General features: G+C 39.9%; 1 long non-coding RNA gene, 1 other non-coding gene and 1 pseudogene across 5 annotated transcripts; all 3 read right to left on the bottom strand.

Annotated features, from left to right (window-relative positions):
• Positions 1-2,372: 2,372 nt before the first annotated feature.
• LOC122453678 lies at positions 2,373-14,476 on the bottom strand (annotated as a pseudogene).
• Positions 14,477-19,229: 4,753 nt separating this feature from the next.
• On the bottom strand, positions 19,230-40,866 carry LOC122453768. Of its 4 annotated transcripts, none has more exons than XR_006273167.1 (6): positions 40,710-40,866; positions 38,929-39,140; positions 35,092-35,172; positions 22,844-22,911; positions 21,460-21,547; positions 19,230-20,301 (listed from the first exon to the last, which is right to left on the bottom strand). It is a non-coding gene; the product is annotated as an uncharacterized LOC122453768 (long non-coding RNA). The 4 variants fall into 4 exon arrangements; XR_006273166.1 differs by having other exon boundaries at positions 22,844-22,991; XR_006273168.1 differs by lacking the exons at positions 38,929-39,140; positions 40,710-40,866 and adding an exon at positions 35,391-35,420.
• On the bottom strand, positions 33,038-33,110 carry TRNAC-GCA. Its single transcript has one exon. It is a non-coding gene; the product is annotated as a tRNA-Cys (tRNA).
• Positions 40,867-72,089: the final 31,223 nt, after the last annotated feature.

The raw sequence follows: 72,089 nt of genomic DNA on the forward strand, positions 1-72,089 counted from the left end.
ATTGAAAAGGTTTTATCCTTGTGATGGAACTCTTAAAATTTACTCATAACAATTTTCATATACAACATAGAGCAGTACTAACTTTATTTATTATGTTATACATTATATCCTTTGTCCCTATTTATCTTACAACTAGGAGTTTATACCTTTTAACTATCTTCATCTGATTCCCTCTCCCCCTTCCCCTGCAACCATAAATCTGATCTTCTTTTGATGAGTTTGTTCATAATTTTTAAAATTTTAATATAATTGAGGTATAGTTGATTTGTTTTGAATACTAACTAAACAATACTATGTTAGTTCCTGGTGTACAACATGGTAATTCAGTATTTTTATACATTTCAAAATGATCGCCACAATAAGTCTAGTTACCATCTGTCACACGAAGGTGTGACATTATTATTGACTGTATTCCCCACAGTGTACATTTCATACCTAAGACTCATTTATCTGGTAGCTGGAAGTTTGTGCCTCTTAATCTCTCTCACCTATTTCTCTCATTTCCCCACTCCTTTTCCCTTCAGCAACCACCTATTTGTCTCTGTATGTATGATTCTTTCAGTTTTGCCATGTTTGTGTTTTAGATTCCACATATAAGTGAAATCATTCAGTATTTGTCTTCATCTGTCTGACTTATTTCACTTAGTATAATACCCCTTGGGGTCCATCCATTTTGTTACAAATGGTAAGATTGCATTCTTTTTTTTATGGCTGAGTAATATTTTATATATATATATGCTATTAACTGGTACTTAGGTTGCTTCCATATCTTATTGTAAATAATGCTGCAATGAACAGAGGGGTGCATATGTCTTTCCAAATTAGTGTTTTTGTTTTCTTCAGATAAATATCAAGAAGTGGAATTGCTAGATCATATGGTAGTTGTATTTTTAATATTTTGAGAAACCTCCAGTTTTCCATAGTAACTTCTTTTAATTTCACTGATGCCTGCTCTAATTTTTATTATTTCTTTTCTTCTGCTTACTGATTTAATTCATTCTTCTTTTTCTGGCTTTCTCAGGTAGAAACTTAGATTATTGATTATAGAAATTTCTTCTTTTCTAATATGTGCTTTCACTGTATCTCACATAAGTTGCATTTTAATTTTTATTCAGTTGAAAGTGTTTTTTAAAATCTTGTGAGTTATCTTCTTTGACTAATGTGTTATTTAGAAGTGCTGCCTAATCATAGCATATTTTGGAAATTTTCAATTACCATTTTTTTTTCTTGATTTCTAGTAGATTCCACCATAATCAAACAGCAGACATTTCATTATTTCTATTCTCTTAAATTTGTTAAGTTGTATTTCAGAATGTGGTCTTGGTGAATGTTCCCTGTGAGATTGAGAAGAATGCATATTTTACGGGTTTTTTGTTTGTTTGTTTGTTTTTTGTTTTTTGTGGGGTTTTTTTGTTGTTTGTTTGTTTTGGCTGTGCTGGGTCTTAATTGTCACATTCAGGATCTTTAGTTGTGGCATGTGGGATCTAGCTCCTTGACCAGGCCCAGGATCCCTGCATTGGGAGCACAGTCTTACCGCTGAACCATCAGGGAAGTTCTTGTACATTTTACTATTGTTGTATGAAGTGGTCTGTAGATGTTATTACATCCAGTTGATTGGTGGTTCAACTATGGTTCAACTGATTGAGGTCAACTCTGTCCTTACTGCTTTTTTGCCTTTTGGATCTGTCCGTTCTGACAGAGGGACACTGAAATCTCCAATTACAATAATGGATTCATCTACTTCTCCTTGTAACTCCCTTAGCTTAAGCTGTACATGTTCTAATGCTGCATCACTTTTTTTAAGCAAAGATATCCTGTATAATTTTTAAAATTATATGAATACTTTAATGCAAATGCTTAGCACTTAAAATTATCGAAGCTTAAGTAAAAAAACTTCATTAAATAATGATGATTAACTCCAATAATTAGTTCATTTCTGCTATATAATGCCGATCTTATGCGATACAATAACTGCATTGTCACTGTTCATTTTTTCCACTGCTCTTCTGAATTCTAAAGGGCAGAGGAGGGAGTAATCAGAGAGATACAAAGCAAAACACAGTCCAAATATAGTGCTCCCGAGCTGGTAAGTTCTGTTTTTACAGCTTAGTAAAAGCTTTATACTAAGTACTTAGTGTACTTAGTAAAAACTTTGTCACAGTTTAAGAATGCATGATCTTTAAATAGAAATTACATATATACATTTAGTGTCTATAAACACTAGAAATATGTTAGAAAGGGTGGGTCAATGTATTCCTCAAAAGTTGGGTAGGTTTTAAAAAGGATGAAGTAACACGACTTTCAAGGTCCAGGGGAATCCTGCCTGAAGGGTTTATCTTCACTGTGCAGGAGTTAAGGCATCTCTGGGACCCTTAGGGTTTGTCCAAACTGGATTTTCTGGTCTTCAGTATAGCAAGTGCATCTTTCACTCTGTGGTAAATGACATTCTTCACTTTAATTTATCTTCATGATTAGTATAAGTCTGTGACAGATACCAGAATTCCTGAGTTAGCCGGAAGCATTAACATGCTCTGGAGAAACAAAATCTTCAAACACTTTGATGTGACTACGTAACTTATGAACCTTACATGGAATTCCAGTTGGGATAAATGCCACATCTCTAGAAACTGTATAAACTGTATAATAGCCCAGCCTTGAATTCCATATTCTTTATGAAGATATTTTCTTAGTGATCAATCTAAATACCAGCTCTAATCACTGATAGGATCATGGCTGCAGGGTTTTCTTGAACATTCTCTTTTGATGCCTTTTTAAAGAATCTTCATATCTTCTTCGTGTCTTCATTAACATACATTGGCCAGAAGGCTCCTGGCTTCTCTTCCAATAAATTGCTTTATTGTGAGTTCTTGAGAATTTCCATCTTGCACAACTCTAAGGACTTCCTGTTCACACTGTCCTTTGAGAATTCCCACATAGACCTCAGAACATTAGCTGTATCTGATGTCTCAGTAAAGACATTGCTCCACATTTTTAATCTTCTGGAGTAATTAATCCATAAGCATTATGGACCCCATTATGGGACCTCAGTCTGACCAAATAAAGTAGTTAGGCAGCCTAGAGACAAAATTCAATTGTCATCTCACCCTGTGTATTCAAGTAATGGGATGCTGGCTTTGATTTGATCATCAAACCTGGAGGACATGGTATCTCTGAACTCCCCCGATAGCCAGTCCTTAAGTATCAACATCATTAATTCTTTTTCATTTTCTAAGAGATTTGGAAAAGCTTCAAATCCATTCCAGAAGTATCCTACTGTGGCTTCTGTGACGATTTCATTGTTCCTTGGTACAGACTGAATGTTTGTGTTCTCCCAAAATTTGTATGTTGAAACCTAATCCCCAAGTGTGATGGTATTTGGAGGTGGGGCCTTAGGTTTGAAGGCAGAGTCCTTCAATGGGATTAGTGTCCTTATAAAAGAGACCCCAGAGAGTTCTACAACCCTCTTCCATCACATGAGGACACATGAAGACAGCCACCTATGAACCAGGAGGTGGCCCTCACCAGATACCAAATCTACTGGTGCCTTGACCTTGAACTGCCCACCTTCCAGAACTGTGAGAAATAAATGTTTGTTTTTTTTTAAGCTACCCCGTCTATGGTATTTTGTTATAGCAACTCGAACAGTCCTACAATTTAGTAGATCTACTTCCTGGTCACCAAACTTTTTGCTGAAGGACTCAGGTTTCCAAAATTCAGTGTCCAATTTATGATGGCTCGTTGCCCTTGTTTCTAGTACTCTCTGAACACAGTCCAGATGCTCTTAATATCGGGATCTTGCAAGTACTGGAAGCAATTACCCCCGCAGTCAGTAGTAAAGAGCACAGAATGCCAGGTATGTCATGTGTCCTCGAAGTTCTTACATGAATCAGAGAAAGGCATTTTCTACCAAAGAAGGAAAAATGTCATCAAGGATTTTTACTGTGCTCCTAAGTTCATTATCTGTCTTTTCCCCTCCCTGTGGACATGCCAGGTGGTTGGATCTGACAGCAGTTTAAGGGGAAGCGCTAACTGGACAGGCTGATTTCATGCTGCTAGCTGGCTGGGAGGCTGCGCCCCTCCTCGCAGATGCTCATTCCAACACTGAGAGATTCTGAAGGAGCAAAACACCAAGAATTTTTTTTTTTCCCCTGACTAAGGCACTCTGTTTTATGTCTTCCTTTGAGACCGGCTTTGTAAAGAGTTCAAACTGCCTGTATGAACAAGGACAATTTGCCTTACTACTCTTACAAAATGAACAGACTTCAACATCATAGAGAGTTTTTCGAAGAGTGATCTGTGTAAGCATCAAGTTCCCTGGTTCATGTATTTAACTCTTCAAGCATCTCAACCAAGAAAAAGTCTTGTAGGTAATACCCCATTGGCAGTCTTCCCCCTTCATCCAGTAGCAATTCACACAAACGCCAAATTCACACTGAGGATACACTCAGTGCAAACTGAAGACGGTGGAATCACACACATCACACGTTTCCTGAACACCTTGGACAGCTCACTCCTAGCAACCCGCCAAGAGACCCTCTTAATATATGCTTGCACTGTGGGCATGGCTTCCTTTTCAGAAACTGCCATTTGATACAGCTGTCTCCAACACTGGCCAGGATGTACTTTTCTATACCCACATCAGTCCCTAACATTTTTGGTTACAGGTACCCATAAGCTAATTACTTCATTGTTATTAGAAACATTTTGACAAAGGCAAGGTTCTAATAACCTAGTAAATAAGAAAGTTTTCTAGAATCTGTGTGAAGAGACTTGTAATCATACAGCTCCCTTTTCTCTTCCATCACTCACCTCAGAGAAACACTGCCTAGGATGACTAAACTGACATTATTTTAAGTGTACTAGACCAGGAGTGCCTTGGGAAGCAGAAAATCTAACTAAAGAATGTAGAGATTGGCGGTCATTGATGTTGGTCAACCACTAAGCCATGTCATCAAGAGCCTAGGCTTTATTGCTCCATCATCCTTAGCTGTGTGGCTTCCCAGGTGGTGCAGGGGTAAAGAAACCACCTGCCAATGCAGGAGACACCAGGAATGTGGGTTTGATCCCTTGGTCAGAAAGATGTCCTGGAGGAGGACATGGTAACCCACTCCCGTAGTCTTGCCTGGAGACAAGGCCCATGGACAGAGGGGCTTGGCAGGTTACAGTTCATGGGGTCGCAAAGAGTTGGACACAACTGAACATGCATGCACAACCCTGATCCTTAGCTGTTAGCATTACATCTTTGTGTCTTTCAATTTATGGTCTCAAGATGCCTACTGAATTTTTAAGCAAAGAAGAAGAGGGAAAGACCACTTCCAGTCCCTACCATGCCTTTTATCAACAAAGAAAAAGCTTTTCCAGAAGTCCCCAGTAAACATCTTTGCAAATTTCTTTGGCCAGTCTGGGTCATTTGGACACTCCTACCTCCAAGAGAATCTGGAAATCAACTGTATTGAAAAGAATAACAGAATGAGCTTAGATCAATTATGATTCATCCTCTGGAGCTGGGCAGACTGTTGCCTGTATTAGTTGGCTATTGCTGTGATAATGCTTGATAACAAGCAACCCCAAATTCCCAGTGGTTTGCAAGAACAAGCATTTTGTTTCTTAACTATGAGCAAGTAGGTCATTTGTGTGGAGTAGGAAATGGCAACCCACTCCAGGATTCCTGCCTGGGAAATCCTTTGGACAGAGGAGCCTAGTGGGCTATAATCCATGAGGTCACAAAGAGTCAGACACGACTAAGTGACTAACACACACAGGTCATTTGTGACTCTGCTGGTTTGAGTGGGATCAACTGGACTTGAATGTAGGCTGTATATGTTTTCATGGCCACTCCATATATCTTCTTATTCTGGCACTACTGGCCACATAGCATATTCTTCTCATGGCAAATGACAAGTGCACAAGAAGCCAGGTAAAAATCATACCAACACACTTAGAGGATCCGCTCACATCCTGTCCAGTAACATTACATTTGCCAGACAAATCACCTGGCCAAGTCCAATACAAACTAGGCAAGAATATATGCTCTGATATCCCAGTGGAAAGGGCTACAAAGTCATGTGCCAAAAGGTGTGTTAATAGATGTATAATTCTGTTATAGAGAATGAAGGATTGGGAACAAAAATTCAGTCTGTCCCCTAATTCCACCAACCTGGGGAATGAGAGAGAAAGGAATGGCTCTTGGGTAGGCATCGTACAGAGTCTTCCCACCAGAGTAGTCAAAAGAAGCCTTAGAAACTTATTGTTCTGATTTAGAGAGGGAAGAGGGGAAAGTAAGGAAACAGTAAAGTTACAAACTGCTTTCCTGGGCAGGGGTTTCCAGCTATGACATTGATGGATAGTTGAATAGACTGACATAGACTGTTTAACAACTCAAACTCTCGGTTTCACAGCCTGACTGCCTGTGGTGCCAGGTATGACACTAAGTATTTTGAATGCATTAACTCACTTTATCTTCACAACAAATTTATGAAGCTTTTTCACTTTACAGTTAAGTGGTCAAGGGACTTAGGCAGCTGCGCACACATGGCAAAACTACCACTGAAGCCCAAATCCCTCTGATTTCATTCACTCAGGCAGCTATTATTTACCAGGTGTTGACTGAGGATGCAGGCCAATAACACAGTCCCTGACCTCCAGGACTTCAGATCTCAGTCTCAAAGTTTCCCAGCCCACTGGACTTTACATGTCAACTTAAAAAAATGAGTCCAACTGGAAGAATCAACCTGCCTGACCTCAGGCTCTACTACAAAGCCACAGTCATCAAGACAGTATGGTACTGGCAAAAAGACAGAAATAGAGATCAATGGAACAAAATAGAAAGCCCAGAGATAAATCCACGTACCTACGGACACCTTATCTTTGACAAAGGAGGCAAGGATATACAATGGAAAAAAGACAATCTCTTTAACAAGTGGTGCTGGGAAAACTGGTCAACCACTTGTAAAAGAATGAAACTAGAACACTTTCTAACACCATACACAAAAATAAACTCAAAATGGATTAAAGATCTAAATGTAAGACCAGAAACTATAAAACTCCTAGAGGAGAACATAGGCAAAACACTCTCTGACATAAATCACAGCAAGATCCTCTATGACCCACCTCCCAGAATATTGGAAATAAAAGCAAAACTAAACAAATGGGACCTAATGAAACGTAAAAGCTTTTGCACTACAAAGGAAACTATAGTAAGGTGAAAAGACAGCCCTCAGATTGGGAGAAAATAATAGCAAATGAAGAAACAGACAAAGGATTAATCTCAAAAATATACAAGCAACTCTTGAAGCTCAATTCCAGAAAAATAAATGACCCAATCAAAAAATGGGCCAAAGAACTAAACAGACATTTCTCCAGAGAAGACATACAGATGGCTAACAAACACATGAAAAGGTGCTCAACATCACTCATTATCAGAGAAACGCAAATCAAAACCACAATGAATTACCATTACACGCCAGTCAGGATGGCTGCTATCCAAAAGTCTACAAGCAATAAATGCTGGAGAGGGTGTGGAGAAAAGGGAACCCTCTTACACTGTTGGTGGGAATGCAAACTATTACAGCCACTATGGAGAACAGTGTGGAGATTCCTTAAAAAACTGGAAATAGAACTGCCATATGACCCAGCAATCCCACTTCTGGGCATACACACCGAGGAAACCAGATCTGAAAGAGACACGTGCACCCAAATGTTCATCACAGCACTGTTTATAATAGCCAGGACATGGAAGCAACCTAGATGCCCATCAGCAGACGAATGGATAAGGAAGCTATGGTACATATACACCATGGAATATTACTCAGCCATTAAAAAGAATTCATTTGAATCAGTTCTAATGAGATGGATGAAACTGGAGCCCATTATACAGAGTGAAGTAAGCCAGAAAGATAAAGACCAATACAGTATACTAACGCATATATAGGGAATTTAAAAAGATGGTATATGCAAAACCCTATATGCAAAACAGAAAAAGAGACACAGATGTACAGAACAGACTTTGGGACTCTGTGGGAGAAGGCGCAGGTGGGATGTTCAGAGAGAACAGCATTGAAACAAGTATACTATCAAGGGTGAAACAGATCACCAGCCCAGGTTGGATGCATGAGACAAGTACTCAGGGCTGGTGCACTAGGAAGACCCAGAGGGATGGGATGGAGGCGGGAGGAGGAAGGGGGGATCAGGAAGGGGAACACATGTAAATCCATGGCTGATTCATGTCAATGTATGGCAAAAACCACTACAATATTGTAAAGTAATTCGCCTCCAACTAATAAAAATAAATGGGGAAAAAAATGAGTCTAAGACAAATGTGTTTTATTTTTTAAATCAATATACTTTATGCCAGTTAAACTTCTAAAGGCTTATCATTTTATATTCCAATAAACCATCATGCCTACTCTTTGAGATAAGTACTATTATTCCACAATTTAAGTATGAATAAACTGAGATCCTGAGAGGTTACCTTTGTTACCTTTGTGAGAGGGAGTGTTCTCACATCATGTATGGATGTGAGAGTTGGACCGTAAAGAAAGTTGAGCGCTGAAGAATTGATGCTTTTGAACTGTGGTGTTGGAGAAGACTCTTGAGAGTCCCTTGGACTGCAAAATCCAACCAGTCATTCCTAAAGGAAATAAGTCCTAAATATTCATTGGAAGGACTGATACTGAAGCTGAAACTCATCTGATGCGAAGAAATGACTCGTTGGAAAAGACCCTGAAGCTGGGAGAGGTCTGAAGGCAGGAGGAGAAGGGGACGACAGAGGATGAAATGGTTGGATGGCATCACTGACTCGATGGACATGAATTTGAGCAAGCTCCAGGAGTTGGTGATGGACAGGGAAGCCTGGTGTGCTGCAGTCCATGGGATCTTAAAAGAGTTGGACATGACTGAGAGACTGAACTGAACTGAGAAACGGATGGAGCAGGATTAGAAACCAAGTCAGTTGACTCCACAACTCACCTTTTCACCACACCTGCCATGCGCAGTCCATGATCAATAGAATACAGGTTTCTGCAAGTAAAGTAATAAATCAATACAGCTTTTCCTGATGCATTTTCTCATTAAAAGATACTAGTTATAAACTTATTGCATAAAGGCCTGTTAACTACTTTATGTTAAAAAGGGTTCCTCACACTTAACACAGGCTTTCCAGGTGGTACTCAGTTCAGTTCAGTCCAGTCGCTCAGCCGTGTCCAATTCTTTGCGACCCCATGAACCGCAGCACACCAGGCCTCCCTGTCCATCACCAAATCCCGGAGTCCACCCAAACCCATGTCCATTGAGTCGGTGATGCCACACAACCATCTCATCCTCTGTTGTCCCCTTCTCCTCCTTCCTTCAATCTTTTCCAGCATCAGGGTCTTTTCAAATGAGTCAGCGTTTGCATCAGGTGGTCGAAGTATTGGAGTTTCAGCTTCAGCATCAGTCCTTCCAATGAACACTCAGGACTGATTTCCTTAAGGACTGACTGGTTGGATCTCCTTGCAGTCCAAGGGACTCTCAGGAGTCTTCACCCCCACAGTTCAAAAGCATCAACTCTTCAAAAGCGCCAGGTGGCGCTACTGGTAAAGAATCCGCCTGCCATTGCAGGAGATGCAAGAGACGCAGGTTCCATCCCTGGGTTGAAAAGATCCCCTGGAGTAGGAAGTGGCAAACCTCTCCAGTATTCTTGCCTGGAGAATCCCATGGACAAAGGAGCCTGGCAGGCTACAGTCCGTGGGGTCACAAAGAGTCGGACATAACTGAGCATACTTTAAACATTTGGGGTCGTGGGTCTGGTATTTTTTAAGTGTTTCAAAATTATAAACTAAGAGGGAAGATATTAAAATATAAAATGACAGTTGTAATTTCTTTTTCCTTAAATCCAGAGACTGGATTTCATTGATTCCACTATTTTATCTGATTGATGTTCACATAATCCTTTACAACTGCTAATTAATCACACTACATTTTAGCAATAATTATTAAACTCACCTCGTATGGGGGTGCTGGAGGCACCTCTGGCGCCCTCTTGCCTGCCGGTCCCACCGAAGAGTCACAAGTGGGGCGGCAGCCGGTCACGCCGGCTCCTGGTCCCCGGCCACCGGGCGACCCAAGTGCGGGGCGACTTGTCGGCACCCGGGCGGCGCTGCTGAGGTTCCTCCTGGATGAACAACAACCAGTCCTCCTTCATCGTCCAACAAGTTGGAATAATGTGTGAGCATCTCTTAAAAGACTAAAAAGATCATATTTGGGAAGGGTATGAGCAAATCCTATACAGCTAATTAGCAGAATGGTATGACCCTTTTGTGAAATTCACACATCGTGAGATTATGCCACCAGATGGGAGGAGGCCAACAAATTAAGTGTCCTGAAGCTTTTTGCACATCTGGGTACCAGGCCATAAGAGAGATGGCTGGTATGTACTTTTTGCAGCTGGTTTGGTTTCGCATTTCACTCCAACTTTACTACATCCTGAGAACACTTAAGTGTTTCTACAGGTCCTCTTTTTGAACTTAAACTTTCTGATTGCAACAAGGATCTCATTTCTGTTCGCCCAATAAACAGCCATGCCCTACTGGGATAGATTTTCCAAACAAAACACTTGGAGGAACAACTTAGTAAAATATACCTTCAGCGGCATTTAACGAATGGAGTTTCCCCATGCACAATTCTGTAAAACGTGTGTGTGTATCTTTTACATTATTGCTTGTTTTGTTCAATTAAAAAAAAAATCCTTGGGGATTCTGGCTGTGAATGTGACACATGATAACTATGGTTAAAAGACTATGATCTTCTACAGACCATTAATGTTTTGTGACCATGTATTTAATACCTTGCCACAGTGGATTCTGTGTAGGAATTATGGTTAAATACAGGGGCTGTTTCCAGGCACAGAATGTGAGTCATAAGTTAGTATGGACATCAGATGTTCTTATAATGATACAGCAAAGTCTGTGGTCCTAGGTCTGCAAATGCATGGTGGGGAAGTAGGACAAACCAGAAATGAGCCACTGACAGCTGGATTCTCTCTAGCTGGTATTAGGAAAATACTTTGACTCCAACACTTAAACACTCACGTGGCGCCTGCGTTCACTTAGTCGCATAAAGAGCTCCCTGGACACTGAACCTCTAAAAAGAAAACACTTCCTCTGGAGTGAAAGCATCAGGATTTATTTGGGAGCTTAGCAGAGGTGAGCATAGGGTGGGCCTGATTCAGGAGGTATTGCTGCTTGGCAGAAACCACTTGACCTTTGTATCTGTTCTAAAAATAGAACTTGGATTCTTTGGTCAGATTCCCTCAAATTCTTCTAAGAGGTGTCCACATCCAACTGGCTTGAGCTTGGTTTCGGCAGCCCTTCCATAAAATTGCTTATGGATTGTTTTTCACATTGTTTCCAAGGCAGAGAAACAGAAAGCAGCCTCTGCTCAGAGGAAGTAGAAGTTAAATATACATTTATTTATTAACAATGACTTGTTCAGGACCACATTTTATAAAATGCTTTGTTTCTTTTATTATTGTTTCTAGAAAGAAAAGTTCTATTAAGACTAATAGTTTCAATATGGAATAATTTTTTAAATAGGGCTTATTTGGGGACTTCTCTGGTGGCTCAGAAGTAAAGAATCCACCTGACAATGCAGGAGTCATGGGTTCGGTCCCTGGTCCCGGAAGATCCCACATGCCAAGGAGCGGGTAAGCTCTTGAGCCACAACTATTTAGACTGTACTCAAGAGCCCTTGCTCACCAACCAGAGGAGCTGCCACCATGAGCAGCCCGCCACCACAGTTAGAGAGCAGTCCCCGCTCGCCACAGTTAGAGGACGCCTGCACACAACAGTGAAGACCCAGTGTAGCCAACAATAAATAATACAATTATTAAAAATAATAATAAAGTGAAATAGGGCTTATTTTGAAAAATTGAGTTTAACTCCAATGGGGGAAAAAAATTTAAAGGTAACCTTATTGATAAATACAGTTGCAAAATTCCTAAATAAAATATTCACAAACTACACTTGAAGGAAAGTTACAAGCTCAAAATAGCCTGGAGTTAAAACTCCCCTCCGGATCCTCCCCACCATTCTATGCAAAACAAAGAACTCTCTTTCTCGAAGAAAGAAATGGGCGTTAAGGTTGATTACACCCAGCTCCCAGCTGGTCCCAGCCTCTGGCCGATCTCCAGAATTCCTTACCCCAGCTTTTTAAGAGATGACTAACCTGAACAACCTTGGAGAAGAACAGGCCCCCTTAAGACAGTAGATCTCCACATTCATGCCTATATATACTTACTCTTTTCTTGGGTTAGGGCAGCCGCTCACCAATCTGACTGCTGCCCCTTCTCGCTCATTAAAGGTGATCTGTTCCTGTAAAGTGAAGGTCTCCTTTTTCTGAACCTCGCCTTCTCTGACTCCCTTACCCTACAACACTCATCACTGTACAAGAAAAAAACAGTACATCATAACCAACGGTGCATCTAGAAATGCAAGGATTTTCCAACACTGGAAAATCTATTTATGGAGGCGACTGAAATATAAATAATGCTTAAGTCCTTAGTAATAAAGGAGATTCCCTAAGAAAGACAAAGTAGATAAAGTGATTCCCAAGAATGTGATCAGCAACATTTAAAACGTATGCAAAGGAGATCTGAAAGGAACAGCCAGTTAAATGAGGGTGGAACTGGCAAGACGGATGTGTGGTATCCAGGCATTGGAGAGAAGAAAGTGTTTCAAGTGGTCAAGCCTTGAGACGTCAAGTAAGATGAGGACTGAGAACTATTAATTCAGCATGGTACTGGTCATTGTTTCTGGGATAATCACAATTTCTGTGGAGTGATGGGAGAGAGACCTCATTAGACTGGGTTACGGAAAAATGTGAAGTGAGAAAACGGAGCTCAGACTATAGAAAATTCTTTTAAGAAGTTAAGAGTTGAAGAGAACAGATAAATGGGGCGGTAACTTGGCTCTTTTAAGAGGAATTGGTAAAAGAAAGGTGTTATTTCTTTGTATATTGTTTTATATTTGTTGGTGTTATTTAAAGATGATAGGTACTGGACATATTTTATACCAAAGGGAAAAAAAATCAATGAATAAAAGTTTGATGATGCAGGAAGAAAAGACATAATTATGGGAGTAATGCTTTCTCCCTCTGCCAGGAACACCTTGCCAAACTCCAACTCAGGTGAAAATCAACTGTCTTCCATACTTCTGAGCTTACTAGGGGAATAGGGGGGGGAGGCGGTACTTGACTATAAGTCTCAAAAGAACACTTAACACTAGCCAACAATCCTTCCGCACTTTGCTAATATGATGACTTTGCCTCTCTCCAAAATAACTACATCACACACTCTTCTCTCTTCAAAAGCATATGTTCTTTTCTCCCCCACTAAAATAGGAGCTGTTAGGTAGACATCCTCTCATCCTCACACCGCCACATCTGACTGCTTTCATGCACCTATCTTCTTTCTTCTCTCTGTGTGGTCTGGACCCCACTTCATTATAATAGGACACCAGTTAAAGGATAACTGAAATACGCAGACTTTCTTAGAAGAAAGCCTCAGTCCAAATAAAGCTGAAAAATCACTAAAACTATACACAATAAAAATGTGACTGAAATTAATGGAAAAATTCAATCTCCTTGAAAAAGTTAGAGGCACAAACTGACCTGGGAAAATTAGATTTGGTAGTAATAATGCACCCAAATAAAGGTCCAGTGCTATGTGTCATCAGCAATAAAAATCTTTTTTAAAGATTCCACATAAGTACAGTATTTCTCTGATTTACTTCACTTAGTAAAATACCCTCAAGGCCCATCCATGTTATTGCAAATGGCTGTAATAACCTTTCATGTTCTTTAGAAAGAACCTCAGTGTCTTTACCGAGAAACAAATTTCAAGCCATTTGCATTTAAATAAAGAGCTTGGCCATAGCCCTTTCAACCTAACAACAAGTAAAAAGCTATACATACTGAAAAATCCACAATCTCCTTGGATCCATAAAAAGGGGAAGGACACACTGCAAACTTCTGCCCCCAAGATTGGAGAGACAGACAGCAAATACAGAGTTACAACTCACCAGACCAGAAACCCCCTCGGGAAACAGTTGCAGGCTAGGAAAGCTGGGCCTGTAACCGATGCACTGATGGAGGCTCAGTGTGGACCACTCTGAGAATTAAAAACTTCAGGGGACCCAGTCATAGGGAGCCCCCACAGTATGGTGAGATTTGTTTCCAGGAGCTCAAGCAGGTTCACGTAGTAGATGTTGGAGAAAAATCCTCTCCTGTTTCCAGCAGCAGGTGGGGAAAGGGGCCTATTTTGAAATATGTCAGCACGTTCGCAACTAGGCCGGCCCTCAGGTTTAACAGAGTTAACCAGATCCCGACATGCTGGAGTGTTATTAAAACCTAACTCACCTGGCTGGGGAAGGAAGCCACTCCAGTCAGCTCCAGCCTTCCTCACAGGGAGCGGAAACAGCCAGCCCCAGCCCACTCTCCCCATCCTCTCCCACCTGAGAAACACGTGATGCTCACAGTCCAGAGGTGCAACCTCACTGGAAGACTGAGAGCTAATCACAGGGCTGTAGAATCCTTCCCCTACACCATATACCTCACCACTGTATTACTAAAGGCCCAATTCAGCATTTCCTTTTACCCAGTACATCATGTCTAGTTATCAGAAGAAAAAAAATTACAAAACATACTAAAAGCAAACACCACCACGAAGACCTACATAGTATTCTAATAGAAGAATGCATTGTATTCTACTTATACAGCGTCCTATCTATGTTTAAATTTTCCACCATGCTAAAATGATAAAAACTCTTGTGTATATATAGATATTTATAATTTGATATTTATAATCAGATGATAAATTTCCTTAGGATGCATTGCTAAAAGTCATTTGCCAAATGTTTGAAAATAATAGATTATCAGCTAGTTTAGTAAACAAATACTGTACAATATTATTTATACATGGAATCTAAAAAATACAACTAGTGAATGTAATTAAAAAAAAAAAAACAGACTCATAGAGACCAAATGGGTGGTTACCAGTAAGGAGGGGGGAGGGAGGGAGCAATATGTGCATGCGTGCTTAGTCACTCAGTTGTGTCCGATTCACTGTGACCCCATGGACTGTAGCCCACCAGGCTCCTCTGTGCATGGAATTCTCCAGGCAAAAATACTGGAGTGGGTTGCCATTTCCTTCTCCAGGGAATCTTCCTGACCCAGGGATCGAACCCAGGTCTCCCGCATTGCAGGCAGATTCTTTACTGTCTGAGCTACCAGGGAAGCCCAGGGGCAATACAGGAGTAGGGAATTAAGAGGTACAAACAATTAGGTACAAAATAAGCTATAAGGATATATTGTACAGGAAGAGGAATATAACAAATATTTTATAATAACTATAAAATTTTTGAATCACTATACTGTATACCTATAACATATAATAATTTTTAAAAAATTCAGCCTCTGGCATAGGAGAGAAGAGCATGGGCAGGGTGGGGGAAGAGGAGAAAATAAGTCAATCAAGACAAAGATATGATCAACCTAGATAGCATATTAAAAAGCAGAGACATTACTTTGCCAACAAAGGTCCATCTAGTCAAAGCTATGGTTTTACCAGTAGTCAGGTATGGATGTGAGAGTTGGACTATAAAGAAAGCTGAGCACGGAAGAATTGATGCTTTTGAACTGTGGTGTTGGAGAAGACTCTTGAGAGTCCCTTGGACTGCAAGGAGATCCAACCATCCCATCCTAAAGGAAATCAGTCCTGGGTGTTCATTGGAAGGACTGATGTTGAAGCTGAAACTCTAATACTTTGGCCACCTGATGTGAAGAGCTGACTCATTGGAAAATATCCTGATGCTGGGAGGGATTGGGGGCAGGAGGACAAGGGGACAACAGAGGATGAGATGGTTGGATGGCATCACTGACTCAATGGACATGAGTTTGAGTAAACTCTGGAAGTTGGTGATGGACAGGGAAGCCCAGCGTGCTGCAGTCCATGGTGTCTCAAAGAGTTGAACACGACTGAGTGACTGAACTGAACTGATCTGAGACTTATGAACACATTTGTTTCTCTTTTTAAAATGTTTATATTAATGTTTTGAGTATGATAAAAATATCCTTAGATTTCAAAGAATGTGTGGAGAAAAGTAAGTCTGCCTCTCAAAAATCTCCCAGTTCCTAGTTTTCTCCCTAGTTTCTCTATCCTTTTAGATATCAGGGTGAACCAAACAAAAAAAACCATTTTTGTAGATCAAACACAGTTTAAAGTTTTTCAGAAATGCAATATGGTTCCACCTAATATGATATACATGTCCATTTACTTTTCCAAATATATAACCATAATATGCTCCGTGACGTATTTATATATTTCAGGAAGTTTTGCTGTCAACTTCTCTCCTCAGTGGGGACAAAGAAAGTGAAGTCGCTCAGTCATGTCCGACTCTTTGTGACCTCATGGGCTGTAGCCCATCAGGCTCCTCCATCCATGGAATTTTCCAGGCAAGAGTATGGAGTGGGTTGCCGTTTCCTTCTCCAGGGGATCTTCTTGACCCAGGGATCGAACCTGGGTCTCCAGCATTGCAGGCAGATGCTTTATCATCTGAGCCACCAGGGAAACCCCTCAGTGGGGACAAAATATCCACAAATCAGGTTTTAAAAATTAAAACTGCCAAGGGACATCAGATAAGTGGAATAGAGGTCTTGGGGGTGGTGTCATTCATTTTCCTAAAATGAGAAATTGTTTCCTTTAACTTGAAGAGAGAGCAACACTTTTGAAGTCTATAAGTTACATAAACAAATGATAAGAAAACATACTGTGTGAAGAATATCTCCCACTATCAAAGCCCAATGACTTCCTACAGTAGGAGAAAGCCCAGCCTCAGGCTATGAAGGCATTCAGGCTGGAGGGTGCTGTGGTTCTTCCATGCTTGTTCCTATAGCCAGGATTTGGGGATAAAATTGCCTAGGATAGTTTTTGTACCATTAGAGGACCATGGGTGAATAGTGTGTCTGTTACAGCGCCACTTCCTGAAGTACCTTTCCTGATTTAAAAAAAAAAAAAAAAGAGGAATTTATTAAAAATACTTAGCTATGTAAGTAAAATAACATCTTTTCAAGAAAAATGCAGATTATAGAACTGGAAGAAACCATGGAAACTCCATGGTTCTTAACAGGGAATCATATCCGTTTCACCATGGCATTTTGGCTAATTGTTCAAGGACAGTAAAATGATTTTTTTTTTTTTTCAAGTTTGAACCCGGATCTTCGGACATGGCAGCCTTGGAAAGTGATCCTTCCTATTTTAGTTGTCCAGCTTTTCTGAACAACAGCTCAGTCACCTCTTCAAAAGGCATTCCTTATCATTCTCTCCACAGAGTGCATCTGGAGTTACTATATCCTGATCAACTCTGCTAACCTATAAAATGCATCTCCTCACTCCCAATCTCTGAAGTAAAATTTTCCCTGTACACAGTACAAATTCTGTCTCTTCATGTATTGGGTTTAATTTGACCTTCCCCTGCCTCTATGTAGTGTCTTCAGTTTCCTGTTAAGAGCATTTGGTTGTACGTTAGGCTGTTTGTTTCTCTGGGAAAGTATGTTCTTGTGTCAGTTTAGAAAACGGTGGTTGGGCTTCCAAGCCAGAAAATGATTCAATCTATAATTTACCTCAACCATGATGCTGACGTCCCCCTTTTCAATTATCCCTCCATTCCATTGAGCAAGCACTGACGTGGCATGTACTGGAAGATCTTATTATGCTCCTCATGCGGGATACTAGCAACAGAATTTCTCTTAACTTCAACAGGAAGCATGCCCACTGGCTGCAGAGTCAGAAAGAACCGCTGGGCATCGACCTCAGGGTTCACTCACTGTATCTGAAGTGCCTCTGGTCCTCAGGGATACTCTTGTTTTCAATAAACAACTGTTCTGAAAAATAGCATGTAATCAAGCTAATGAAAACATGGCAAGATTCAAGTGGGAACAGTTAGTTCAGACAGTATTTCGTCTAGTAGTTAAATAAGTGAGCCAAGGTAAGTCTTTCTACAAACCGTTTGCTTTTATTTCAAGTTAGCAGCAGATACGTAGGGAGCATTAGGGCAACAGCAAAAAGGAAACTTAGAAGACTGCTCTAAACATTGCCAGTTCTTCAAAATGGAAGTAAAAGCATGTGGGGAGAAATTAACAATGGAGAAGATAGAAGGGTTATCTGGGTGCCTTCCATGAGAGGCAGCACCTGTTCCTACAACTTGGTTAGGTGTGGTTTGTTCTGGTTTATTTATAAGTGGTTTTATGAGGTTTTCCTAAAAGCAACAATGATGTCGCTACTGTGTTATCAGTTTACATCATCTCAAAAATAAGAACACCCTTGCACAAGACTCAAGACTCCAGGTCACACTTATATCCCTAACCCTCTGCCAAGTGTGTCTCAAATTACCTATAAGGTCACCAGCAATGAGGCATGTAAAGTGGATGGCTCTGTGAAAAGCCACTATCACTAATGAAAACAAATTCTAGTGTCAGGCCCAATGTCAATAAGCCAGTCACATCCTATTTGGAAGGAAAAGACAGAATTTATTGTGTGAACAGTGGTTCGTTAACACAACTCTTTTTTTTTCCAGAATATTAGTTTGTTTGCCTGTAAGTGGATACATTTGCTGCACAAAGACGAATATTTCCATGCTGAGTGGAAGGTAAACACTGTCGTAGAGTTTTCTCTCTTTGATGAGCTTTGCTGTATGGGAGGAATATGGAGGCTGATGGGAAAACAGGGAGAATGATTATGGAATAAGTAGCAAATATTTTCCGGTAGTTGGTTTACATAAGATTCAGTTCAGTTCAGTTCAGTTGCTCAGTCGTGTCCGACTCTGCAACCCCATGAATCGCAGCACGCCAGGCCTCCCTGTCCATCACCAACTCCCGGAGTTTACAAAAACTCATGTGCATCGAGTTGGTGATGCCATCCAGCCATCTCATCCTCTGTCGTCCCCTTCTCCTCCTGCCCCCAATCCCTCCCAGCATCACGGTCTTTTCCAATGACTCAACTCTTCGCATGAGGTGGCCAAAGTATTGGAGTTTCAGCTTCAACATCAGTCCTTCCAATGAACACCCAGGACTGATCTGCTTTAGGATGGGCTGGTTGGATCTCCTTGCAGTCCAAGGGACTCTCAAGAGTCTTCTCCAACACCACAGTTCAAAACATCAATTCTTCAGTGCTCAGCTTTCTTGACCGTCCAACTCTCACATCCATACATGACCACTGGAAGAACCATAGCCTTGACTAGATGGACCTTTGTTGGCAAAGTAAATGTCTCTGCTTTTTAATATGCTATCTAGGTTGGTCATAACTTTCCTTCCAAGGAGTAAGCATAAGATTACATAAGATTAAGTACAGTTAACCTGTTCCTCTGACTCACTAGAAGGCTTCTCAGTCCAAGAGGCAAGGACTGCACCTGGTATTTGAGGGAAGTCAAAGACCTTTCTAATTACTTACCTCCCAGAATATCCATTAGCACAGATCATGTGTGTTAGTCGTTCAGTTATGCCCAACTCTTTGTGATCCCATGAAGTGTAACCCATCAGGCTCCTCTGTCCGTGGAATTCTCCAGGCAAGAATACTGGAGTGAATTGCCACTCCCTTCCCCAAGGGATCTTCCCAATCCAGGGATCGAACCTGGGTTCCCCCGATTGTGGGCAGATTCTTTACCACCTGAGCCACTAGGGAAGTCCAACACAGATCATGTGAGTGGGTTAATCCATCGGCAACTGTGGCCATCTAAGAGAAAATTTCCCTAGAAAGTAAATCGACCTTGTTGAGACTGAGATGTTATAACGGATGGTAAATGCACTAAAAAGAGAAAGAGGATTAACATTAAAGGACAGTTTCCTTAGTTGAATTCAGGACACATTGTGTCAAACTAAGAAATATGAATTTATAGTAACACCAAGTATGAGTTCTCTGCTGGAAAAACGTAAAAGATACAAAAAGGGCTAAGATCTTTGAAGGCAGCTTACCTCCTCATAGAAGCTTCAGGCTTAAATCCCACAGGCTTATTTTGAAACAAAAAGAATTATATACTTTTAAAAATATTACTTCATATTTCTGCATATGTTTTGCCAGGGAAGACTTCAGGTTACCATCAAACAGAATCAATTCTATTCTTGCTATTTGGTATCACATATAAAGCCATATATTGTCATATCTGGAGATGGAACACAAACTTTCCAGTCCTACTGTGTGATCTCACTCAGTAAGAATCCATTTCTGGGCCTCTCCAATGGATCCAGTCATGACAAGCTGTACCAACTATAGAGATGCTAAAATGACAACAACAAAAAGAAAAACAACAACAAAGTTCAACTATATTTGACCCAGTTGAAGATATTTGTTTAATGTTTGACCATTTTTCAACTAGGAAGAAAATTACAAAATAATAAAACATTTGTTTAAACATGTTCAACTTTTTGGTAATATATCAGTAACAAAGGAATTTAACTAGTTATTTTCAGCATTTGGTATACAGATGCCACAAATAATATATAGGGGCTTTTAAAAATAATGACTCATTATAATGAAAATTCTCTTTACAGACTCTCCCATGCAGACAACAGACTATATTTTTAGAAATCTCATTTAAAAGCATGATTTCTCTAAATCATTGACTATAGGACAAGATGATTTTAGACTAGAACGTATTTACAGAAAACAGAGACAAATGACTTTTCTAATATGATTCTGAATTAAAACCATCACACTTACTTTTTTATAGTTTTTTCCCAACTGCTGCTATTCACAAAAACTTTCTAAATTTAGACTCCTGAATTTTCTTAGTAATACAAAACTTAATCCTATGCTTAGATTAGAGAGGAACTTTCAGCAGAATATTAGTAGTTTAAAAGCACATAAACTTTTATTTGAGGCAATGCCAGTCATATTGTTTGCACTGTGTGCTTCACCAGTATCTGGAGAGTCATCCTCAATGTGGAATTAACAGATTACCTCTCGGTAATGCATTCCACCGTCATTGGGATATAAACAGGAAATCATTTTTTTGCAGCTTACCAAATCAAATCCATGTATTTTGTTATAGTAAATTTTCCTATGATTATAAATGCTAGGGAGTCTATAGATGCCATTTCAGTGTAAATGAATTAATCTTTATTTTGTGAATCTATTTTTAAGTCATCTATCTGAAATCACATTATGCATTTCAGAAACGTGTTACTGTTTATTTTAGAGCATGGAAGTCAATGTTTTAAAGTCTGAAAAAACCATACCCAAAACACAAAGGGTTTTGCTTGATTCTTCTCTATTCATTCAGAAAGAATCTAAATGAGATTCTAAAATGTTCAAGGATTTTTTAAGGAAGAAATATCTTGTTGTCAGTAAGTACACATCATTTAAAACCCCATCTTTTAAAATATGTTGAGTTGCACAATAGCACAGAATGTTTGGCAAGCAGTGTTGAAACTTACAGGGCCTGATGTTCCCTCATCTGAGATATCTGGTAAGCAAAATCTCCTTGATATGCCTTCATCCAAGATCTGGTGTAATGTATGTAAACTAGAAAAGAATTGGCCACACAGAATTAGCTGCCAGGATTCCTCTATCCTAAGACGTACTTTTCCCCAGTTTAACTTTTCTTAAATCAAATGGTTTTATGTTAGTGTGATTATATTTAAAATAGTGTCATGTTCTTTTCCAGTGAGCTGGGAGGATTTTTGTTTGTTCTTTTGTTCTGCCTTTTTTTTTTTTCTTTTTTTTAATGAATTCCCTCTGCTTTCAGAGAGATTTGGTGTGGACTGGTACTGCTGGAGTGCTCAGATCCATCACCTCCTGCCAGCTTTCCGTGCGTGCTTTGCCATGAAAAAGGAAGGAAACTATTTTCAAATTAAGGGTGAATCTTATTAATACAATGGATGTTGTCTGGACAAGTGTCTTTACTTTACAAGTATATTGAGCATGCTCCTTTTAACATCTTTTTTTTCTTCCTGAAACCCCACAGAGAATGTGTTAATCATATTAAGATATTGGTTTCAGAACTATGACCTAAGTTTATAGGTGACTTTCAAGGAAATATTTATATAGCCAAGATTTAGATTATAACTGTCACCATAAAGCTAGCTTTAAGGGGGAAATCACTCTTGATAAAAATCTAAATAAACCAAAATCAAAGAGCTTCATTTTCTGCACTGCAATTCTTTTTTTCATATTTTTCATTTTTCAGTAGTAGCTAATAGGCTATTTAAGACTAACGAAACTTGAATTCTGAAATGAACATCTAAAGTCTTTGTAAATCAAATATCTTTCTTCAAGTATAAGAAAGACTGATACAGCTGGAAGTATTCTCCTAAATTAGGAATGGGGGTGTGTGTGTGTGTGTCTGCTGTGATATATTTTGTATATGTAACTGTGATGAAAGCTACATCATTCTTGTGGTTTTGTTAACCACAAAAGTTCGACTTCAGACTTGACCAAGTGAAGAGAAGCCAAGAGCAATTACTAGTACTGGGAAAAGATAGAACTTGGCATTGCAAAATCTGGGATGAAGTCCCTGCTCAGTCCCTTGGGTTAGTCCCTTAATTACTCTAAACCTCATTTTTCGACATCTGACATTAAATAATATGGTACTTCTTAGGATGGCTGGGCATCCAAATGCCATAATGGAAATATATATACTTTACAAATTATAAAATGCTCTACAAATGTCATTTTAAAACATTTGAAAAATAAAATCTGAGACAACTACCCAGCTGAGCAGGGCCTTCGGGAATTATTTAAATAATCAGAAAAGAAGAGCATTAGAAGGTGAACTTGGCACAATTAAGCATGAAATAGTCACAATTCATGCTGACTTACCAAGCCAGTGTTATTAACTCCAGGATCCTCATGCCCTTGGCTGTGGAAGGAAGCCTCAGTCTGTGGACCTGGGAGCCATGGGGAAAATTTTCAGGTTCCTGAATGACCAGGATGAGTTGGTTTCTTCATTCATACTCTGTACTAGGCTCTGGAGATACAGAGAGGGCTAAGAGCCAAGGCATCTGCTCTTTTGGAACTTAGAGTTCAGTAAAAGAGACACAACTCAATCAACTAATTACCTAAATATGTTAAAATAGTGAAAAGCCTTTAAGAGTTCAGGTGGCTCTGAAGCATATGAAATGCAGACTTAATTTATTTTGGTTTTGTCAGAAAGCTTTCCTGAGGAAGTAACATTTGGCTAATATATGACAGCAACAATGAGATGAAGTTGGGGGCAGGATGGAGAGGATCGTAGCAGAGAGAAATGTTTTAGCAAAGACTTTGAGACAGAAACAGCTGAAAGGAGGCTGTGTTGAAGGAGCCTGAAACTGGAGGCAGTCAAAGAAATAAGCAGGAGCCAGTCTTCATCCGAGAGCAGAGACGCGACAATATTACTTTCTTGAAATAACACTGTGGAATGAATTGGTGGGTTGCGAGGCAAAAGTGAAAAACAGTAAGTTTGATTAACATGGCAAGTTTGATTCAATGGAGAGAATTTGCTAGTTTCAGAAGAGGTCTGGGTACCATCCCATATCTGTGGATGTAGATTAAGAGAAAAGGTTCAGGAATAAGCCTTGAGGGGCTCCAACTTTTAAAGTCTCAATAGAGGAGGAGAAATCTAGAAACAAGAGGTAGAAAGATAAGAGGGGCATTAAGAGTCAGAAGGGGGGGAAGTTGCTGCTGAGTGGTCTAGTAAGGCGAAGCATGAAAAAATGCTCATTGGTTTAGTGACATGGAGGGCATTAAGTCAGTGAAAACTATATTGGAGGAGAGATGGGAACAAATGTCAGCCAAAGAGTGAGAGGAAATAAAGAAATGGGACTAAGTTGTTTAAGACACTTGGTTATGAAAATTACAAGTAAAAGACTGTGGTAGCTGAGGGGGGAAATAGGGAAATATAGAGGGACATTTTGCCCATCCCCCAAATCATCAGCTGGTCACTCACTCTATTGGTGTAGAATTTCTCTCTCCCTTAAATTTAGGATGTTGTTGGTCCTTAGAGAATATTTGAAGAGGAGAATGGATAGTCTAATAAATATAGTCTCCAAAATAAATAAATAAATGGGTTATTAATTTTCTCACTACCTACCATCAACAAGTCCCACACCAGCATTTATGAGTTCTAAAAGAAACTTTCAATGATATGGTACTGGAAGAAGGAAGAAAGTAAGATGTAATATTTCTCAATGTAAGTGTGGGCTTTCCTCTCATTCAAAGACTTCTTTTCCCAGACAATTATTTAAAGCCATGTCCTGTTCCTTCCTAACACCTCTTGTGGGTCCATTTAATCCATCTCTGTCTTCACTGGCTTGGAAACGTCTCCTCTGTATTAGGCCCTAGACAGGTATGGCCCCAGGGCTCAGGGGAGATGTCATCATCTTTCTACCCCAGTCGTCATTCCTCACCCCTCATCCTCTCACAGCAGAGACTTCCCCCGAGCACCCAGCCACTGGTGTTAGGCTGGGCTGTGCTGAGGTTGCTCAAGATGAGATTCCAGCTTCTCTTGCCACTGGAAGTTCTCTGCCTCTCAGTGATAGTAAACCACATACCACAGGCTGGCAATTGGCACTTGTCTTGCAAGCCTGCTGAGTCTGGCCCCCAAACATAGGTTTAACATCTTCTAGATCCTGCTGCCTCTTTTTGGAAGCTTTCTTCTAGCTAAACCTAGATGCTAATGGGCAGTGTATTATATTCTACAACCGAAATGTATTTTTGTCCAAAAGTAAATGTATTTTCCATTACTGATCTAATTTAGTAACCATTTAACTGAAATAATTAGAATTGCTGTGTGTGGATCTGACTATTGGTGACCCCATGGACTGTAGCCCTCCAGGCTCCTCTGAACATTGAATGCTCCAGGCAAGAATACTGGAATTGGTAGCCATTTCTTTCTCCAGTGGATCTTCCTGACCCAGGGATCAAACCTTGATCTCTTGCATTGTAGGCATATTCTTTACCATCTAAGCCACCAGGGAAACCCAGTTAGAATCCCTAAGGATCACCAATACTTGATAAAATTTTTTAAAAAATTTTGAGAATGTTCTGGAAGCTATTTCTCTTTTGCTGTGTAGTCAGGTGACTCTTGAGTACAAATAAAAGGATTACATCTGTAGGACATATGTTGCCATCTGTTTGAAATGGAACAATGACAAATAACTTATATATGGCATCAATGTATTTTTCCAATTTAAAAATAACTGAAGTTAGAAAGCTGTATACTTTAAAATACAAAGCAGGACAGAAGATGTGAACAGATGTTTCGCTGATGAGGCTATATGGATGGTAAACAGGCACATGAAGGGATATTGAACATCATTAGCTATCAGATAAATGCAGGTTAAAATGACCATGAAATATCACTGTATCACTGTACCTATCAGAACAGCTAAAAAATAATTAGTAACAACCAAATGCTAGTGAGGGTGGGCAGAAAGTAGATCACACATACGTTGCTGGTAGGGAGTGAAAATGTATAGCTGCCCTGGAAAACAGCTGGCTGTTTCTTATATAACTAAACAAAGAATACCATTCAACCCAGCAAATACATTCTTGGGCATTTATCCTAGAGAAATCAAAACATATGCCCACACCAAATGCTGTACATGAATTTTCATTGCAGCTTTATTTGTAATCGCCAAAAAGTTAAAACAACCCAGATGTCTTTCAACACAAACAGTGGTACCATGGGACACTTCTAAACAATAAAAATAAATGAACTATTGATATTTGCAAGGGGCTTCCCTGGTTGCTCAAAGAGTAAAGAGTCTGTGTGCCTGCAGTGCAGGAGACCCAGGTTCAATCCCTGGGTCAGGAAGATCCCCTGGAGGAAGGAATGGCTGCCCACTCCAGCATTCTTGCCTGGAGAATTCCATGGACAGAGGAGCCTGGCCGGCTATAGTCCAGGGGGTTGCAAAGAGACACGACTGAGTGACTAACACTTCCACTTTCACTGATATTTGCAACAACTTAGAGGGACCTTCACAGAATCATGCTGAGTGAAAAATATCAATCCTAAAGGTTACATCATATATGATTCCATTTACATAATATTTTTTAAATGACAAAATTTTGGAAATGCAGAATGGATTAGTGTTTGCCAGGGGTGAGGTATAGGGTGAGAGGTAGAGGGGACAAGAGGGGATATGGTTATTAAAGTGCAACGGGAAAGGTGCTTGTCCAGTATCATGACTGGTGACAGATACAGGAAAACCTACATGTGATAAAACTGTATACAACTAAACACACATGCTCGCACACAAGTGAGTACAAGTAAAACTGGGGACATCTCAATAAAATCAGTGGATTTTATCCTGTTCCCAGTTGTGATGATACACTAGAGTGTGCAAAATGTTACTACAAAGGGAAACTGGGAAATGTATAAACAGGGTCTCTCTATATTACCTCTTACGACTGCATGTGAATCTATAGCTATTAATATCTCAATTAATTTCAAATAAAAAAGTCTTTATTGTTGCTTAGTCACTAAGTTGTATCTAACTCTTTGGGACCCTGTGGACTGCAGCCCGCCAGGCTCTTCCGTCCATGAGATTTCCCAGGCAAGAATACTGGAGTGGGTTGCCATTTCCTTCTCCAGGAGACCTTCCTAATCCAGGGATTGAGCCCTCATCTCCTGTGTCTTCTGCATTGGCAGGCGGATTCTTTACTTCTGAGACAGAAGGGAAGTCCAAAAGTCTTTACCACAGTTTTTTACCACCATGAGTTTCTTTTCTTTGTGAGGTAATCCTCTAAGCAAAATGGTGATGAGCAAGTGAGTATTAGTGAGCACACGCTTTGCCACATGAAGGTTAAAGCAGCTGTGTCAATAGAATGGCTGGAAAATGATAGTTCAAGTAGGTTTTATTCAGATAGTCAATGCGTACTTTATATTCTTTTCAAATAACATCAGGAGCCAATTTACTGTGCAAAGACCACTACTATTAATTTTTCCCAAACCTTTTTTTTAAATTTCATAATCCACTTCTATGAAAATTTAAGTAGGAACCTCCATCTGGGTGGGAGTTTGCAAAAGCTCTGTAATTTGCCTAAAAAAATTTTGACCTTGCTTCTTAGCTATGAGGTGACTATATGAGGAACTCCTATCCATTTATAACTCAGAATCTTGCAATTTTGGAGTAGGTTTGGTTGTTTTTTTTTGTTTGTTTGTTTGTTTTTTTTTGTAGGTTTGGTTTTGAACCCTCTTCTTTGCTCTTTGTCTCACAAGCTCATCTGAATCCTGAGAGGGTAACTCATCGCCCTAGCTTCTCAACAGCTTATCACTGCAGCAATCAGATCACATTTTAAAATGCATTTCTGACTTACTCTAACACAGATATGGGGCTCCCCAGGTGGCAGTAGTAGTAAAGAATCCGCCTGCCAATGCAGGAGACACAAGAGACATGGGCTCCATCCCTGGGTTGGGAGGGGACCCCTGAAGTAGGGAATGGTAACCCACTACGGTATTCTTGCCTGGAAAATTCCATGGACAGAGAGGAGCCTGGTGGGCTACAGACCATGGGGTCACAAAGGGTCGAACACAACCAATCAACTGAACACAGCACAGACATACTTTCACAGCACAGCTTAACATTTCCTTTCTATTTTAGAAAGGTTTGTGATAAGAAATAACCATCTGAAGACTGCTTCTGCATCTCCTCAAACTGTGAATTGAATGCACTGTCTACCATATTATTAAATGTCTCCTATGTAATAATTTCTGTGACAAGTTTTTCAGAGTACTGAAGAAAATGAAATGTCCCTTTGAATACAAAAGTATAATTATATTAGGTCACGAGAAATATAGAATCTAACATGATTTATTTCTGTCCTACCTAGAAACTCAGATCTAAGCTTTGTTCTCATTTACTACTTTTACCTAACTAGAGATATTTCTCTCTTCCTCATACCTGTTTACTTTCAATATAATTTGTCTTAAAGGTTGTACTTATTAAAATTTTATCAAAGATCTAAGCCAACTCAGGTTCATTTAATTCTAGCAATTTAATAACATCACTATAATACCACTTAAGCATTATGTATTTTAATTCTTTTTCCAAAAAGATAAACAATGTACTCTAAGGAAATAAAACTAGCAAAAGGACACATGCAGGATTACTTAATATATCTGTGTTTCCATTCATTTTAAAACTTAAGACTCAGGGATATTTAGTTCCCTATTTTAACAAACTCATAAGTTCTCTTGATTTAAGAAAAATTGGTTGCCTGTATCTAAATTCAAATCGCTAAGTATAACTCATATGATAGGCATTAAAAAGGAAAAAAGCCCATTCTGCCAGAAATTCCTTCAAATTGTTTTTGGTCCTAAATAGAAGGAATGACTTTTACGTAAATGTATTTTCTGCTCAGGTGTAAGCAAAGGCCTGGGTAACCATCTTTTCTCTTACCCTCTGCCAGAAGCCCAGGATACATTATCATTGTGTACCAGCTGGTCCAAGCTGGCTGTCTCTTTGTCCCAGTTTACTTCCATCTCTACCCCTCTCTTCTCTATCAAAAGTGACTTCCACTGGAATTTCAGAGAAAGCTGGACAGAGAGTGCCAAGCCATGCGGCCTCCTGGCCTGGCTCTTCCAGGGGCCGTCTCCTCTTGGGGCTCTTAGCTGTAGCTTTCCTTGGTTGCTCTGTTAGTTCCCAATGTCAGCAGTTCCAGATGTGTGATCGCAGACAGTTCTCTGGTTTACTAGGAATTTTCTTGATGACTGCTCTTGCAGGTGATAGTTCCAATCAGTGACGCCCATCCTACTAGCAGCGTTGGCAGTGTTCTCACTTTTGTACATGTCTACCATGACCCTATGTCTTAACTGAGACTGACTGATTTATGCAGATACAATCAATGCCCAATAAAGGAGAAGCCAAGTGTCGTTACTCTGCTCATGGCAAAAAGTCCAGACCTAGACCCCAGCTCCAATACTCTGGCCACTGATGTGAAGAGCTGACTCATTAGAAAAGACCCTGATGCTGGGAAAGATTGAGGGCAGGAGGAGAAGAGGGTGACAGAGGATGAGATGGCTGGATGGCATCACCAACGCAGTGGACATGTCATTGTTGTTGTTTGGTCACTAAGTCATGTCCAACTCTTTGTGACCTCATGGGCTCTAGCATGCCAGGCTTCCCTGTCCTTCACCATCTCCTGGAATTTGCTCAGACTCCTGTCCATTGAGTTGGTGATGCCATCCAACCATCTAATGAGTTTGAGCAAACTCCAGGTGATGGTGAAGGACAGGGAAGCCTGTTGTATAGCAGCCCATGGGGTCACAGAGAGTCAGACACGGCTTAGTGACTGAACAAGACCCCTTCACTACTGTGAACTCCTCTTCATCTTGTTCCTGGACCCTGAGATTCCTTCTTGACTTTTGGATCCTGACTTTTTTTTTTTTTTTTGACCCATAGCACTCTTCCTTAGGTACATATTACAGACTAGCTCTCTGGATGCCTCTGACCCACACGGGTTAAATAATAACTCCCTTGAGTAGTGCTGCATAGGCCTATCTTACTCTGCCTTCAACTCCATTATGGAGCCAACAGCTCTTTCAGGGGTTACACTCAGAGCCTCTTAAATGAATGCTCATTCCTGTGCCTCCGCAGAAGGTGCCCCTAGTAAGGCAGAGAGGAGAATACTCAGAGCTGCTTCACAGACTTTCTCCTGCTCTGTTTGGAACCAGAGACTAAGCCTACTCTCGTTGCAAATAAGCCCTCGAATATTCGGGAATGTCCACCCAGGGGCTGCTGTGTGGAGTCCATCACTTCTCCATATCCAATTCAGCATGAAGACAACTTGAAGAAACACCTAAATTCCATTTCACTTTTTTGACTCACCCAAGACACTAATCCAAAGCAGATCACAAGAGCATCCTTAGCTATTTCATAGTTCCCCAAGCTGGATCAATTTATTGAATTCTAATGTTCAAAGTGGTCACTGCTTATACTGATCATTTTAATTTATACTATAATTTTAATTATTAACTAGCTAATTTTAACTATTAACTAATTTTAACTATAGCACTTAGATGGTTCCAATCACAGTGCTCTCCTTTCAATTCCTCAAATACACCAAACGCCTGGTAACAGTACTTACTTGGCCTTACATAATCTAGCTTCTGCCAACTTCTCCATCCTCATCTTTTACCACTTCCTTTCCCACTTCAGTCATGTTGAACTTGTTTCGGTTCCTCGAATGCTCTTACTGGGATTCACACTTATTTGTGCTTTTGTCTGACACTATTTAGCCCCCAGCTTTTATTCACCCTTATAACAACACCTCCTTAGCCCAAGTTTGTATCATATGGTCTATCTGTGTACATGCCTGGTGGGGAGCTATATAGTATCATGATATAATGGGAATTAAAATTACATTTGTTTAGCTTTTTCAAAGTGTTTCCTGGTTATGTCTGTTTACTTCATGGTCTCTACCATTAGACTACAAACTTTGTGAGGTCAGAGGCCGTGTCAACGTAGTAAGTGGTCAATTCATATTTGTTGAATGAATGAGCCATCGAACTATAATTTTCCAATAAATCTCTTCAAATGAAGTGCACTTAGATTGTTATGTTAGTTATAGTCACACACTTGTGAACATGGAAAGCCTACGCTGCTGAGGTTGCCTCACTCCATATCCCTATATCTCACAGTCTCACAGCTGAGGTTTACATATTTTGATAGTGAGAAGTAAAACAGGGCTGCCTTGGTTTTACTGGTGGATTAATTCCTAAAATGAGGGGAAAAAAGAAGCTCAGACAGCAAATACAACATCATGTTCACAGACTAGGCATTTAGGCTTCAACGAAAGGTACTTGAAAAGCCATCTCATTCTTTATTCTTATGTATGAAAGTATTGACTGTGACTGTGTGTAGTCCAAAGTACAGAAACTTCAAATTTGGCAGAGAATGTTATCTGGAAGGTGATGTCTGGCCAAATACTGAATTATTATGTCAGTACTCCCTAACAGTCACTTTTGCTGTGATTCTACCATAAGCTTCAAATTGAGTGAATATTCAAAAACAGCCTGATTTGCCTTCTTCAGACAACTTTAAAAGCAGTTATCTTTGAGAGTCAGTGGAAGTGGTACTAATAAAAAGATCTGAATTGTTTTTCCCCTGACAACAGCCATCCCCATTTTTGTTAAATCACCAACCATGCTATGCTTTGCTTTTTTTGCTCTCATTGAAACGTGTTTATGTATCTTACCAAAATAGAAACACTGTAATCAGTTCCTCTGAGAAGGAAGTAAACTTTGGCTCTTCCCGCATAAGACAAGGTTCAGTTCAACAGTAAGTCCTGACCAGAATACAAGGAGTGCTGACTCTTTTTTAAATCAGATTTCTATGTAAGAATAGGTTTCAGCTATTCCATAAGGCTCAATACCTGTTGAAGAATAAACTATTAATTTTTCTCCATGTTTTTTTCCTTGAATTTATTACACCTAATTAATAGGTTCATTTAATCAAACATTTGAAGATACCATTTTATTCTTAAACCTTTTAACAATGAAAGAAATAATAACCATTTCAGCCTCTAATATCTAAAATCCAGATTATCCTTCAAATAGTTTTATCAATAATCAAGACAACTGCCCAAGCAAATACTTTAATCCTATTCAATGTCTTCAACTATTCAAAGACTGACTTGAGACCTGAGATCAAAACAGGCCTGAAAACTCTCCAGGCTTCTGAGACCCTGGGACATGCCTAAATCAAGACTCAGTCAGTGCAATTAGGTGTGGGGTGGGGATGGCTTGGTAGAGAGGTCAGTCCTGTGGGAACAAGATACAGAAAAGAGAAGTGTTGCTGGTAAGGAGGAAGAAAATATGGCAGATTCTAGTCTTGAGTTGAGCCACAGATTTTTTTAAATTGAGATAACATTGGCTTATGCCATTATGTAAGTTTCATGTGTATAACATTGTATTTCTACTTCTGTAAACAGTGTGTTCACCATGCAAAAAACTAGCTTATATCCAACACCAAACAGTTGACCCCCGTTTACACCTTTTGCCCTCTTCCCTGCCCCTTCTTCTCTAGTAACCATTACTCTGTTCTCATTATCTACATGTTTATCTGGTTTGGTTTATTCATTTATTTTGTTGTTTGTTTGTTATATTCCACACATAAGTCAAATCTTATAATATTTGTCTTTCTCTGACTTGTTTCATTTATCATGAAACTTTCAACTTCATCCATATTGTTGAAAATGGCAAAATTTCTCTCTTTTTATGACCAGTGTTATTCCACTGTATACATATTCCACTCATCTTTATCCTGGGGCTTTCCTGGTGGCTCAGTGGGTGGGGAAGATCCCCTGGAGAAGGAAATGGAAACCCGCTCCAGTATTCTTGACTGGGGAATCCCATGGACAGAAGAGCCTGGCGGGCTGCAGTCCATGGGGTCGCAAACGAGTTGAACGTGACTTAGTGGCTAAACAGCAACAATTCGGACACTTAGGTTTTTCCCATATCTCAGTTATTATAAAGAATGCTGGGATGAACATAGGGGTGTATATATTTTTTTCAAATGACCATTTTTACATTCTTTGGATAAATATCCAGAAGTAGAATAGTCAGACCATATGGTAGTACTGTTCTTAATTTTTTGAGGAGTCTCTATATTGTTTCCACAGAAGCCATAGGCTCTCTTGAGATACTGACCCAGAGAGAGAGATGTCTGGGATAGGTAACTCATCAGCCTTCCTAAGCTGTTACTGCCATTTGACCAAGGAAGGCAAGCTCCAGTCATGGGTTGTTCTGCTTATTGTTTTGAGTGAAATGATCTCCATTCTTACCTATTGCACATGTCTGACACACGTTCTATCTCATTATGTAGCTATCCTTTTAAGCTTCTTGAGGCAAGCATCTGTGAATTATAATATTCTATACCATCACACATCTGTGCCTGGCACAGTGAGGTGAAGTCGCTTAGTCGTGTCCGACTTTTTGTGACCCCATGGACTGTAACCTATCAGGCTTCTCTGACCATGGGATTTTCCAGGCAAGAATACTGGAGTGGGTTGCCATCTCCTCCTCCACGGGATCTTCCTGACCCAGGGATCGAACCTGGGTCTCCTGCATTGCAGGCAGACGCTTTACCATCTGAGCCACCAGGGAAGCCTGTCACAGAGCACTATGCAAACGAGATTTGTTAAATCAATGAATAAGTTAATTTTTATAATGCTTGAGGTTCAGTGTAACAAATCACTGAGAAAAGCATATCTTCAACATAGTTCAGTCTGTACTATTTATATGATGAACAATATACAATTCACTACCTATTAATACTTCTAAATGCATAAATATAAAGAAAACATTAATTCACCAGCACAAGATGCAAGGCAATGTCTTCTTATTTGGAATATGCTGGTAATTAAATGGATCAATAAGCTCTGGGAGCTGGTGATGGACAGGGAAGCCTGGCATGCTGTAGCCCATAGGGTCGCAAAGAACCAGATATGACTGAGCAACTGAACTGAAATGGAACAATAGTCAGCATTTTGAATTGCTTAGTTTGAGACTAGTTCTGCTTCCTCATTTTTGCTAACCATCATGTTTGTCATACACAGTCATACTCTGTATTTATTCCACAATATTAGTTCATCTGTAAGCAGATATGGTGTTTCCCCTCTTTGACATCTTCTATTTCAACTTCCTCCACAACACATCTGTGCCAAGCAGAGATGCATGGTTGTGCACATTATTATAAGACACAGATGCTTATCTCAAGAAGCTTAAAAAGATAGCTATATAACTAGATGATACCTAAATTGTTTCTCACCTTCAAATTGTTCAACAAAGCATAAATAATAAAAAATAATATTCACTGAGCTTTGTTATCCCTAGAACATGACAATAAATGTTATATTATTTAATTTTATAGCAACATTTTACAGCTGGGAAAAAACTAGAAGTTCAGGAGCTTGTATAAATGGTCTATAGTCATATAGAGGTCAATGCTACTGTCACTAATGCCTAAATAGAGCGCAAAAGAAGAGGCAATGTAGGAGAAATAGTGTTGATATTGGCAGTTGATGGCACAGTGGTAATTGTTGATAGGGTGGGAATGCATGAATCGACTATCTCAGGGAGAGAACATGAATGTGAATAAGCAATTCCAAATTAATCCTGGGTGAGGAAACAGAAAGAGTGAGAGAAATTGAGAAGGAGCCACAGAACAGGTAAGAAGAGAACTAAGAAAAGGTAACACTGTAGAAATCAAGAAAAAATGACCAATAGTGTTACTGCTACAAAGAAGTCAAGGAAGATAAGGCCTAAAAACAGGTTCTGGATTTGTCAGTAATAAAGTTATTAGCAATCCTAACCAGCATATTTTCTGAGGGGTTGTGGTGATAGAAGTCAATCTGCAAAGAGAGATCAGGAAGTCAAAGAGAGAAAATAGAGACAAATCTTCTACACATTCTAGTGTTAAAAGGAAGAAGATAAAGCAGAACAGTTGGCCCTCCATGTTTGTGAGTTCCTCATGTGTGGATTCTATCAGACTTGGATAGAAAATATTGGGAAAGAATTCCACAAAGTTACAGAAAGCAAAACTTAATTTGCTGCACACAGCAACTATTTACCCAGCATTTATATTGTATGAGGTATTATAAGTATTCAAGAGATGATTTAAAGCATGTGTGTTAGGTTATATGTTAGATAAGGGACTTGAGCATCTGTGGATTTGTGCATTTTAGGAGGATCTTGGAACAAATCCCCCACAGACACCAAGGGATGACCATAGTTTGAGGCAGAGGCAGAAACAAGGGGCGATTCTTTAAGTCCTTTATGGCTCTAATCCTTTTATAAGGGAGAGAAAAGATTCCCTCAGGGAGACAGAAACAGCAGAGGGAGTGGTGGGTGAAGTTATCCAGGCTGGAAGGATAGGAAAGGGAAATAAATGGGCTTCATTGTATCTGTGACTTAAGAGATAAAGTTGTATACCTAGAATGAGAAGATGAGTAGGATAAAGAGTTGCAGAAACTTTGAAAATAGTTGGGACCATTGCAATGAAGAAAAAGAAATGAAACTTTTAAAAAAATAAAGAAAGGAAAGAATATCTGGAAGCGCTAAGTGCTCAGAGGGAGGGTGGACTCACCATAAATTCCTTAATTTTCCCAACAGGACTCAGGTCAGCAAGTTTTCTGCCCACCATGGCTCTTAAAATCAACCCTTCTTTCTAGTAAAATGAAATTGAATATGCGAAACCAGATTAGCCAGATTTGAGCAGGGGAGAGGTTATATTCTCCAAAATAAACTACACTCAAGATAGAGCAACGGTTTCAAAACCAAGTTGTGAGACAAAATAAAAGCTTCTTTGTATCTTTACCCTCTCCACCCTCCAGTTACTTTTCCTTCTCCTGGAGAATACTTCACTTTCCTTTCCTTCTGCCTCACCTATTTTTCTCAAACTCGACCCACGTTGTGCCATCTGCTGAATTCAGAACTGAAAAATGCACTTGTTATTTTTTTAGTCCAAGCATCACATGATTGGAGAATATTTCATTTTTATTTCACATTGTCTCAGGTCAACGTGCTAGGTTAAGGCTGTCACAAGTCTCAGAGATCACTCCCGAGAACCGCAAAACAAAGAACCCTGTGACAGAAATGCTGACAACGTGGAAAGACTTTGTGATTTGCTGAGTCACTAGTCAGACCTTGCAATTTTGAATACTTTCTTTTGGAATTAAAATCCCATATCCTAACATGCCCGTCTCTATATATGTATATGGATTAAAAATCATTTAAAATTGACTTGCATTTGTAAATGAAATGGTAAATTATGTTTTTGAGTACCTCTCCCCCACCATACACATTCAACTTTTAAAATGGTCAATTTCTCATTAATTCAACCTTTTCTTTTACTGAAAATTTGGTGTAGTTTAGAAGTGACCTAGTTGTAAACTTCCGTTTTGCACATCTTGCAAGAAGCAAGAAGAGTAAACACAATTTCCAAACTTATGTTTACTCGAATGGACAAATTGTGTTGAAGTTTGGAACGAATATATGCCAATGGAAATATTTCTATATTTCCATGAATGAAATGCCACATATGAATCAGTGCCACATTGTCTAACTATGGATTTGCTGACCATTCTTCTATATTCCTTAAAAACAACCTCTACTAGAATGCATGTTAACTTAGATGCAGGTCCTGTCTCTATCTGAAAGTACAGTTGACCCTTGAACAACAAGAATTTGAACTGTAAGTGTTCACTTATATGTGGATATTTTTCAACAGTAAATAGTACAGTAATACAACAGTAAAAACTGCATAATTCATGGTTGGTAGTATCTGCAGATATCCAACCTCTGATATGGAGGAACCACCTATATAAAGGGCAACTGTTAAGTTATACTTGGGTTTTCAACTGTGCAGAGTTGAAAACCTGGGGGCGCTTGGCGCTTCCAATCTCAAGTTGTACAAGGGTCAAATGTAATAAAATTACATTCCTATTTAAATGTTTTATTGGTTTAAGTAGTATAATAATTCTAATCAGCCTTGATCATAATTACTAAGTATATTAATATAACCTTATGTTTATCTTACTTCTACCTTTTAAAGTATACATTGTTCTTATTCCTATGAAATTCCTGAAAACAAAAACATTTATTTCACCAGTGTCAGTCTAAAATGCTTCTTTAATAGCAGATCAGAGGTAGTATTTCAAAAGGAACAGTTCTCAAAGGCCTTGACAGTTCCTGCCACATAGCTGAGTTAAAATGAAGGGTCACCATCAGGCAGCATTTTGAAAGCCTAGTATGAGATATTTTCTCTACTTAAAAGTAAAAAACAGCATCTGCTTAAAAAAAAAAAAACTTTACTATTTACATTTTGCATTAATTTTGACTGGTTATGTGTTATTTATTAATATACATAATTGTTTAAGACTTTTACTATAGGTTGATCTTATTTAAAACAATCTTTCTCTTCCATCTATTTCAGAGTAATTGGCTAGCACTGACCTCTCCAAATTTGTAATTTCTGGAATCTGCCTTAATTCTGTTTATCTCTGATAAAATGGTCCAATGTTTAGAATTCTCTCAGTGCTACAGACTTAGTTGTGCTGCAAATATATTTAGCTATCAAGGCACTACGCTGGGTGTGATAATCCAGAAAGGCACTCTGCACTGGAGGAACCGACATCTGGCCGAAGGGTCCAGTCAGGGTCAAGAACCTGCGTGAAGCAAGATGACCTTACAATGGGTACACAGTATGCAGAGCTGAGGGGAGCAGCAGTCACAACTTGGTGAGATCAGTGTACGGGACTGTTTTACAGGGGAGGTGATGCCGAGCTGGGTCCTAAAAGAAAAGGTCTTGAAGATCCCTCACAGGTGTGAAGGAGGCCAGCCCGTGCAGGCAAAGGCCTGGGGATACAATCCCCCGAGAGCTATAGTGATGTATTAGAGGACCTGTATGGCTAGACTTTCCAGGGCACAAGAAAAGGGCAAGGGCTCATTCTCCCTGACTTCATAGTGATCAGAAGATTGGACTTCAGTCCTAGATTCAAATTGCTTCAACACTGAAAAATATCTGTGATCCTTTGTTCCTCTGCTCTTGAATGTCAGATGTTGTAGAAATGGTCTGTAAACAGGCCTTTCACTTTGGGAAAGGAAATGTTCAAAGAGCAAAATTTTAAGCTACGGAGCCCTTCTCAGAAGGAATGTTCTATATATAAGAGGAAGCCAAGGCTCAGCGAGCTTGTGGGTTGAGAGAGAAGGAGATGGGGGTCAGGACTCTGCATGCTTTCTTGTAAGGCTCCAGACTGGGGTGACTGTGGCTGGTTGTCCCAGAAATGTTTTCTAGTCATGAAGGAAAGTCATGTGAGAGACTGTCTCCTTCCTGACTGTTTCACTTTTAACTCAACAGAACAGCTAGAAAGCAGATTTCCCAGACACTTCAGAAGGAGATAAACAGCCTGAAGAAAATCTGACATCTGCAAATCAGCAGAGACTAGCTCTTAAATATTTTACATGAGTAATAAATTAAAAGAGCAGCCAAGCAGGACATGGCAGATGAAAAACTGGGTGGAAAACTGAAGCCTGGGCTGAAGATAAGTACCCAATAAAAACCATTCTTTTCAAAGAATGCCAAGAACTCAGATTTGAAGATTGGCCTTGTAAACACTTTAAGTCTCTGATTCCTCTCAAGAAAAGATGTGATAAATAATTAAGAGTGAATTATAATGAGCACATCCTTAAAAGCATTTTAACCTGTATTTGTCCCACACAGAGAAGTCATGGAGGGTAATTCTTCAGTCACTTCAAACTCATCACTGACTTCTCTGATAACAGCTGACTAGTACTGGTAACATCTTTTGACATCAAGAGCCAAGAAAAGCCTCTCAAGATCATTTGTCTTGCTTTAGGTTGACTATTGATGTCACTCTAAGTATTTTCAACTCTTTGAGAAACTGTTCAAGCTAAAAAAACATGATAGCCTTGATTACTTCCTTTCATTGCATTTCTTCAATTGCTAGTTCAACGTTGGCAAATGGATTTCTTGCTAGGCTAATAAATGAGCTGCTGAGAAAAAAATTATAATGAGCATGTTAGTGGTTATCTATAATGAAAAGTACTTAAAAGCAGTTCTTTTGCGCCTCTTAAATGTTTGGGTGTGGTACTAATTTACATTATAAAGAAGATGACTAACTTAGCAAATGCACACATGGGTCTAGCCAATTACCACAAACCTGAAGTAGTAGAGGCCAAAGTAATGGCCTGTCCTGATGCATGTTTGCTCACATGCATCATTTGAAGCTAGACTGCAGCTTTTGAAGCTAGATTTAAAAGCAAAAACCTATTACCCTTCATATGAGGCTCCATCACTTATTAATTAAAGATTACGCATTCTTACACATTAAATACATATGCACAAGGCCTCATTTTAAGACAAAAATAAAACTTCATAAATAGACTGCAAAGTATGACCAACCTCCCTAGCCAATTGGCTGGGTTGCTCCCTGTTGTGAAAACATCCCAGGAGAGGAGTCTGTCATCTGTTAGGAGGCGTCCAACGATCTGAGTGCTTGGGAGGCAGAGTTCTTCTCTAGCTCTGGGAATCCTAGCGCTGGCTGGGGGCCAAATCAGGAATTACTGTGAAGCCCTTAGGTTACTTGAAGCAGTAACCTCAAAAGATACAGTAATCTGAAAAAAGATACACACAAAAAAATCTCTCTCAGGTGTTGGGTGGAGTTCTACAGACAGCAGATCCAAAACATAGGTGAGGCTCTAACAAAGCTTGGTGATAAGGCAGATCAGTATACCTTGCTGATGATTTAAAAACCTAATCTAGAGCATTGCCTCAAAATTAAGAATTAAAACACTAACACAAACCTAAGTTTTTAAAATTATTGTTGAACTCTGCTTCCTAAGAAAGATCTTTCAGAGGGATTTCCCTGGTGGTCCAGCGGCTAAGACTCTGTGCTCCCAAAGCAGGGGGCCCAGGTTCAATCCCTGGTCAGGGAACTGGATCCCACATACTACAACTAAAGTTCACACATGCCACAGCGAAGGGGGAGGATCTCGAGTGCCTCAACTAAATAAACAAATAAAAAAACCCAAAACAAAGATCTGTCAGAATCCTTTGAATCTCTTAGTTCTAAAGGGCAGTATTTAATTTGTCTAATGTCTAAGTGTGGTCACCATTTTATGGTTGGCAAACATAAAACCAGAGAGGTAAGGAATTTTCCTTACATCACACAGTGGGTAAATGAGTTTGTAATAGAATTCAAGCATCTTCCACCAGTAGCTAGAAACGACAACAATCATATAGCCAATTTTTTTTATTATCAGGGTTTTTCATTCTTCATGTGACTTTTTGTGTTTATTTGATTCTATAACCTATAAGGTAGGTACTACTGGCATTTTCTTTCCACATGTGAAAAACCAAAGCACAGAGAAGCTATCTGACTGCTCCAGCATCATACATTGGCCGGCAAATATGCAGGCAGGAGGGACATTTACAGTCCCTGCTCTTAACCACTGTACCAAAGTGGTTTTATTTCTCTACCCACTTCTACCTCTTTTTCAACCTACTTCCCTACAAAAATTTGTGGGTTATTTGCCTATCAGATACCATGAAGGAACTCACCATAGAGTAAGTCCTCCCTCTAGACCCAAAGGCAAAACAAAACCACAAGGGTAACTTTTGGTCTGACAATCTGTGACCCAGGATCTGCCAAGAAGAGGCACCCCCTTACAATTCCTGCAGAGCCTCTGTGGTTGAGGGCCTTGACCCCAAGACTCCCTAATTCCACCAGCATTCACATTAGTTGTAATCAAGCATTCTTTCCATGTACAACACTGTTTGTTTTGTAGAAATGTAAAAAACACATTTCAATTACTCATCTGTTGCTTAAATCTCCTCTATGATATTCTGGCCAAGCGGTCTGGAAATTTGAAACCTCCCATGTTAGCACATTCCATCTTGGACAGCTTTAACTGAGAAATGTCTTTTCTCATATTGAAAAAAAAAATCTGCCTGTGACTTCTTTTTGTTTTTCCAATTATAAGTATTAAATCTGTTTATTTGTTTTTGAGAAGTTAATGAACTATATAGACCCTATCCCCAGAAAAAACAATGTAGACTATAGCCATACACAAAAAGGCTGACAAGTAGCCCTCTGAAGGCATACAATGGTCTGTGAACCTCAAGGTTAGAAACCCTCTTCAATAACAACCCTTCAAATGCTGTGAGTGAGAGCGCACTCTTACCCTCCGTGCTGTGAACCATGTCCAAGAAAGGACTTGTGTTCTTCTCTCGCCACTGATTTATATCGGCTTAGATTGTGGTCATTCATGTAGCCCAGGGAGACCTTCCTGAACCCTGGCTCTGTGATCTGATCTATTCACTATGCTTTCTTCAAGTCAGCTCTAGTCTTGATCACCACAGCCCTGGCAAAGACCTCAGACAGGAAATAGCTGGAGATAAAACCCCAAATGAAAAAAAAATGGAAAAAAAAAAAACCCCAAATGACAGGATAATCACCCTGTGAGGTGGGAAGTGTCCACTACATTTTTCTGCCAAGATCATATACTGGGACTTGAGTCTGTGAACACACAGGGAAGTGTGCACACTTCAACAAACAGAATATAATCATATGCCATCAACTTTATCCCTCAAGAAACCTGCTTTTGTTTCATTTCTTCAGTGTTGGGTTAGTTCAGGACCTAGACTAACCAACTCAGAGGATATGAAAACACATGAGAACCACATGATTGAGGGTCTAGGTACCAATTGCAAAACTTCCTTTTACATCTTAGAATGTGGCCTCAGGAAACCCAAGTATTTTCCCAGGTCTAAAGTCCCTCCAACTACAGTTTTCCTAAATAAAACAGAGTAGCTGCCTACGGGCTATCTCTTTGGTGTGAAGAATTCTCACACCAGCAAGTTTACAAATGCCAAACAGCAAGTTTACAAATGCCATGTTGTGTACTAGGGTTTATTTGTTTGTTTTTTTTAATGGTTTAATTTACTTGTTTTTAAATGAGTTTTTTCATGCCTCAAGGATACCTCGTAGTGTTCTAGCATTTTGAAGACAAGTTGATATTGACCTTGAGTATTTTGTAGATTTTAGAAATTAAATCATATCACTTCTAGTGTTTGTCATTTCAAAACTAAGAGCTTTAATATAGCCAGCATTAAAGAAGATTGGAAAAGAATTGAGTCAGAGGATCCCACTCTGTCTTTTAACTACACAGGTGTTAACAAGCAATTCTGTCCTTTCTGGGCCTCTTATTTCTCATGCATAAAAGTTACTTCTCCAGTTTTCAAAAATCATTTTATTCTAATTTTGTTAAATTAGATGGATGCGCTAAAGCATAAAACCAAGACAAACAGCGGTATCTGGATAAGGCTCGAAGTATGATTTTAACATACAAGGGCGTCACAAAATATCTTTTCACTCTAGTGGTGATGCATGGTGGGTCACAGGACACAAGGCCTCTATTCCAAAGGTTCCTAAACTTTGGGAACTAAAAAAAAACTCGTGATACCTAGATCTCACCCCAAAATGTTCCAAAAGGCACGAGATTACCTCGACCAGTAGAATTATAAAAACTTAGAAAACATATAAAAACTTAGAAAACATAAAAACTTCTTCAGTTTAGAACCACTGTTCCATTCCAGCTTTCAATTCTGAATGTATGTAAGAATCAACTGATAATTTTTCAAAGCCTGCCAGTGCCTAGGTCCACCCCCAGATTCTGACTCAATTGGCCCATGGGACGAGGGCATTGACGTGTTTTAAAACTGTACAGGTTATTGTGATACACAAACAGGGGTGAGAACTACTCCTCTAATCTCTGCTTCACATGATCCTTCTAGTTGATCATCCTGACATCAGTCCCACACCGGCCACTCAACAAATGAAAAATCTTTGGACCTTATTACAAGGTACAGCTCCACCTCCACTATATCAACCTGGTGTCATAACTTCCTGCTTTTTTCTATAGGACCATAACTTCTTATCTTATCAATTAACCAGTGCTCCCGGTGTTCTGTGACCTGAATTTCCCAGCTATGGGCTCCCAAGTGTTTCTTTCAGGTTGTAGTCCCACTTCTTTCTATCAACTTCTGTTTGCCTTGTGCATCAATTCTCTCTAGTGCTTTGAATGCCCTTGCCTACTCTTCCAAATGTCCTCTATATCTTGGATTATTCTAATCAAATTTCTCCTATGATCCCAACTAACTACTATTAAATGGAAGACAAAAGGATATATCCAACTGAAAAAAAAATCTGCCTAATTTCACCAATGGCTGAGCAAATCCTAGGCATAAATATCAAGGAAATTGGAAGCACACACACATACACAATTTCTAAAACTATAGCACTTTTTTCCATTCTACACTGGCTTCAGTTCTGGCCAAGTACTTAAGAAACACAAGAATCAATCTTGGAAAACTACAAAGATGGAAACTGTACATTTTCAAGAGAATTAGGAGTTACCAATAGAAGGTGAAAGCAAAGATTAGAACCTCAGTCTAGAAAAATGAAAGTTGATGGAGAATCATTTTTTAACAGTGACTAAAACAATATTATTTTCTCAAATATGGAACATAGAAGCTGAAAGAACAATGTTCTAGGAAAAATGAAATACTGCATAGTAATTATTAAATAAACAAAAGGAGTTTATACAGGGTAAAAACAAATAGGTTCTCTGAAGTCTTAGATAAATTTGGTAAATAATTGAGATTGTTCAGAAAAAAAGCATGTAGCATTTGGGGAGTAATTTACAAGTTTTTTAAGTGCTTTCATATACATGTTCTTATTTGAGTCTTGTAAAAAATCAGAAATTAAAACTCTTCTGAGTATATCCTGAACAGTTTGAGGCAGTATTATAAAGGGATCCAACATCTGCTTTGATGAAAGTTTCTTTGAGATGCTATCTGAGAGTGAGCTGGCCAGATCTTTGCTCTAGTGGCATTTATACTCTTTATGACCAGAGGTGGATTTTCCATAAATCTAGTGAAGTTTTAAGCTTTAATCGCTTCTCTTGCAAGGGTTTTTTCCAAGCCTTAAGAGAAGCCCTGGCAGTAGGTTCTCACGGTTGTGTGTTTTTGTCACATAACCAAAGTAAGTTATCATTTGCTGTGACTTTTTTCTTCACTCTACTTATTTTTGTACATTCTCTGTATTGGAAATTTTATATTCTTTTTCTTAAATATGAACTGTGGTGCCTCTCCTGCTTATGAGCTCCTGCTACCCACTGCAGGGCCCTTAGCATCCTCTTTGTCTTCCCATTCTTTTTCCATCAACACTCAGCCTTTGAGCTCCAGCTTTTCCTTGCTGTCTCCTCAGCCATGTTCCTCATTTCTGATGACCATCTCCTCACAGGAAGTGTCTTCCCCTGGAAGACTCAGCATACCAGGTCAAGCTTTCCAGTTAATCCCTTTCTCTTCCCTGGACCGGTTCTCCTCCTTTTCCTCAACTTTGGAGGTTTCTCAGCCTGAGAGGACAGTTTCTACTTGGAATTCTGTCCACAGGGTCCTCCCAGCTTCGCCCTTTTGTTTCAGGCGCCAGAAAGGGCTGCTGCTCGGAACCTTCCCTGCCGCCTCTACCCACACTCAGCCCTTTCGGCAGTGACGGTCTCCTTTAGTGGTTTCTCCTTTCTAGATTTTCATTCCTTAACCACCAGGGGAAAATACACTACATACTGGGAATGCCTTTTATCTTGAGCTGCTTTGGCACAAGTGCCACAGAAGTGCAGGAGAGGAAAAGGTTTGTGGCAGCCGCCCCCGGGCCAACCTTGGGAGCTGCGCTTCCCACCCACCGCCCACCCACTGTGGATAAGCTGTCAAAATAGACACTGGGAAATGTAAACAAATAAAATAAAAACACAGGTTTTCTTTCCATGAAACGTGGTTTTGCACACCTGCAGTTCTCAGGTCAGCCTGAGGGAGGCAGAAAGAGTAGCGTGGGGCTGTGCGTCACCGAGGGATCCATTTACACGCGCGCACACGACGTAGAACATGGGTCAGGTGTTTCAGGATGACTTCAGGAGCTTAGCTGCGAGATAAAGATCTGCTCGAAATTACCCACCCAATAGAGGAAAAGGGACATTTTTTATTTTACAAAGATTTCGATAATGCAGGTTTAAGCCCAAAGAACAATAGCACTCTGAAGTTTATCTAGAAGATGTAATTAAATGTAGACCATCTCAGTCAGTGAATATTTTAGTTATCATGTTTGTTTGTTTTCTCATTTAAGTAATACTAAATAGGGATTCTGAAAAAGATTTAAAATATGTTATATTGCTATGGTATCCTAATACTCCTCCCAGAAATCCTTCTAATGGGTTAAATAAGACTTAAGTAAAGATGTTAGTATCAAGAAGCATTTAAATGAGCATCCTGGGCAGGATCAGCATTGTGTTTAAATAGAGATACACAGAATTGGCAAAAAAATAAATAAATAAATAAAATAAACAAAAACAAAGAGGAAGAGATTTAAGCTTTGCCTTAGATTTCAGTCTAGGAATTTGCAATACTTTAATGCTACACATTTTGTTCAACCTACAAAAATCCACAATATTTATGGAAGCTCAAGGGAGTCAACTTCTCACTTCAGGTTCTCAGTACAGTAAAACACTAGTGCTGTGCAAAAATCATAAATTTTCACACATACAGGAGAAAACTGTGCTGATTTCCTGGGTGCAAAAGATTTAGTAATAAAAATAAATGAAATTATAGGTAAACACATAGCCCCAGTATTTTTTCACACCTATCATTTTCATATCTACTAATTTGAGGACCCATGTCTGGGGATATCTTTTTGCGGAGAAGAAACAACCATGTACAAATAATAACCAAGTCCTGTGAATTCCTGACAGTTCTAACATTTTTGACATAAAGATTTTTAGTTAGATATGTATGCCTTGATTTTATCCTATCTCTTATCACCACCCTGGGCATTCTCTTTCTTTCAATAGTTCAACAGTATACACTCACTGAAAATGCTGAATCACAGTGATATGAGCTAATCATGCAATCTCCTGCTTAGGATTACAAATAATGAAGAAAGATCAGTTATGATTGGATGAATAAGGACCAATATGGAATTTAGTCCACTACCTATATTGGCTGTCTTTTTGTAGGGGGGATTCCCTGATGGCTCAGCAGGTGAAAGAATCTGACTACAATGCAGGAGACACAGGAGACTCGGGTTCAGTCCCTGGGTTGGGAAGATCTCCTGGAGGAGGAAATGGCAATCACTCCAGTATTCTTGCCTGAAAAATTCCACATAGAGACGAGCCTGGTGGGCTACATTCCAATGGGTTGCAAAGAGTCAGACACGACTGAGCAAGTAAGGAAACACAAACACTCCATTTTTAAGCCAAATTCCACAAGGCCACACTGCCTCGGGCATGAGGAAACAACTGGCCTAACAAAAATACCGATCAGATTCCTTACAATATTAGACCAAAGCTTAAACTATTAAAAAAAAAAGGCTGAAGAAAAAGAGAAACATGACAACAGTTTCCCAAAAGGATTGGATTAGCTTCGTTGAGTCATCACAGAGAAAAAAGGACTCACGTTCGGCAGCAGCATCAATGCCTCTAACAAGCATATGCAGACTGAAAAAGCATCATAACCCAAGCAGCATAGAGCACACACAGAAAAAGTTGGGCAGACCCTCCTTCTTCAAGCAGGGGCCACAGCAATCATCTTTCAAATGTCAGAGAAATATCCCAGAACCCTCATATTCAAATTAGTAAATATTTGTTCTGAGCATTAAAAGAACTAGTTTCATGTAACCTTTCTCTTCTTTTCTTCTCACTGTACCTTGCTGTCCTTCTACTCTATTACCTCTGTGTTTGGCACATAGTTGAGTTTTACATATGAATAAACAAATGGTAGAAAAGTGAGTATCCTGGGGTATGGTACGGCTGGATTTAATTCTTAAAAATAAGAATTCTTAAGGATTCTTGAACTGGGAAAATTTCCCAGAAGGGGCCCCTAAAGGATGACCTATTCTCAATGCACAATAAAGTTTCATTAATTATTTTATTTCTTCATTTATTCAGTAAATATTTTTTGTCTGTCTTCTGCACACCAAGAATTGTTCTAGGTTTCTGTGATTTGCTAAAGAACAGCACAGACATGGACACTGATCTCATAGAATTTACCTTCTAGGGTGGAAGGAAGTAATTAAAAAATAAAAAAGGAAACACAGGAACACATGAATAACGATACAGTTTTGATTGTGATTAGAGCCAAAATGGAGCTTTTTTGAGAAATGGAAAGGTGAGAGCCAGATTGTACAGTGTCTTATAAACTATCTCAAGGATTTTCTATTTTATCCTAAGATAAGTGGTAACTATTGTAAAGTTTAGGAATAGGCTATGGTTAAAATTTTATTTTTAAAAGACTATTCTATCTATGGCTGATTCATATCAATGTATGACAAAACCCACTGAAATGTTGTGAAGTAATTAGCCTCCAACTAATAAAAAAATTTAAAAAAAAAAAAAAAGACTATTCTAGGCGTCTATTGAAGAAGGAATTCATAGGGCCTGAACTCCATCTCAGGCCTGTCCGTGCTGGCTGTGCTCGACTGCCTCTCCAGTGGACTCTGAACTCTCTGCTTAGTGCCTGTGAGGACGACAATGGAAGGATAAGACCCCCTCCAGACAGAGGAATCCTGAAGATCACATCCAGGCTACTCATTGCCTAAGAGGAAGCATACCGTAATCACACCTGTCTCCGGACAGGTCATAAACTTTTTTTCGTATCTGTCAAGATGTAATCACAGGCTTATCGATTATTAACTGGTTGGAATGTAACTGCGGGCTTATTGACTATTGACTGTTTAAGACACGTACACATGGGGCAGGTGGTGGGTTAAGACACGTACACATGAGGCAGGAGGTGGGTTTAGACACGTACGCATGGGGTATAAAAGATTTTCACAAATGCTGGACGGGGTCCTTGGCTAAGAGGAGACTCTGCCTTGGGCCCGCCGGCGTAATAAACTGCACTCCACTATCTGCATTGTCCTTCTGAGTGAGTCTGTTTCCCGGAAAGCGTGGCTATAACACTATAAGTAAAAAGAATTAGAAGAGATGAGAAAAACATGGTTATAGCAGATGTGAATGAGAGTAAAGGTCCAGTTGGGGAGGCTACTGCCGTAGTTTAGGCAAAAGATGATGACAGTTGAGACAGAGGAGTAGCTGTGGGTACCTGCAGATGTAACCAGATTCAAGATTCATCTGGAAGGTACAAGATGCTAATCAAGGAGATAACAGTCAAAGGTAATATCAGCGTTTCTGTCATGAGCAACTTGAAGCATGGGGGATAGGAAGACTGAAAATATTAAATGAAGAATAGATTTAAGGGATAAAATGCTGGAGATGTAACCAAGAGGAGATAGCAAGTAAATGTATGAACAGTTTTGTAGCTCAGAAGGGAGATCTGTGTTGGAGAAAGCAACCCCCGAGTCATGGTGAATATACAGTATTATTTATAAGCTGTGGAAGTGAATGGGAGCTCATGGGAAACGAATGTGAGGCAAGAAAGAAACAGGGTCCAAGACTGATCTTTGAAAAACCCCAGTTGCTAAGCAGAGGAGGAAGCTCTACCAAAGGTGAATGAAAAGGGTTGTCATGATGGGTAGAAAAAACAGTAGACTGTGTGTGTGTTACACTAAGTTGTGTATTACAGAAGCCAAGCAAAAGAGAATTTCAGATAGAGAAAGTGATCACACAGGAAGTCAAGTAAGGGGAGAATTTTGCAATGGGGTCACCATTGAGATCTTAGCCAGGACAGCTAGGGTTATGGTAGTTTGGAGAGAACTGAGCTGTGAAAGGGAAGTGAAGGCATTAGGAAAATGTGCACAAAATTACTCTTCTTAAAAGCCTGATCATAAGCAGAATTTTGAGGTTCTATTCTCAGTTACAAAGTCTTCGCTTCCCCATCCACAATGTGAGTGTGTAAATATAATCACATTCCGAAAATAACTCAGAAATGCACGGGCAAAGTCCGGTGATCGGCATCACTCCATTCAGTTGAGTTCAAATAATATTTATTGAGCACAAAGATGAACAGGACAAGGTGCATTCTTGCGAAAAGCTTATGGAGGAGACAGAATAACTCATACATTTTTTTTAAAGGCAGTAAATTTGAAGATGAAAGTTTGCATGCTGTGCTGTGGGAGCAAGGAAGGAGGGCATTTACCCCAACCAGAATATTTGAAAAATTTCTGGAGGAGAGAAGACACATGAACTAAACTGTGGAGGAACAAATAGGAAAAAGCCCAGTGGTGAGAGAAAGTACAGACACACCACAGAGGAAATACATGAACGTCAGCAAGGGTCCAGGGAGGTGGAACACAACTTAAATTCTCTGTACATCCTGCCCATGATTTGCTTAGAGCCTCTACACACACATCGGCTACTAGAATATAAGGCAGAGTGTGAGAGTTAGGTCCAGAGAGCTAGACAGGCCAAGCTCATGAAGAATTTGTGTGCCCTGTTAAGATATGACCTGAGAGATGCAGGCGTAGAAATCGGACATGTAGGCACGGAGGGGAAGGGACGGGTGGGGCAACCTGGGAGATCAGGCCGACATGCACACACTGTGTGTTGGTCGCTCAGTCCTGTCTGAGTCTTTGCGACCCCATGGACTGTAGCCCGCCAGGCTCCTCTGTCCATGGGATTCTCTAGGCAGGAATACTGGAGTGGGTAGCCATTCCCTTCACCAGGGGATCTTCCTGACCCAGGGATCAAGCCCAGGTCTCCTGCATTGCAGGTAGATTCTTTACCGTCTGAACCATCGGGGAAGCCCACATATATACACTCCCATGTACAAGACAGACAGCTGGTGGGAACCTGCTGTATACCGCAGGGAGTTCGGCTTGGTGCTCTGTGATGAGCTGGAGGGGTGGGGTGGGGTGGCGTTTGGGAGGGAGGTTCTAAAGGGAGGGATATATGCACATGTGTTAGTTGCTCAGTGGTGTCTGACTCTTGGTGACCCTGTGGAGTGTAGCAGGCAGGCTCCTCTGTCCATGGGATTTCCCAGGCAAGAATGCTGGAGTGGGTTGCCTTGGCCTTCTCCAGGGAATCTTCCCAACCCAGGGAATGAACCCTGGTCTCCTGCATTGCAGGCAGATTCTTTACTATCTGAGCCACCAGGGAAGCCCAGATATATGTATACATATAGCTGATTTGGGCCTCCCAGGTGGTGTGAGTGGTAAAGAACCTGCCTGCCAATGAAGGAGACATACAGATGCAGGTTCCATCCCTGGTCGGGAAGATCCCCTGGAGGAACGCATGGCAACCCACTCCAGTAGTCTTGCCTGGATAATCCCATGGAAAGGGGGGCCTGGTGGGCTACAGTTCATGGGGTTCCAAAGAGTCGGACTTGGCTTACTGACTGATCACCCCCACATGCATAGCTGATTCACTTCATTGTACAGAAACTGTACAGTGTACAACTGTAGCAGAAACTGACACAACATTGTAAAAGTAATTATACTCCAGTTAAAAAATAAAATTTACATTTAAAAATTAAGAAAAGAAAAAGACTGATTCAAATTTAAGATCAACCACCTATTAGTTCTGGGCCTTTGGACTTGGTGGCTCAGATGGTAAAGCGTCTGGCTACAATGTGGGAGACCTGGGTTCGATCCCTGGGTCAGGAAGATTCTTTGGAGAAGGAAATGGCAACCCACTCCAGTATTCTTGCCTAGAAAATCCCATGGACAGAGGAGCCTGGTGTCTATGGGTTCATGAAGAGTCAGACACGACTGGGCAACTTCACTTTCTCTTTCACTTGGACAATTTACTCAGTCTTCCAGAGCCTCGATTTCCTCAATGAGAGTTTTTATTTTTAGTTTCCTTGAATTAGAGTTTAAATAATATTTACATCCTAATGTGAAAACTCACATTCATGAACTCACAATTAGGGTTAAACATCAACTAAGCAGGGAGCAAACTTAGACTCACCCAATCTACTTATTATACATATAAGGGAACTGAGTCCTGAGGAGATTGATAGTTTATCCAAATTCATGCCTTTAAGAAGGAGGAGAACCTACAGCAAATCTAAGTTCTATTATCTGACAATATGACAATATTGAGGGGTTCTCAAGTGGCTCAAGGGTAAAGAATCTGCCTGCCAGTGCAAGAGACGCAAGAGATTCAGGTTTGATCCCTGGGTCAGGATGATCCCCTGGAAGAAGATATGGCAACCCACTCCATCATTCTTGCCTGCAAAATCCCATGGAGAGAGGAGCCTGGCAGGCTACCATCCATGGGGTCTCAAAGAGTTGGACACGACTGAGCGACTGAGTATGCACCCACGTAAGACACTGTTAAACATTCCTTTCTTCTTGGAGTTAAAGTCTGAAGTAAGCAGAAAAAGAAAGGGGCAGAAGACAGGTTGTCAAATGCCAAAGTGTCAGGGGAGATGGCATTTTCTGATGATGAACAATAAACTAAAGGTTGAGAAATAAGACAGGCGCAAGGGCTGAGGATCTGGTAGCCACATCTCCAGATATCTTTCTTCCTGGTGTAAATAACCATGAACTCACAGCTTGCTACATATATTGCAAGAGGCCTGGGTTTTGACAGAAACTAATCCAGGTTCGTATCCCTGTTCTGCCGTCTACTTGTTGTGTGACTTTTTTCTATATCTATAAAATATGAAAATAATGCTTTACTGATTTCTTATGAAGCTTGAATAAGTTAATGTATATGGACATGCTTAATATGTTGCCTTACCAAATGTGGCACCTAAATATTTTCTTTATTCCTTCTGAAAATAACACATGGCACACCATCACACATACAAGTTGAGTCCATTTAACAACACGTCCCCACCCAATTTTTTCTCAAGACCTCCAGAGAATCTGAAAGTGGAAGAAAATATACTATTTGATAGGCTGTGCTTTATTTTCCAGATTTCAAGCTGACTTGCTATGTCCTGGACAGCCGATGACAGACTAGTCAACAGCTCAGAGACCAAAGATCAGAGTCTGAATTGACTTGGTGGAGCTTTTAGTTAACAAGAAAGGGTCATGTGATGGGTTAGTAGGACAGGTGTGGTGTCTGTGATAGAAATAAATGTAAGCGCAGGTAAGAAAATTAAAACTGGTGAAGTAGAGAAAGAAGCCGTCACCCAACACATCATTGTCTCAAACATAAAAATGGTCTAGCTAGGCAGCCATAAAATGCTTTCTCTGTAATTATTAACAGCTGTTGCCTGAAAATTATTTTGCATTCACTCCAATGTCAATAGTAAGACAGGAAGAGTAAGCACTTTTCTTTAACTGCATGACCTTTAAGGAAGAAAGCTTAAGATTTGTTTAAAGTAGCCATGGCACTAGCTCTATCATCTTCACATGACTGGGTGCACTCCAGCTCCTGATGAAGACTGCAGGGGTCCTGACAAGGAGCCCCAGGGAGGGGGTACATGAGGATTTTGAGCCATGTTTCATTGCCACCTCTTTCCTTCCCTGAAATTTGCTAACTTCTCTGTTTGGGGCATTTGGTAACATGCGCACTTCCTGTTGAAACAGCCAGATGAAAACAAAGGCAGACTAAGCTCTTCCCATGCTCATAATCTTGAGCCTCACAAGTATTTTATTTGCTCAAGTCATACCCTATCATGTCAGCTCTCTTCATCTTTCCCAATCTAAATGAATTTGTCTATAACCCCCTCTCACTTTTACTGTTTAAGAAATTCTGATAAGAAGAAATTAGGAAATACAGAGGAGTCTTATTTACTTTTCAACTACTCACCGAGGACCTCAAGTGGGTCAGATGCTCGGCTAGATACAGGAGACACAAGGATAATAGGACACAAATCTTACCCTCAGGCACTCTCAGTCTCATGCAGAAACAGACATGAAAACTAATCACTGTACTACAGTGTAACAAGTGTAATGAAAGAGGTAAGCCAGGAATTAAAGGGGGCTCATCAATATCCAAGGCAGAGGACGGAAACATTCATGAGTTGTCAAGGTAGAAGAACAGGACTTTGCCAGAGAAAAGGGGAAAATGGCAGTTGTAACAACACTACAAACATAAGGAGATGTGGAAGAACCTGGCAAATTTGTGTATCTGCTAATAGTTTGTTCTTAATGGAATGACGGTACAATGGAATGGAAGAGGATTGGGGAAATGAGACCAGAGAAGGCAGCAGAGACTAATTCATGAAGGGTTTCATACGCCATGATAGAAGCTTTTTAACTTTATCCAAAAGGTCATAGATACCCATTGAAAGGTATTAATCCAGGGAGTGAATAAATAGATTTAAACTCTAGAAGGATCATCTTCACTCGGGTGGAGGTGGGGAGAGGATTGGATGGGGTGAAGAGTCAATATAGGATTCCCAGAGAGAAATTACTCTACTAGTTCATGCAGTGGTGGTGGGAACCTGAGCTGGAAGGCTGGCAACGGGAATGGAGGAGAAGAGGCATATTTGTGACGCATTTAAGACCAGCTAGCTAATAAAATACGTAGAGAGAGGGCCAGGGAGAGGTGATGGAGCATGAACACCAGGCTGGACCTGTACCTCCTGGGTAGGTGGTGGTAAATTTAGCTGAAGTAGAAACATGGAAGGCTATTAAGGGGAAGATTTGTTTTTATTTGTATTTAGATTTTTATTTTTATTGCGTTAAGAATACTTAGAACACAATTCAGCTCATACCTACTTTTTAATGTGAAATACAGTATTGCTGACTTATTTGTACAATGTTGTTCTAGAACTTAAATCATCTTGCTCAACTGAAACTTTATGCTTGTTAAATAGTAATTGCCTATCTCCTCTTCTCTCTAGTCCCTGGCAATCGCTAATCCACTCTTGCAGTTTGTGAATTTTACTACTTTAGATCTCTCATATAAGTGGAATCACGCAGTATTTGAAATCAGAATCTCAGACACGTTAGCACATGACACATTAGTCCATGTTCACTGCAGGTCTAGTCGTAATAGCCAAGGTGTGGAAACAGTCTAAATGCCCAGCCACAGAGGAACGGATAATAAATGTGGTGTAAATATACAACAGAATTTTATCTAGCCTTTAAAAAGAAGAAAATTCTAAAATATGCGGTAATATTAATGAATCTTGAGGACATTACGCTAAGTGAAATAAGCTACTGTGAACTTCCCATAGGGCACTAAGTTGGTGCTGTCCAATGAGTCCCTTAGATATACATATAGATCTTCAACTGAAGTAGCAAAATAATAGAACAAAACCAAGACAAATCCTAAAGCTAAGAAGGCAATGAAAAAATCATGCATGACATTCTCTGCCTCTAGAAGTCAGACTTGTTTAGGAAATCAAATAGGAACCTGTTTACATCTTACTATCAAAACAGGAACGGAAGAAGACTGGAAACAAAATTGAGGAAGACGTTGCATGTTATGTATGAGAGTTAAGAGTGTAAATCCTGAGTTCTTATCACAAGGAAAAAAAATTTTTTTTAATTTTTCTTTTCTTTTGTAACTTTTTGAGATGATGAGTACTCACTATTCTACAGTGTTAATCATTTCATGATATATATAACCAAATCATTATGCTGTACACCTTAAATATACAGTGATGTATGTCAATGACATCTCAATAAAATTGGAAGGAAAACAATTTAAGGAAAATAGAATAATTATCCTCGAGAATGAGAAAAATTTCCTAAAAGGAAATATTAAGATCTTCATGGACACCTTGACAGATTTAAATGAAGTCTGAAAGGCCAGAAGAGACTGATATGAAAAAGGGTGCTCCCATGTCTAACTGCTTTTTTCGAGGGTTTTAGAGAGGGGAATAATGAGTCAGCTGCTATCAAATCAGAAACTGTGGCCTGTAACAGCTCTGGGAAGACAGAAAACAATTGAGAAGCATCTTCTTAAAGTCACAGACCCTGAAAATAACTTGGGGAACTTGAAATATTGAGAGAAGGGTACAAAGTGGTTACTGAATATATCAACAGATATGATGGGGGAAGATAAGGAAGACCAGCCTAAGAGGTGCAGGGTCAGTTCAGTTCAGTTGCTCAGTTGTGTCCAACTCTTTGTGACCCCATGGACTGCAGCACCCCAGGCTTCCCTGTCCATCACCAACCCTCGGAGCCTACTCCAGCTCATGTCCATCATGTTGATGATGCCATCCAACCACCACATCCTCTGTTGTCCCCTTCTCCTCCCTCCCTCAATCTTTCCCAGCATCAGGGTCATTTCCAATGAGTCGGTTCTTCGCATCAGGTGGCCAAAGTATTGGAGTTTCAGCTTCAACATCAGTCCTTCCAATGCATAGTCAGGACTGATTTCCTTTAGGATGGACTGGTTGTATCTTCTTGCAGTCCAAGGGACTCTCAAGAGCCTTCTCCAACAACACAATTCAAAAGCATCAATTCTTCGGTGCTCAGCTTTCTTTACAGTCCAACTCTCACATCCATACATGACCACTGGAAAAACCATAGCCTTGACTAGATGGACCTTTATTGGTAAAGTAATGTTTCTGCTTTTTAATATGTTGTCTAGGTTGGTCATAACTTGTCTTCCAAGGAGTAAGCACCTTTTAATTTCATGGCTCCAATCACCATCAGCAGTGATTTTGGAGCCCCTAAAAATAAAGTCCGTTACCGTTTCCACTGTTTCCCCATCTATGAAGTGATGGAACCAGATGCCATGATTTTAGTTTTCTGAATGTTAAGCTTTAAGGCAATTTTTTCCCTCTCCTCTTTCACTTTCATCAAGAGGTTCTTTAGTTCTTCTTCACTTTCTGTCATAAGCGTGGTGTTATCTCCGGGTAATGAAGTAGAAACAATGAATAAGCAGAAACTCTGGGCTTGTATGAAGTAGAAAAATAAGACAGGATTAGAGGTAACAGCTGATTGGTGTTGACAAGAGTAGTATAAGCAGTCAAAAAGAAGCTGAGTCACTGTTATGATGGAGAATTGACTCAGTCTTTCACACTGAGGAAGCCACAAAATAACCCAGTTCCCAAGTGTGTTTCGCCTCCATGAGGACCACTTAGAGTGCCATTCCTGTGTTCCCATGAAATTTGTATTACCTTATTTCTACAAATATATTTACAATAAATCCCTCAGTACTTCGAGATAGCTTGAGATCATACTGTTTTCTCTTTTTCTGGCAGCAAAAATGGCCTAAGATACTGCTCCAACTTTTCAAAGCAGCTTACTACACCCTTCTTATAGTGTTGCAGCAAGAAATGAGTGGAATATGTCATATAGTCCAATAAATGATCTCTCTATCCAGGAGAGAAATGATCACCCTCTCCTCTCTGAACATCATCTCGTTTTATTAGCAGCCTCATCACACTGCTCATAATGATTTTTCTGTCAATTAAAAGCTTCAATTCTTTTATTATATACCAAGAACTTCTATTATGTACCAAGCACTCTATATAAAAGGAACCAGAGGATATAAAAGACTAAAAGCAAAAACAGATGCCTGTCTTCATGTAGTTTAGCATCTAATGGGGGAGACAGGCACTGAGCCAATAATCACACCCATGAAAGTACCATTGTTTACTCACCTAATGGTGGCCTAGGACCACCTATACTCCCCATCAGACAGCCTTCCCTTGTGCTTTGTCCTTCAATGGCAGGAAAAAAGAGGGCGCTCCACAGCTTCCTCCCAAGAGAGGCTAATAGTCTTTCTATCACTATTTACACTTTGTCCCTGTTTACTGTAGTCAGCACAAAAGGTCCCAGTTTCAGGAGATCCCACAAACCCAAACCCTAACCCCAGAAGGCTCTGGTTCCAGCCCCCACCCCATTTCTTACTCCTCAAAATCTTCTGCTGCCTGCCCCCTCATGAATACACAGTCCAATATTATTAACACCACCAATAAATAAATTCAGCCCAGCTCAGTCACTCAGTCATATCCGACTTTGTGACCCCATGGACTGCAGCACGCCAGGCCTCCCTGTCCATCACCAATTCCTGGAGCCCACTCAAACTCATGTCCATTGATTGAGTGATGCCATCCAACCATCTCATCCTCTGCTGTCCCCTTCTTCTCCTGGCTTCAGTATTTCCCAGCATCAGGGTCTTTTCCAATGAGTCAGCTCTTCACATCAGGTGGCCAAAGTATTGGAGTTTCAACTTCAACATCAGTCCTTCCAATGAACACTCAGGACTGATCTCCTTTAGGATGGACTGGTAGAATCTCCTTGCAGTCCAAGGGACTCTCAAGAGTTTTCTCCAACACCACAGTTCAAAAGCATAAATTCTTTGGTGCTTAGCTTTTTTTATAGTCCAACTCTCACATCCATACATGACCACTGGAAAAACCATAGCTTTGACTATATGGATGTTTGTTGGCAAAATAATGTCTCTGCTTTTTAATATGCTGTCTAGATTGGTCATAACTTTTTTCCAAGGAGCAAGTGTCTTTGAATTTCATGGCTGGAGTTACTATCTGCAGTGATTTTGGAGCATAAGAAAATAAGATCTGTCACTGTTTCCATTATATCCCCATCTATCTGCCATGAAGTGATGGGACCAGATGCCATGATCTTAGTTTTCAGAATGTTGAGCTTTAAGCCAACTTTTTCACTCTCCTCTTTCATCAAGAGGCTCTTTAGTTCTTTGCTTTCTGCATAAGGGTGGTGTCATCTCCATATCTGAGGTTATTGATATTTCTCCCGGCAATCTTGATTCCAGCTTGTGCTTCATCCAGTCTGGTGTTTCTCATTATGTACTCTGCATATAAGTTAAATAAGCAGAGTGACAATATATAGCCTTGACATACTCCTTTCCTGATTTGGAACCAGTCTGTTGTTCCATGTCCAGTTCTAACTGTTGCTTCTTGACATGCATACAGATTTCTCAGGAGGCAGGTCAGGTGATCTGGTATTTCCATTTCTTGAAGAATTTTCCACAGTTTGTTGTGATCCACACAGTCAAAGGCTTTGACATAGTCAATAATGCAGAAATAGATGTTTTCCTGGAACCCTCTTGATTTTTCAATGATCCAACGGATGTTGGCAATCTGATCTCTGGTTCCTCTGCCTTTTCTAAATGAAGCTTGAAATAAATAAATATATACACTTAAAAAATCCCAGTACCCTCAAATTTTCCATGAATGTTCATATTGCCTTTGTGTTCTACCCCAAATCTCCCACTACCCTGAGGAATCTGCTTTCCCTATAATCCTCTCTGGTGGTGGCTCATCTATCTCTCTGGGTACGGAGGTAGGAAATGTGTCCTCCTCGATTGTCTTCTAAGTCTTTTCTCTCTCACTCCTGATTCCCGCCCCCGCCCCCCAACCCCCACAACTTCCAGGCTCCATCTTTGAAATCTCCTGTCATCAGACTATACAACTATAAAGAAAGCTGAGTGCAGAAGAACTGATGCTTTTTAACTGTGGTGTTGGAGAAGACTGTTGAGAGTCCTTTGGACTGCAAGGAGATCCTACCAGTCCATCTAAAGGAGATCAGTCCTGGGTGCTCATTGGAAGGACTGATGTTGAAGTTGAAACTCCAATACTTTGGCCACCTCATGTGAAGAGCTGACTCATTGGAAAAGACCCTGATGCTGGGAAAGATTGAGGGCAGGAGGGGAAGGGGACGACAGAGGATGAGAAGGTTGGATGGCATCACTGACTCAATGGACATGGGTTTGAGTGGACTCCGAGAGTTGGTGATGGACAGGGAGGCCTGGCGTGTGTGCTGTGGTTCATGGTGTCGCAAAGAGTCGGACATGACTGAGCAACTGAACTGAACTGAACTGAACCTTCTTCCAAAGAGCCTCTGGTTCACCTGCCCCTTTTTTTTGTTTTTTAACCTTTAAACTTCCTCCAACATCTTCATCCCACCCCACTCTTTACCCTGCACCCAGTCCAATCAAAGTTTTGCCTGGGTCCCATAGTCACAGTCCTTTTCCAGATCTCCAGTAACTGCCAAAATTCTGAATCCAATGATCAGTCATTGTCTTTATCTCATTTTACTTATCTTTGGCACAGTCAATCACTACTTTTTACTTGAAATATTTTTATCACTTGACTTCCAGAACATTATACTTCCTTGGTTTTCCTTCTACTTCACTGGACTCTCCTTCTTACTGTCTTCTGTTGATCCCTTCTCAACTTCCTCACTGGACACCTTGGACATTTCATCTTTAGTTCATTTGCTCTCTGGACAATATAATCGAATCTCTCAAGTGGCTTTTATATGCTGAATGTTCACACATTCATATCTATAGTCCAGACCTGGGATAACCAATTTATCCCAGTTTTCCCAGGACTTTCTTGGTTTTAGCACCAGAAGTCCCATGTCCCAGGAACCTCCTCAATCTCAGGCAAACCAGGATGGCTGGTCACCCCACTCAGATTTCTTCCCCAAACTGTAGATTCATACATCCAACCACCTACTAACTCCATTTAAAATGTACTAGGCATCTTAAAGCTGACATGTCTAGATGGATCTTTCCATGCAGATCTGCTTCTCTCACGGATTTGCCCGTCTCAGTAAATGGTGACTCTATTCTTCCAGTTATGCCATTAACCTTAATGTAATCTTTGATAGTTTTTTCTTTCTCCTATAAACTCATATTCAATATGTCAACGTATTCTATCATCTTTCCTTCAAAAATATCCAGACTCTGACCACTCCCTTCACTTCTACTGTTATTACCTTGATCAAACCACCATCACATCTTGTCTGGATTAGCACAGACAAGTTCCTAACTGCTATCTCTGCTCTATTCCTACTCTCATCCACACAGAATGTTTACTGCCCACACAGTAGCCAGTGCAATCTTTTGGAAACGTATGTCAGATCACGTCCTTTGTTCAAATTGCATAATTATTCTCCACTCACTCAGACTGAAAGCCAAAGTTCTCACATTGACCTTTCAGGTCCTGCTTCACCTAACCCCTCTCTGTCTTCATCTGTTATTTGCATTTCCATTTATTCTGCTCCAAACACCCTGACCTTCATGCTGTTGTTTAAACATGGTAAACATACTTCTATCTCCAGGCTTTTGCCCTTACTCTTCTCTCTACCTGGAGCAGTCTGCCTTTAGGTTTCACTCTCTAGTTCAAATGCTACCTAATCACTCAGTCTCTAGTTCAAATGTTACCTAACCACTTCCTTCCTGACTGTTTAAAATAACCTGTACTCGGGCACACATAGGTGCTGTCTACACTCTCTGATGTGCTTTTCTCCATAAGGCTTAACAGTAATGAACATCCTTTATGTTTTATTTGTTGGTATCTCCTCCATCACCAAATGAAGATCCTTAGGAAGGAACTGATTTTTTAAATTAATTTTTACTGATGAATAGTTGCTTTACAATGTTGTGTTAGCTTCTGCTACATAGCAAAGCAAATCAGCTGTATGTATTCATGTATCCTCTCTTTTTTCAGACTCCCTTCCCATGTTGGTCACCATAGAGAGCTGAGTAGAGTTTTCTGTGCTGTGAAGCTTCACAGTGTGTTCAAGGAACTGGAGGAAAGCCCATATGACTGGGATACAGATAACGAGGAGGAGATTGCTGAGACAAGCCTCAGGAGACATGAACAGACATGTTTTTTATTTGTATTGGAAGCACTTAATCTGGGGGTAGATGTGTATATGACCCAAGCATATTTGCATTATGAAAAACTACTAAGGCTGGTGTGTGAGATGGGGTGAAGGGAGCCAGATCATAAGCACGGAGACCAGATGGAATATACTGATCATGAGAAATGGTGGCCCTGTGGACGAATAAGATAGTGGTGGAGATGACAGAGTGACAGATTCTGAGATTTTAGGAGTTAAAATGAATGAAGTCTGGAAAGGAGTTAAGATGGGGAGGAGGGAGAAAGAGGTATCAGTGATGATGTCAGATTGGCTAACGGCACAGAGAGTAGGAATATTTGCTGATTGAGAGTATTGGAAGAGGACCTAGCTTGAACAGGATGCTTTGAGTTCAATCTTGGACAAGCTAAGAGTGAGGAGTCTTTCAGATATCCAGCTCCAAGAGAAATTGGTTGAGTTATTGAATATACAGGACTGTAGCTATGTAGAGATCTAGTCTGGAGAAGAGTCTTTGGAAACTATAATTTTAAAGATGGTAATGAAGACTTGAAACTGATAAGACAGCTGATTTTTTTTTTTTTTTGCGTGAGTTCCTACTAAGCCACATCTTTCCACCTTTATACTCATAAAGATAACTTTTCTAACAAAAGTACAGTTATGATTTTATTCTTATTTAATTTCATTTTATTGGAGTCAGATTATTGCTGTCACCTGTTACAATGCTTTTTAAAGTTCTCTTTCTCAGTTTCCCCCTCCTCTTGCCATCTTTGCATATCCTGCACTAATAATAATCAGTAGTAGCAGCAATGTGGCATGAACATCTCTAATCCATTAATAAAAACATGGAACCAAACAAGATTTAAATGTTTCTCTTGGTACTCCACTTGGAACCTCTCTCCAAAGAGGCACTAATAGAGGCAAATACACGTCAGGCCAGTCACAGCAACAGTTTAAGGTTCATCCAACTATTCAACAGTCCCTGTTGTCTCCCAAGGATAGCATGAGAACTTGTAAAACTATTTTTGCATCAGGCAACTTCAGAAACATTACAAGCATACTCTTAAACCTAGTGTTCAGATCCCATTTCCTTGGTTTGCTACAAGTTTGAGCAAGTTGCTGAAACTCTGGGTTATAGTTTCCATTTATAAAATACTGATCATAATATCTGCCCCACAGATCTACAAAGAGGATTAAATGAGGTGATGCATGCAAAACATCTGGCATCTAATAAGTACACAAAACAAGAGCTTGTTTGTTTTTATGTTAGTTTTATTACTACCATCTCCCCTGAATCTGTATGCCCTTAATGTGCTACCAGGGTATATCTTTTTTTTTATAACTTAGTGGGTTCAAGTCATAGCCTCAGCAGCTATGAGGCTGCTTATCTTATTCCAGCAGATAATAGCAACATAAGAAATGATATTTGTGCAAAGTTGGTCATAAGATGGGTGAAAAGAGTTATCTGGGAATAAACTACCATTGAGAAATATTTTTAAATACAGCATAGGGAATGAAAGGACATTGTTGGTGGAGCATGAAAATAAAACTTTACAAGGATTCTTTTTGTTCAAACGTTGGAGAGTATAGTCACGTACCTTTATTATCCATTTAATGCTGAAATATTTACTACTAGCTAAATGTCTTAGGTACCTATAAAAATGGGGTATTTATAGAAATTCATGTTATAGAAAATATTGACTTTTAATGGAAATATAACTGGTAATGCAATTTTACTAAAATCTGGTCTTTCTCTAAGAAAGTATGGAGTGGGAAACCAAGAGGAAGGTGAGTTTGGGGAGAGTGGATACACGCATGTGTATGGCTAAGTTCCTTTACTGTTCACCGAAACTGTCACCACACCGAAGAAAGTAGGGAAACCACTAGACCATCCAGGTGTGACCTAAATCAAATCCCTTACGATTATACAGTAGAAGCGACCAATAGACTCAAGGGATTAGATCTGATAGACAGAGTGCCTGAAGAACTATGGATGGAGGCTTATGACAATGTACAGAAGGCAGGGATCACGACCATCCCCAAGAAAAGGAAATGCAAAAAGGCAAAATGGTTGTCTGAGGAGGCCTTAAAATAGCTGAGAAAAGAAGAGAAGCAAAAGGCAAGTGAGAAAAGGAAAGATACATCCATTTGAATGCAGACTTCCAAAGATTAGCAAGGAAAGGTAAGAAAGCCTTCCTCAGCAATCAATGCAAAGAAGTAGAGGAAAACAATAGAATGGGAAAGACTAGCGATCTCTTCAAGAAAATTAGAGATACCAAGGGAATATTTCATGCAAAGATGGGCTCAAAAAATGACAGATATGGTATGGACCTAACAGAAGCAGAAGATGTTAAGAAGAGGTGGCAAGAATACACAGAATAACTATACAAAAAAGATCTTCATGACCCAGATAACCACGATGGTGTGATCACTCACCTAGAGCCAGACATCCTGGAGTGCGAAGTCAAGTGGGCCTTAGGAAGCATCAGTATGAACAAAGCTAGTGGAGGTGACAGAATTCCAGTTGAGCTATTTCAAATCCTAAAAGATGATGCACTCAATATGTCAGCAAATTTGGAAAACTCAGCAGTGGCCACAGGCCTGGAAAAGGTCAGTTTTCATTCCAATCCCAAAGAAGGGCAATGCCAAAGAATGTTCAAACTACTGCACAGTTGCATTCATCTCAAATGCTAGCAAAGTAATGCTCAAAATTCTTGAAGCCAGGCTTCAAAAGTACATTAACCGTGAGCTCCCAGATGTTAAAGCTGGATTTAGAAAAGACAGAGGAACCAGAGATTAAATTGCCAACATCAGTTGGATCATTAAAAAAGCAAGAGAGTTCCAGAAAAACATCAACTTCTGCTTTATTGACTATGCCAAAGCCTTTGACTGTGTGGATCACAACAAATTACAGAATATTCTTCAAAAGATAGGAATACCAGACCGCGTTACCAGCCTCCTGAGAAATCTGTATGCAAGTCAAGAAGCAACAGTTAGAACTGGACATGGAACAATGGACTGGTTCCAAATTGGGAAAGGAGTACGTCAAGACTATATATTATCACCCTGGTTGTTTAACTTATATACAGAGTACATCATGAGAAATGCCTGGCTGGATGAAGCACATGCTGGAATCAAGATTGCCGGGAGAAATATCAATAACCTCAGATATGCAGATAATACAGCCCTTATGGCAGAAAGTGAAGAGGAACTAAAGAACCTCTTCATGAAAGTGAGAGAGATGAGTGAAAACACTGGCTTAAACTCAACATTCAAAAACCAAGATCATGGCATCTGGTCCCATCAATTCATGGCAAATAGATTGGGAAACAATGGAAACAGTGACACACTCTATTTTCTTGGGCTCCAAAATCACTGCAGATGTTAACTGCATCCATGAAATTCAAAGACGCTTGCTCCTTGGAAAAAAGCTATGACCAACCTAGACAGCATATTAAAAAGCAGAGACATTACTTTGCCAGCAAAAGTTCATCTAGTCAAAGCTATGTTTTCTCCAGTAGTCATGTATGGATGTCAGAGTTGGACTATAAAGTAAGCTGGCACTGAAGAACTGATGCTTCCCAACTGTGGTGTTGGAGAAGACTCTTGAGAATCCCTTGGACTTGCAGGGAGATCAAACCAGTCCATCCTAAAGGAAATCAGTCCTGAATATACTTTGGAAGGACTGATGGTGAAGTTGAAACTCTGATACTTTGACACCTGATGTGATGAACTGGCTCACTGGAAAAGACCCTGATGCTGGGAAAGATTGACAGCAGGAGGAGAAGGGGATGACAAAGGATGAGATGATTGAATGGCATCTCAACTCAATGGACATGAGTTTGAGCAAGGTCTGGGAGTTGGTGATGGACAGGGGAGCCTGGCGTGCTACAATCCATGGGGTCATAAAGAGTCGGACATGACTGAGCAACAACTGAACTGATTACAATATTGTTAATCAGTTAGACTCCAAAATAAAATAAAAAATCTTTTTAAGAATGAAAGAGCACAGATTTTAGAGTCAGACCTAGGTGGGTGTTCGAGCTCCCTACTTACACCGGGTTGCCGTTAGCAAGCTTTGCCATGTGCCTGTTCTTCAGTTTCCTCATCTACCAAATGTGAACACTCATGGCAATGTCGCAAGGGCTTTGAGCGCATGAAGTGACTTATCATATGCAAAGTATTCTCTACAAAATAAGCATTTAATAAATGTTAGTTTTGTTTTCCTAAACAGTGCTAGCTAAGCAAAGGCAAACAACAGGGAAATAAAAGCTTTATTTTGTTCAAATGGACTTAGAACCCAAGCTGTTCTAATAATGCACTCTGCAAACTTCTTCCTATCTTTCATTTCAGCACTTATCTTTGCAAACCTGTTTTAAGGGCCCTACCATTCATTAGAGCCAGGCGAATACAAAGAAAGAGTATCTATTTTTAAATACTTGTTAAATGATGCAGAAAGGAAAATTCATTTCTAATGATTTTGTGCTTAATCCTATGACACTTGGTAGATGAAAAATGAATTCATTCTTTGACTATATAAATAACTGTTCTTAGAAGTCATTTAACTTATATATTAATCAATATAATACATGCATGTGGTAACAAAGAAAATAGGACTCATGATGAAAGCAAAAATAATATTCTCATCCTTCTCTCACCTTCAGTGCACACCCCAGGGGCATCCTTTTTCAGCTGTTTCTGTTTTCAGTTTTGGTGGTTCCCTCCCTAATTCTAGATATTATGATTTTATCTCTGTTTTGATTCATCTACTTTAGACATAGTATCTCGTGAATCCTGTACGCATGCATGCATACTAAGTCACTTCAGTCCTATCTGACTCTGTGACCCCGTGGTCTGTAGCCTGCCAGGCTCTTCTGTCCATAGGATTCTCCAGGCAAGAATACTGGAGTGGGTTGCCATGCCCTCCTCCAGGGCATCTCTCTGATCCAGGGATCAAACCTGAGTCTCTGACATTTCCTGCCTTGGCAGACAGGCCTTTTACCACTAGTGCTACCTTGGAAGACTGAATCCTGTATATGAGAGCTTAACATTCAGGTCACTTACTCATCTCTACTCAATATATGTCATTATGATGTTAGCTATCTTTACATCTTTAATAATAATATATATAAAGCTCTATTTTTTTATTTCAGTATTTTTTGAGATTATTTGTGTCAGCCTCATATCCTAATGGCATAATGTATGGGAAGCTCCCTGGAGGTGAGAAGTTCTCTGATGTTTTTCTTTCTGTTTCCCAAGTGTCTAGAACAGAACCTATACCCAACAGTTCTCAGTAAATTTTTGTCAAGTGAATTAGTAAATGACTACACAAATGATATTAGTATATTAGCACCCTTACCTTTCCTTCTACAGGTCCTTCCTCCCATCAGCTTGCTTACTTTTTCACATTTTACAATTATTATTATTTATATATTGTCCTGCAAACACAGCAAAGGCTTCCACATTTTGTCCATAAGTGATTCAAGGCTACTCTTCTTTCCCCAAATGTTGTTCAGTTTATTTAGTTGGGCTTCCCTTGTAGCTCAGCTGGTAAAGAATCAACCTGCAATGCGGGAGACCTGGGTTCAATCCCTGGGTTGGGAAGATCTCCTGGAGAAGGGAAAGGCTACCCACTCCAGCATTCTGATCTGGAGAATTCCACGGACTGTATAGTCCATGGGGTCTCAAAGAGTCGGACACGACTGAGCGACTTTCATCCGTATGCCATCTGCCTATCTACTGGTTTGGGAAAGGAGGATGGAGGTACCCACTGGTGGCCACAGTTTCATCACAGACCTCACATGAATCCTTTGATTTCAACTCGAGTTCTCACTTGCTTGCTGTTCATCCTGAGGCCAGAGACTCTGGGATTCTGCAGAGCAGATCAGCTGTTATCTCCTTGTAGCTCCTTATCGTCTATAAAAACATGACTTTTCCATCCTGTTTCACTTATCAAGACATACTTGTTCATTCCCAATCTCCCAGAAACTTGATAAAATCATTTGTTTGTTGAATTTGTTCATCCCCAGTGTGGTTTTCTTTAATGTTAGTAACATGTTTTTTTTGTGTGTCTCCACTGTTATTTCAGTAGATGTTAAAATGAACGTGTATGTCATTTGCCGTCTTAAACCAGAAATGTTAGAAGCGATTTCTTAATGTTTTATTTAAGTCATGTGTATGTGAAGGAAATTATGGGATACACATTATTTGTCATAGACAACTTCTCTTTGCCTTTCCTGCTCTAAGAGTGACTTCTCACATGGAGCATAATGTGGTCAATATACGATTGTTGAGTCTGTTAACTTTTCTTTCTTATTTAAAATTGAATTCTGAGATTTATGCCAATCCTGTGATGCATATTTTAAGCCACATTAAAACCATTTTTTAGCAAATTCATTTAAAAATAAGAAAAAACAAATACCTCCTTTCCCTCCCACACATACTGTTCAGTTCAGTTCAGTTGCTCAGTCATGTCCTACTCTTTGCAACCCCATGAACCACAGCACGCCAGGCCTGCCTGTCCATCACCAACTCGCAGAGGTTACCCAAACTCATGTCCATTGAGTCGGTGATGCCATCTAACCATCTCATCTTCTGTCATTCCCTTCTCCTCTTGCCCTCAATCTTTCCCATCAGGGTCTTTTCTAATGAGTCAGCTCTTCACATCAGGTGGCTGAAATGTTGGAGTTTCAGCTTCAACATCAGTCCTTCCAATGAACACCCAGGACTGATTTCCTTTAGGATGGACTGGTTGGATCTCCTTGCAGTCCAAGGGACTCTCAAGAGTCTTCTCCAACACCACAGTTCAAAAGCATCAACTCTTTGGCACTCAGCTTTCTTCACTGTCCAACTCTCGCATCCATACATGATCACTGGAAAAACCATAGCCTTGACTAGATGGGCCTTTGTTGACAAAGTAATGTCTCTGCTTTTTAATATGCTGTCTAGGTTGGTCATAACTTACCTTCCAAGGAGTAAGCATCTTTTAATTTCATGACTGCAATCACCACCTGCAGTGATTTTGGAGTCCAAAAAAATAAAGTCAGCCACTGTTTCCACTGTTTCCCCATCTATTTCCCATGAAGTGATGGGACCAGATGCCATGATCTTTCTGAATGTTGAGCTTTAAGCCAACTTTTTCACTCTTCTCTTTCACTTTCATAAAGATGCTCTTTAGTTCTTCTTCACTTTCTGCCATAAGGGTGGTGTCATCTGTATATTTGAGGTTATTGATATTTCTCCCAGCAATCGTGATTCCAGCTTGTGCTTCCTCCAGCCCAGCATTTCTCATGATGTACTCTGCGTATAAGTTAAATGAGCAGGGTGACAATATACAGCCTTGATGTACTCCTTTTCCTATTTGGAACCAGTCTGTTGTTCCATGTCCACTTCTAAATGTTGCTTCCTCACCTGCATGCAGGTTTCTCAAGAGGCAGATCAGGTGGTCTGGTATTCCCATCTTCTTCAGAATTTTCCACAGTTTATTGTGATCCACACAGTCAAAGGCTTTAGCATAGTCAATTAAGCAGAAATAAATATTTTTCTGGAACTCTATTGCTTTTTTGATAATCAAGCAAATGGTGGCAATTTGATCTCTTGTTCCTCTGCCTTCTCTGAAACCAGCTTGAACATCTGGAAATTCATGGTTCATGTATTGCTGAAGCCTGGTTTCGAGAATTTTGAGCATCACTTTACTAGCATGTGAGATGAGTGCAATTGTGCAGTAGTTTGAGCGTTCTTTGGCATTGCCCTTCTTTAGGATTGGAATGAAAACTGACATTTTCCAGGCCTGTGGCCACTGCTGAGTTTTCCAAATTTGCTGACATATTGAGTGCAGCACTTTCACATCATCATCTTTCAGGATTTCAAATAGCTCAATTGGAATTCTATCACCTCCACTAGCTTTGTTTGTAGTGATATGTCCTAAGACCCACTTGACTTCTCATTCCAGGATGTCTGGCTCTAGTGTCTGGTGAGTGTTTGGTGAGTGATCACACCATCGTGATTATCTGGGTCGTGAAGATCTTTTTGTGGATGAGGACAAATCCTATCTCAGAGAGGAATGAAGAAGAGGGAGCAGGGAGGACGAGTGAATGAGCCACCGTGACATAACTTCCTCTTTATGTGGCCATAGAGCCAAGTAATTGACTCAGACAATATTTTCCAAAGGGAGATGAGCATGGAGAATTCTAGAAAAAAGGTCCAAGAGTTACCTACACTTAGTAGCTCTACTTGAAGAGAAGTAGATCTCTTACCAAATTCATTCATCTAACAAATATTATTTTGGAAGAAAAGAGTCTATATTTATTGATCATACCATGTTTTAACTCATCTACCTATATCACATTTTTTCATGTTTACAAGAAACATGAAATAGGAAGTAGATATTATAGCAGACTCTTATCATTTGAAGATTTAACATTAGAGATTTTAGCTATTTCTAATAATTCCAAAAATTTAGGACTTAGCATTCTCTAAAGCACTCACGTGAAGATGATGCCCCCTTGGAGGCTGAGGTCATGGAGCAAATGATGAACCAATGAGTGAGACAGGGTTATTGGGAAGCATCTCTGTCTCCTTTTCAGTTTGCTTTCCTCACATCTCTTCCCTATCTGTGTAGCTTTTCAGGAGTGCTCCAGTAGTCTTCCTGCACTTAAACCTGCTATGTCTTAAGCTTATCCCTTGAGTATTTCAAGGGTTTATTACAATCAAGACAAATGTTAATGCCACAATGTTTACCCAGGAAAAAATGACAAACTGGAACTTGAGACCATTTTTCTAGACTCTAAAATTCATGCTCTTTCTTAGTTCACCCTAAGTTTCCTCTAATGCTGGGGAGAGATCTATAGCAATAACTTTTGTCCCCACAAGTTTGAGGCCCCATAAGGAAGGTAGGCTTCACCTCTCCCAGCAGCAAACTGGGCTTCAGGCAGGTTAGGGGTCCTGTGAAGATCAACCTCTTAACAAAGAAGCTTATCTTTTCTTTGTTTGAAGGAAGATAGAAAGCTGACTCCCTCCTGAGGACCAACAGAATAAGATTAGCAAACACAAGTTGTTCAGCTGAATCAGTCAAATGACAATGTAATAACAGGTAAAGATGTGTGACCTGAAGAGAATATGAACTTATTGTGAAAAATTGACAAAGAAGCCTAAGTTGAGTTCAGAAACAATGGTCTTAAGTTCTGCCATACTCAGAGAGAGTCCTTGACTCAGACAGCCCATGGTTCACCAGCTCCATAAACAGTTGATGGAGTTTTCTACAGTTCCAATGTTCTAGTTCATAATAAGGTAAAACAAAGTGTTCCAATTGTTTTTAGCAATCCCTAAATCAGTGTCTGTGCATGGGAAATATTTTGTCAGTGACCAGGTATGCTTCTCCCTCCAAAATATCTCCTCAACATGTTTTCTTCAAACCAATTACTCTGTTTAGTAAGAAATTTTCTGAAAATGTCTTTAATTAGATTAATGAGATCAATTCTTCCATGAAACTACCCGTGTCTCATGGGGCCCTAAGTGCCCTTCCTCTGATTGAGACTCCAACAGATACAGTTTATGAGCATTTCCTGCTTTGTGTGGCCTACTCGCCTTAATCTGAATGTTTTAATTGTTGTTCTGATTTGGGGGATTTTTTTTCTCCAAGAAAAGTGTTCAAAAACAATTTATTAAAGCCTAATAGTATCTGGACCCCAGGCAACTCAGATAGCTGAGATGCCCTTAAATAAGCATTATTGTATAATCATTTAGAAAGTACCTAGACCAGATAATTAGTGAGATTATTATTGTTTTCTCCTAAAGTACACAGAAAAAAAGAAAAATCTAATTCCATTCCATTTGCACAAATAACAACTAATACATTTATAAGACACTTCAGAATTACAGCATACCTTCCCTTCAGAATTACAGTGTACCTTCATATCCATTACTTCACTTAGTTCCTATGAAGTTCTTGTGAGATAGACATCATTCTCTTGTTTAACAAGTTGAGTAATTTGCCTGAGGTGACTCAGACGCTACGTGACCAAAGTCAACTCCATATTATCCATATTATCCCTTTATTGCGGACAAATCAGGTGTCCCTACTGAAGTGCTAAGGTTACAACAATGAATGAGACAGTGTCTTTCTTCACATTGTGTTAGTAGTGTATGTACACATATTCTCAGTAAAAAGTCTAACACTTGCAGGAATGAGCTAGAAATTAGTCTCTTCCAGCAGATAAGAAAACTATGACCAGTCATAATGCCAATTCAGCCTACCTGCCCTCCTTCAGCATTGGCCTTGATTGATCATAAATCATGAGAAAAAATACTCAGTTGCTGTATCAATTCTGTTTTTGTTCAGATCCATACAAGTCACCAAGAAAGCTTTTCAGCTTTTCAGCAAATCAATGTCTCAGATTGCTGCTATGAAGGCAGTTAATGTCAGTAGGTGCCCAATATGCTTCTGGAGATCAGTGGAGCAATAACTCCAGAAAGAATGAAGGGATGGAGCCAAAGCAAAAATGACATCCAGCTGTAGATGTAACTGGTGATGGAAGCAAGGTCCGATGATGTAAAGAGCAATATTGCATAGGAACTTGGAATGTTAGGTCCATGAATCAAGGCAAATTGGAAGTGGTCAAACAGGAGATGGCAAGAGTGAATGTCGACATTCTAGGAATCAGCGAACGAAAATGGACTGGAACGGGGGAATATAACTCAGATGACCATTATATCTACTACTGTGGGCAAGAATCCCTTAGAAGAATGGAGTAGCCATCATAGTCAACAAAAGAGTCCAAAATGCAGTACTTGGATGCAATCTCAAAAATGACAGAGTGATCTCTGTTCGTTTCCAAAGCAAACCATTCAGTATCACGGTAATACAAGCCTATGCCCCAACCAGTAACGCTGAAGAAACTGAAGTTGAACGGTTCTATGAAGACCTACAAGACCTTTTAGAACTAACACCCAAAAAAGATGTCCTTTTCATTATAGGGAACTGGAATGCAAAAGTAGAAAGTCAGGAAACACGTGGAGTAACAGGCAAATTTGGCCTTGGAGTACGGAATGAAGCAGGGCAAAGGCTAACAGAGTTTTGCCAAGAGAACGCACTGGTCATAGCAAACACCCTCTTCCAACAACACAAGAGAAGACTCTGCACATGGACATCACCAGATGGCCAGCACCAAAATGAGATTGATTATGTTCTTTGCAGCCAAAGATGGAGAAGCTCTATAGGGTCTGCAAAGACAAGACTGGGAGCTGACTGTGGCTCAGATCATGAACTCCTTATTGCCAAATTCAGACTTAAACTGAAGAAAGTGGGGAAAACCACTAGACCATTCAGGTATGACCTAAATCAAACCCCTTATGATTATACAGTGGAAAGGGGAAATAGATTCAAGGGACTAGATTTGATAGACAGAGTGCCTGATGAACTATGGACAGAGGTTCGTGATATTGTACAGGAGACAGGGATTAAGACCATCCCCATGAAAAAAGAAAGCAAAAAAGCAAAGTGGCTGTCTGAGAAGGCCTTACAAATAGCTGAGAAAAGAAGAGAAGCAAAAAGCAAAAGAGGAAAGGAAAGATATACCCATTTGAAAGTAGAGTTCCAAAGAACAGCAAGGAGAGATAAGAAAGCCTTCCTCAGCGATCAATGCAAAGAAATAGAGGAAAACAACAGAATGGGAAAGACTAGAGATCTCTTCAAGAAAATTAGAGATACCAAGGGAACATTTCATGCAAAGATGGGCTCAATAAATGACAGAAATGCTATGGACCTAACTGAAGCAGAAGATATTAAGAAGAGGTGGCAAGAATACACAGAAGAACTGTACAAAAAAGATCTTCACGACCCAGATAACCACGATGGTGTGATCACTCACCTAGAGCTTGACATCCTGGAATGTGAAGTCAAGTGGGCCTTAGAAAGCATCACTTCGAACAAAGTCAGTGGAGATGATGGAATTCCAGTTGAACTATTTCAAATCCTGAAAGATGATGCTGTGAAAGTGCTGCACTCAATATGTCAGCAAATTTGGAAAACTCAGCAGTGGCTACAGGACCGGAAAATGTCAGTTTTCATTTCAATCCCAAAGAAAGGCAACGCAAAAGAGTGTTCAAACTA

Source organism: Cervus canadensis, chromosome 15, assembly GCF_019320065.1.
Source record: "Cervus canadensis isolate Bull #8, Minnesota chromosome 15, ASM1932006v1, whole genome shotgun sequence".
Taxonomy (NCBI): domain Eukaryota; kingdom Metazoa; phylum Chordata; class Mammalia; order Artiodactyla; family Cervidae; genus Cervus; species Cervus canadensis.